The sequence below is a fragment of the Sorex fumeus genome, unplaced genomic scaffold (genome assembly GCF_029834395.1).
Source record: "Sorex fumeus unplaced genomic scaffold, SorFum_2.1 ptg000142l, whole genome shotgun sequence".
Classification (NCBI taxonomy): Eukaryota; Metazoa; Chordata; class Mammalia; order Eulipotyphla; family Soricidae; genus Sorex; species Sorex fumeus.
In genome coordinates, this window is record NW_026606199.1 from 2675521 (window position 1) to 2746799 (window position 71279).

The window sequence follows — 71279 nt, forward strand, 5'->3', positions numbered from 1 at the left end:
CACACACACGCATGCACACACACATGCACACACACTCACATGCACACACACATGCACACACACTCACATGCACACACATGCACACAGGCACATGCACACGCTTCTGAACACACGGGCCGTGAGAGGCCTGGACCCCGCCTGGACCTGGAGTCGCTCGGCTGGTGCTGGCTGCAGTTACGGGGGCCTCGGCCGGGCTCCTGGTCCTGTGGGGAACCGCCAGGCCCCAGAGAAGCAGCTCGGTCGTGCTCGGCCCCGCCCTGGCCCCCCGGCGCTCGCCGGCTCGGCGTCTGTCTCTCTCTGAGCGCGGAGACTGTCAAACCGGCCACCAGAGACGCGCAGCCCGCGCCGCCCGGCCGGCGCCCCTGTTCTTGGGGGAAGCGTCTCGGGAACCCCCAGCTGAGCGTTTTGATCTCGTCCTCGGCGAGGGGCTGGCTGAGAGGGCTCGCGAGTGGAGAGAACGCTTTCCTCGCATAATTTCATTTGTCAGGAGAATCTTGCGGCTGACATTGGAAGAGTGATTTAATTGATTTTAATCATACACCTGAGAGCGGGAAATTGAGCCCTCCGTCCTGAAAAATAATTCGTGGCTTCCTCTGGAATATCTAATTTGCAGCTAATAGTTTTTTTCTTGAAGTTTTGTTATGAAGTTTGCAAAACACAGCATCCTGCCCAGGCGGGCTGCGTGACGGCCGGGCGCTGGGCTCACGTGGGCAGCAGGGACTCTGCACTCACGGCCGTCCACGGCCCAGAGCTCCTGTGGGCCCAGAACCGGGAGCCCTGGCGCCCGTGGCCCAGTCTGGCCCTGACCCTCTTCCAGGCCACCAGCTGGGCTCCCGGCCTCAGGGCAGTCTGGCGCTGCCCCCCGGACTCGAATCGGCGGGATGCGTGTCGTGGGGGTTTCTGCAAGGAGGGGTTCATCGGTGAAGGGGGTGAGCGGTCCACATGTCTGGCGGCTTTCATGGTTTGGAGGTCAGCCTGCTCATGGGTGGTCAGCAGCGGGGGGGTCTCAGGGGGCCGGGCGAGGGCTGGAGCACTGAGTGGCAGTCACACGAACTGGGCCTGACTTCCCACGGCTGCTTCTCGGGACCTGCTGGCCTGTGGTTGGCTCATGTTCAGGGGGCCACGGGTAGGAGCGTGTGCATCCCTGCCTCTCACACACACTCACTTACACACACTCTCACACGCACACTCACACAGACACACACTCAGTCATACACACTCACACTCTCCAACTCACACGCACTCACACACACGGACACTCACATGCAGATACACACAGACTCACACTCTCACCCACACACTCTCATGACACTCACACGCGCTCACACGCACGCACTCACTCACACTCACACCCACTCACCCACTCTCACCCACTCACACACTCATACACACACTCACACACACTCACACACTCATACGCACGCATACCCACTCACACTCTCACACACTCACACATTCATACACACGCACACTCACACACTTTCACACACACTCTCACATACTCACACACATACATTTACACATACACTCTCACACACTCAAAATACATTCACACACATACATATACACACATGCTCTCTCTCTCTCTCTCGCTCTCTCTCTCACACACAGACACACACACACACACACACACACACACACACACACACCAGCAGGGCCCAACAGCCAGGCACGTGTATGAGGAGACGTCCCTTGTGTGAGCGGGAGGCGGGCAGCCCCTGGGGCCTCGTCAGAGCTCTGACGGTGGAGCCGCGGCTGGTCTGAGGCCCCAGGGCAGGGCACTGGTCAGAGTCTGTGTGGCAGCAACTGTCCCTCTGCCCTGTCCCCCAGCCTATGTCCGCCCGTGACAGGGATGTCAGTGCCGCCTGTCTGTGTCATTCATTGCTCCAGCAGCTGGCGGGTCAGTGGGACGAGAGACAGCGTGGGTCAGCGGAGTGCGGGGGGCAGGAGCCCGGCAGGCCCTGGCCGTCCACGCTCACTGTGACAGGGTCAGGTTTCGGCAGAGGCCCGCGGGAGCTGGGCAATGAGGGGCTGCACTTGGCGCGGCCTGCCCTGGGCTCTGGAGTCTCCCTGCCCTGCCCTGCCCTGTCAGCTCGGGCTGACAGAGGTGGCCAGTGTCCGCGCCTGACCGCAGTGTGCATTGGTGGGGATGGCCCAGGCTCTGGAACTTCTTCAGGGAGGAGCCCGGGGGCCACGGTGATGTGCTGGCGTCCCAGAGCCTGCTGCCCCCTGGGGGCCTGTGCCAAGCGGGAGAGGCTGAGGATTGTCCCCAAGGACTGGGCACTGGTGCAGGCATGCTGGAGGCCGTGTGCTGACCGGGACAGAGGAAGGCCTGGCCCTCTGATCCCCTCCCTCCGTCAACAGTGCAGAGCTGCCCGAGGGAGTCTGGCAGGACGGGCACGGCTGCCTGGTGGGCATTGCACTGACCGCAGAGCCCTCAGAGGTGCTCCGACACCAGCAGCCCCCGTCCAGGCCATGCTGAGCTCAGCGGGCCAGGCAGGTGTGGGCACTCGGGCCAGATTAGTCCATGTCCAGGCAGCCAGGCCCAAGCTCCCCGCTGGGACTGGGGCCACGAGAGGAGGAGGCAGACCGGATGGCTCCGGCAGGGACCAAGCTGCCCGTGGCAGAGCCCGGAGAGGAGCGGAACCTCCCGTCACCGTGAGGCCCCGGCCGGGATCAGCCTCGGCTGCCTTAAACGCTGCCCTTTGGCGTGCCCGGCTCTCTGAGAGCTTTAGGGCTGAAGCCCTCCCATCTGGGCAGACCTTTTAAAGTTTCCAAAGTCGTTCTCTAAACATCAGCCCGTGCGGCCTTCCCGGGATCCTCAAGCCCAATATTGAATATGCTAACGGGACCGAACGGGGCCCGTCTGGTCATTGAAATTCAGAGCAGAGCCGGATAAGACTGTGGGAAAAGTCGCTAATCTGCTTATGACCTACATGCGTTCTTCAAGATGTACCTTAGACCCATTTCTACCTTTTGGCCACCAGGACTCAGCCCCCCGGGCACGTCTACGTGTGTCTGGGCATGTGTACGCACACGTGCAAAACACACGCACACAAGGAACACGGCCTTTCCCCGCAGGGCCGCGATCTTGACACTCTGCTGCTGTCAATATTGTTTCCTCTTTTAAGGAATCAGAGACTCTCAAATCCATCTCAGCATCAGGAATCTCACAGGGCTGGAGCGATAGCACAGCGGTAGGGCGTTTGCCTTGCACGCGACCAGCCCGGCCGAGCCGGGTTCGATTCCTCCGCCCCTCTCGGAGAGCCCGGCAAGCTACTGAGAGTATCTCGCCCGCACAGCAAAGCCTGGCAAGCTGCCCGTGACGTATTCGATATGCCAGACACAGTAACAACAAAGTCTCCAATGGAGACGTTACTGGGCCCACTCGAGCAAATCGATGAACAACGGGAGGACAGTGAATGAGAGTGAGTGTGTGTGTGTGTGTGTGTGTGTGTGTGTGTGCGTGCGCGCGCGCACGCCATCATCCAATCCTGGGACCTGTCCTGTCTGTGGGTGAAACCGGCTGCTCCCGGCCCTGGGGTCCCTGTCCCTCGTCTCTGGCCCCAACGTCAGCCCCCGAAGGCTGCCCTGTCCATGGGGGCCGCACCCGCTCACTGTGGAGACCCCACACCAGCCCTTTCCTCTCCCGCTGCTGTGGGATGCAGGTCAGTTAGTCTGTGAGCCTCACCCGTCCCGGATGCCAACAGCCACGGGCCTGTGCCAAGGGCCTGGTGCGGGCAGCGGGGGGCCGAGGGTTGCTGCCAGGAAGCCGCCGCTCCATCTCGTACCCGGCAGCATTTCTGGATTTGGGTCCGAGTGGGCAGGAGGTCGGACGCAGGGCCTTTGCATTTCCCTAAGAGCTGATGGCGCTGATCATAAGCTGGTTCTTTCTCACGGCAGCAAATCATCGACCTTGTCGGACACTTAGATGCCCCAGGCTACCCCCCAGGTCCGCCCCACCCTTACCCTGTGTGTGCAGTTGGAGCGCAGGGGTGAAGGGAGAAGTTTCCCTGCGGGGGAGCCAGGCCCTTTCGAGCTCCTGGGAGCCAGCAGTGGCCACACAGAGCCTGGCCCTGTGGGTGGACAAGGGTCCCTGGAGGGCTGAGTGCCCACGCCGTGGTCCCAGTGCACACAGCCCCTGCATCTTGCCCCGCCCCCCTCACCCCTCCCTCTGTCTGGGATCGCCCTCCCCCTTCCTTCTGTTCTTGGCAAAGGGCAAACATTTGCAGCCGGAGTGCCACACGCCAGGGTAGAGCCTGTGTTTGCCGTTTGGATGGAACTGAACGGACAGGGACGCTGGGCCGGGGGGAAGGGTGCGGCCAAGTCTCTGGGCAAGGCTGATGCGGCCTGAGGCTTGTCCCTGCGGCTGGGGCCAGGGCCAGCACCGTGGCCCTGCAGTGGCCAAGTGGTGTGTCCAGACTCGGCTGCAGACCTGCTACCCCATGAGTGGGTCAGCCGCCTCGGAGGGACAGTCCGTCCCGGGGCTGGTTCTGAGGCTCTGGCCAGAGCTTCTCCTCAGGGGCCGTACTGTCTGGGAAACAGCTGCCAGGCGGCCCTGAGGCTGTGTCCAGGCCCCAGAGTGACCAGCACCCAGGACCCCACTCTCTGCCTCACTCCAGGGGGCTGCTGGGCCCTCACCAGCCACTCCCGTGGTTCTGTCTGAGCAGATCCACAGTGACTAGGGCGACAGATGATCTCTAGGGAGGTCAGCGGTCACTAACTCCCCAGGCAGGGATGGGGGCGCTCGGGAACAGCGGGGTCCCAGCAGTAGCCTGACCCGGGGGAGGGCATCCCAGCCAACCCACAGGAGCGGGAGCCGGACCCCTGCGAGGCACCCACTGGACTCGGTCAAGCTCCCTGGCCAGGAGGGCGGCAGGGCTGGGCGTGGGGAGGGCAGGAGCCTCCTCGGTCCCCCGCATGTCCCAGCCTGGAGGCGAGTGCGGCCACGTGGCTGTGCATGCCCGGCTATGTGTGCCCTTGGCCGAGCCGACCTCTTGTCCCAGCCCAGCCCGGCTGTGGCTCGCAGGCCGCCCTCTGCGGGACCTGCCCTTTCTGCAGCGGAACCCTGGCCGGTGCCCCCCTCGCGGTCCTGCTCCTTCCTCTCCTCTGCTCCCTCTCAGCTGTGCCGTGACCCAGCCGTCTCTTCTCTCCTCTGGAGTGAGCACTGCTAGGGGCATTTTGAGGGTAGAGATGCGTTCAGCAGAAAAAGAAAGGCCTAAGGAACCACGACAACTTTCTAAACACATATAAAAATTCACGTGCCGCAGGCGATGTGCCCAGTCCGGGAGCTGTGAGGGTCAGCGAGGGGCCAGGGGGAGACCCTAGGGTGGGGGGCACACAGCACTGAGTGAGGGGCTGTGGGGGAGACACGGGTTGGGGGGTTGCTGGTGCTGAACACTGAGCAGTCCCGGAGAGGGGCTAAGGGTCCCGGCCATAGTCGAGCGGCTGCTTCGGAGTGAGATCCGGACCCCTCCGGCCCCAGAGCGTCCTGGCAGGAGGAGGCCTCAGATCTGCCCACTGGCCCTCCACATCTCACAGACCTGCAGGCTTGGGTCTGAGGCACAGCTGTGCCCGCCCTGCTCGAGTCCCCACCTCGGGGTGGCTTCTCAAGGCTGCCTGCAGCCCGGCCTGGACAGACCTGCTCTGGGCAGCCCAGGCCTCTGGCCACGCTCACAGCCTCACTCTTGAGGCTACAGAGAGGCCAAGTCTGGGCAAAGGCACCGTGGGATTTTCTGCTTTAAAGTCTGGGTCCCCTTCGGCAATGAGGGATGCAGAGACGGGAGCTGTGGAGGGTCCCGTGCCAAGGACAGGGCACTGGGTGGGCCCAGGGTGGCACTCAGCAGCCAGGTGCCAGCAGTTGGCAGGAGGCCGTGAGGCTCTGTGGCCCAGTCCTGCCGGCCGCAGGAGGCCCGTCCCCCTCCCCTCCCAGGCCGGGGTGCCTGTGCCTTGTCTCAGGACGTCACTGGCCGGGCAGCCCTCGCCCAGACAGACTCTCCTTGTCGCTGGTTTGCAGCTTTAAGACACTGACGTGTCGCTGATCCCGACCGCACAGGCTGCCGCCGGTGATTCCATCATTGATGGATTGTTTGTGTCCGCTGATTGGTTGTTTTCCAATGTTGTGATGGTTTTTCCTTTAAAAATCAGGGCAGGTAAATATTTGGAAATGCAACCCCGAGGGCTGAGTGGAGGATGAAACGGAGCAGAGACGCGTGCACGCACGGGAGGTGATGGCCGAGTCCTGCGCCTGGCACTGACCAGGGAGGGCCCAGGGCTGACTTGGCCGCGGTGAACGCGTCCCTCACCCCTTCCCTCGAGCGCTCGGGCCCTTTCACCAACGGCAGAGGAACCGGCGCTCCGCAGGGCCGCGCGGCTCGGACTTGACTTGGCTTCTTATTCCGTTCCCGGCTGGGGAACCGCTCAGAGCTGTCCGTTCCGGAGCCAAAGGCCCTCTCCTCTTCAGCCGCAGCCCGCAAACGCGGAGATGTTTGGTCCAGGCTGGTCAGCGCGGCCAGCGCTGGGCTGTCACTCCTCCAGCTCCTCCGGCCACCGTCCTCTAGGCCGGGGCTCTTTTCTGGAAGCAGGGGGTGGGGGGGTTGTTCCCCGCAGAGGTTATGTCACTGACCCTTGGCCCGTGCTGGGCAGTCGCCACTGCTGGTCATTGTTAGTTTGGGGTTTTATGTTTTGGGGTCACACCCGGCTGCTCAGGGCCTGCTCCTGTTCTGTGCTCAGGGATCACTCCCAGAGGGTCTCGAGGAACCAGGTGGTGCGGGGGCCGGGAACCTGGGCCGGTTCCTCCAGCCTCTGTGCTCGCTCTCCAGCCCCTTGCTGTGACGTGTCGGGGGCGGGGGGAGGTCAGGGGGAAGAAGGTTGCCGGGAGGGCAGATGCTCATAGCCAGAAGTGACCAGCATGCGTCCTTGGCCTGGAGGATCCATCGGTGACCACCCCTCCCCCCAGAGCGATGCCCGAGAGACCCCGACCACAGCCCCAGGAAGCGCAGAAGGAGAGGGAAGCCCCGAAGCCCACCTGCCCTCACGCATCATGGACAGACCTGGGAGCCTGGTCCGAGTGCGAGGTCCACCCCGCCAGGCTGTGAGTGCCCCGGTGGGCACGGCAGCAGAGGGGCAGGGGCCGGCTGGCAGCCCTGAGCAGGGGGTGGCGGAGGGAGCTGCCAGGCGCTTTGCAATTCAGATGGCGATGTTCTCCTGGGCTTGTTGACCATCTGCTGGGCACACAGACAGCCTCTATTTGGCCATTAATTAATGTCCTAATGGCCGTGCCACGTCCACCGCACAGGCTGCTGGTGCCGCTGCCCTTGGGCCGAGCCCACGGCGGCTGCGTCCAGGTCTGGGCGGGGCGGCTGGACGGGTCCTTCCCCAGGGCCTCCTGTTTGCCCTCCTGGCTGGTTTTGTGTTGCAGACTCACCTGCTTTAAGGGCTCAAAGCTTAGTCAAACGAATAACACCGGGATTTTATTTTCCCAATGTTCCCCCCGAAATGTAACATGGAACTCACCAGGACAAAGCTCTCTGTGTTCCTTTAACATCCTGGAAACTGGAGCGTGGCTGGGGGCAAGAGAATCCTGTCCGCCTTTCTTCCCCCGTGGGACCCCGAGGCCTGGGGTGGTGCTCCCCCAGACGGGACTGATCGTGCTTTGAAGCTGGGGGTGAGTGTTATGTTCAAACAGGCCGTGTGATGGGGGCTGGAGCGATAGCACAGCTGGTGGGGCGTTTGCCTTGCATGCAGCCAACCTGGGTTCGATCCCCGGCATCCCATAGGGTCCCCAGAGCACCGCCAGGAGTAATTCCTGAGTGCAGAGCCAGGAGAAATCCCTGTGCATTGCTAGGTGTGACCCAAAAGGTAATATAAATAAATAAATTAAATAAAAATCGAACAAACAAATAGGCCACGTGACCCAGGGCGGGCCTCCAATGTTCCCCCAGAAACAGCTGGTGGCTATGAGCTCCCTGGTCTCCCCAGCTGGGGCCACCGTGTGAAATCTTAGCACAGATGTCCGCGTGGTCACCGGAACCCCAGGGGCCAGCTGTGGGTGAGACACTCGGTGTCTCCGGACTCATTTGCTGAAGCCGACGGCTCCCTGCGGCGTGGGGTTTGGGCGGCGAGGCTGGGGTTGGTCGGGGCTGGCTGGGATCTCATGGGCCTGGGGGAGCCTCCATGGAAGGTCAACCCCGACCCCCACCACCGGCTGTGTCAGGAGACCGCCCAAGTGGGAAGAGGGGCTCGCCCTGCCCAGTCCAGTCCCTGTGGCCACCCCGACTCTGACTTCCGGCGGCTGCAGCGTCCGTGGTGCTTAAGCCAAAGGGACTCTGCGGGCCCGGAATGAGACAGGTGGAGGGACACACGGGAGGTTTGCCCTGAGTCCTGTGGGGGGAGGCGGGTGGGGGTCTCGCCTGCCGACACTTGGCCCCCACTCCCCAGCACCCGTGGGAACGGCGCAGCCGGTCGAGAGCAGAACCAGAGAGGCCACGTGAAGCCCGACGCTTTGGGGTCACGGAAGTGATGGACGGGGCCGGCGATGGGATCACAGCGACACTCCTTGGTCTCTTTAGGGCCTTGGGGGCCGCAGGCCACGTGGTGATTAGGCTGTTTCCTGAGAGGAGATTCAGCACTTTCACGGTGGACCCGACGGGCCTGAGACCGTGGTGGTGAGCACTCAGGCAGAAAGGGTCGGGGGCTGGCAGAGGTGGCTCTGAAGGCCCAGAGCCCCGTGCCCAGAGTCCCGGCCCTGGCCATGGGGTCCGTGGTTCCTGCCCCTTGCAGAAGCACCCCTGGACGGCTGGGCCCCTCCTGGTGGAGGCGTCTCTACCGGGTGGAGGGACCCCGTCTCCAGACTCCTGAAGGTGGGCTGGGCCTGCTCGGGAGACTGGTCCTGGGACGCCACATGACTGAGCTGCCGCAGGAAGAGGGGGAGGCGGCCTGGCAGAGCCTGGCGGGACCCTCGTCTCTGCTTTCAGCCTCCCCATGCTGTGTCCCCCCTCTGCCCCCCTGCTCCTGGCCAGGGGTGCCCCGTCTCTGTGGAGTGGACCAGCTCAGAGTACCCACCCACGTGCACACCTGGGGCTTCTCCAGAGCCTTCTTCGATAGCTGCTGTCTGCGTTGCTGAGGCCAGGGGTCTCTCTGGAGCTCTGCACGGGGGGTCCTGCACCCTGAGGGAAGTCCTCCTGAGGCGGCACTCTGGGGGCTACACCCCCACCCACCCCTCTGAGCCGGCAGTGTGCGGAAACAGGCCCCTAGGTGGCCAGAACCCTGCTCATTGGCTCCCTGACGTGACGCACACATGGGAACAGCGGCCTGGACCCCCCACGCACAGCTGAGAGGCCTGTGGCCTCCGGGTGGGCAGGCGGGGCGGGAGCCCTGCTCCCATCAGCTGCCGCCTCTCCACACGCCCCCCCCCCCCCCCGCCAGGTTGATAAACACGCCAGGTGTATATTCTGATCGCTGCATGCAATTCTCTGTCACTGTTCATTTATGTGAAAGGCTTAACCGGGTCGGGGCTGACACCAGCAGCACCTTCTAATGAGAACCGTGGGAGGGAGACCTACCTCCCAATAGGGAAACGCACGGCACGGGCGCCCGGCGCAGAGAGACGGCCGCAGAACCTCCCCTGCCGGGAGCAGACGGACAGACGGACGGGCAGACGGACAGGCAGGCAGGCCTCAGATGAGCCTTGCAGTGCCGCAGCCTCCTTGCACCTGCGGAGGTGTGGACGTTCAGGCAGGCGAGGGCTGGCCTCCCCCCAGGCGGCCCCAGAGACAGGTATGACAGTGTCACAGCAGCCCGGGAGACACAATCCGTGCCCGCACCGGGAGCGGAGGACCGGAGACGCCGGGTCGGGCGCCCCGCGGGCGGGACACGGCCACGCAGGCCCTTCCGGGCACCCGGGCCCCGAGCCCTCCTACTCGGGCCCTCTCCGACAATATTGCGACATTCCCAAATGAACTTTGCACGGAGACATTTTCATTCACGGCCTCCCTCCTCATGCATATTAACCAATGGTGTGCGCGGCCTCATTTAATTCACTGATTTTACATTCGGATCACTTTCTCTTTTACAGCTATTTTTACCAGGCTTCATTAATCTTTGTTGAATACAATGGCATACATCTTTAATGCGGGCGCTGCCAACCCGTATTTCAGCAGGGGCTGCAGACTGAGTGACAGCAACCAATATTAATAAATTTAACATCGACGATATCAATTTTTAACAGAATGAATGTGCAGAGCTAAATGTATTATTTTTCGTTTAAATCATAGGGTTTATCACCGGTTAAGTAGCGGCGATTTCCGGGGGGGGGGCGGGGGGGGGGCGGCGGGCGGGCGGGTTGGAGACTTGTGAGGTGCCGTGCAAATAGATTTACATCTCATTAATAAGTAAATTAGGCAAATGCCTTTCAAGTTCAGACAAGTACATAAGTGTAATCTCCATATTAAAGGAGCAGGTCTTTGATGGAGCAGGGCCGCGCGGCTGAGCCGGCGCGGCTGGCGGCCGGTCCGGGCCCACCTTTAATTATAACGCTTCACGGCGAAGGAGCTGCGCCCCTCCAGTTAAGAGGCAGCAAATGAACAGCGTGCCGGGCCCCTCCCAAATCATTTTTGCAGGAACCGTGAAAAGGTGGCGACGATTAAGAAGGAAAACACGGGATTACCTTTGCTTTCCCGTTTCCCGCCCCGAAATAACATGCCAGTATCCGGATGGATTCACCCAGAATCTCGGAAAGACGTTGCCATCAGGGATGCAATGCGGTTTTAAGAAAAGAAAGGGGGCGGGAATCGAAGGAGGAGGGAAAAAAAAAAACAACCAACCTCTGACTCTTCTTTTTTTTTTAATTTCTCTTCATAAATCCCAACAGAGATAATTTGCTGTAAAATGTAAACCCAGCGAGAACTTGTCTGTCTGTTAAATAAAAAAAGTTACGGTTGGCGGCGGGCATGTTTCTGCAGTAGCTCCAGTGATTATAGGGAATTACATGCAAAGCCAGAGTTCTGATCCTAAGTTAATTTATAATTGGAAAAAACTTATTAATTAGCGATGTCGCTCTAATTAAGAATTAGAAGAGTGTGCATTCGAAGTCAGTGGCCAACTGACAGGCGTTTCTGGAAAAGCCCAGAAGGCGAAGATGCGTGGCCTGGCCTCGTCTTCACGCCTCCTCCGGAGCGAAGAGCTCACGCTTGCACACACAGGCGTGCTGGGTCTGGACACACGTGTCCCAGAAGCGTGCACACCAGTGTGAGCGCTCACCGGCACACGCCTGCAGGAATACGTGTGCCCTGGACACTGCACAGTCTCTCTCTCACACACAAACACACACACACACACACACACATGCAATGGCACACCTGGTCTGCGTGTCCCGGAAACGGCATACACGGATCCTGGCACTCCCATGAACATGCAGGCACACGCATGCACACAGGGGTTTGCACACGCACACCCCAGCTGAGTGCTCACACCCCAGAAACAGTGCATACGGCAAAACACTTGCCTGCTGGCTCTCACATCATGGACCCACAATCTCATGCCCAGCCTTTGTCTCTCTAGGGACACCGACAGGCCACACAGACTGTCCAGCCAGGGGATGGGTAGAACGTCTGTGGCCCGCGGGCAGGACACGTGGCCAGGAGGGGTGAGAGGGCCCGGCCCAGCCCCAAGCACTGCCCACAGCGGCCCAGAAACCCTGTGGGGGCAGCAGAGCCCAGGGCACCTCTCAGCCCCAGCCCGCCTGTTTCTGATGCTCTGCCAGGCACACACACACACTCACACACTCACACGCACATGGACTCACACAGACACACACAGACACACTCACATACACGTGTGCGTGCACACACATACACACACTCACATACTCACATGCACTCACACACAGACACACACAGACACACACACATGCACACACCTGTGCGCACACACACTCACACACAGACATACACAGACACACACTCACACACAGACACACACTCACACACACGCGCACACACATATGTACACACACTCACACACTCACACACAGACACACACTCAAACTCAAACACACTCACACGTACTCTCTCACACACAGATACACACACTCACACACATGCACGCTCTCCCACACGCAGTATCTCCATCTCTGACACATCCTAAAATCAGATTAGAAATCAAAGTATTTACAAAGGTCAAAAGCCTGACAAAATCACACATTTAATGAAAACTGAAATTTCGGCGTCTTGAGTCGCGGAGTCCCCTGCTGCCCCCCCGGAGCAGGTCCGTGTGTCCGCTGCTGACCGGGGGCTGGGGAGAGACTCCAGTCCCGGCTGTGTGTCAGGAGGGAGACGGGATGAAAGCCCAGCAGGGAGGGCGGCCGTGGGGCTCATTGTTACAGCCAAGCGCGGGAAGCGGAACTCGGGACCCCACGCCCAGACAGTGCCACTGGGGACACCAGACCAGACTGCCAGCCTGCCGGGCCCAGACCAGCCTCTCGTGTCCGTCAGGGCCGATCTCTCCTAGTTCTCTCTTACAGGCTTGCTTGACTGGGCTGGACACGGGCTCAGGGAGGCCTTGCCGCGTGGCCCTGTGTGAGCCCCGCCAGCGAGGCCCCCGTGAGTCCCTGCACCGCGTCCTCCTTTCTCTCCTGCCTGCTGCCAACGTGCGAGATCCCAGACCGGCCATCCAGGAGGCTCGTGGCCTCTGCTCTGCTCCAGCCTGTGAGTCATCGGGAGTCAGGGCCAAGTGTGTGCTTGAGGGAATTCAGACGGGAGCAGCCCTCTCCAACGGGAGGCGCTTGTGCCCATCAGGGTCCAGGACCCAGAGTGGGCAGCCCCCCGTCTGTCCATGGGCCGCCCCTCATGTGAGGCAGGGCCAGGGGCCAGGTGAGTGTCCTTCGCACTGGGCCTGAGGCCGCCAGCCTGCCGGGAGCCCAGCCCACGCAGGGGCAACTGTCCTTCCAAGAGGCACAGCCCAAGTTGAGAGTTTTCTGCAAAGATTCAGATGCCCGGAATCTCTGTCTTGTTCAGTGTGAAGGTGCTCAGAGGCTTCCTCCGCCGCGGGCACTGAAGCGCTCCACACCCCCTGGCAGGGCTTCTTGCTGACACCCCCCTTGGCCCCCACCCCAGACCAGGCCATTTCCCAGGCTGGCTGGGTCCCCTCGAGTTGGGTGCAGCCCACAGGCCCAGTGCCCCCCGCCCCGCCCTATGGGCCAGCTCTCAGCCTGCAAGGCCCGGATTGCAGAGAAGGAGGGGCAGGACACAGACAGGGCGTCCACTGTGCCAGGCTCTGTCAGCTCCCAACTCCCAGGTGGGTACTCCCCGCCCCTGCTGACCCCTGGGGAGGCTCTGTGTCTCTGGAGGGGACGGGGCTCCAAACCAGGGCCAACTCCTGACTGCTTCCTTCCACAGTAGCCCCTGGTAGGAGAAGCCTCTGGAAGCTCCGTCCGTGAAATCTCTGCCCCTGGGGGTCCCGAGCAGGCCCGCCTAAGGGCCAAGGGGTCCGGCGACAGGCCGGACCAGGGAGGGCCCTGCATCAGAACGGATCCATGCCAGAAACTGGTGTTTTCCCCGAGCAAAGCCCGGTGCTGTGTGCAGGGGACCGGGCTTCCATTACAGGCAAAATGGAGCCATGATTTTCTCGGGAATGGGAGCATCGGAAAGATTCATGATCAAGACCAGAAATGAGATTTCAGTGACGCGCAGAATTTAGGATAAATTAAAAAAAAGAATCAATAGTCTTATGTGAAAACGATAATATTTGTGCTAATAAAAAGGATATGAGATTCCGCCGATCAGCATAAAACCACCGTATGAACGACTCGGGAACAGTCATCGAGAAAAGCAGACAGAAGCGTCTGAGGAAAACTACAAAAAGCTAATTAGAGGCATCAACTAAGACTCGAATAAGTGGGGAGGCAGTTGCTGAAAACCTCAGCCTCGCTAGGATGCCGGGGCCCCGATTTCTCTCCTTGCCCAACGTCATCAAGGAATATTCCAGCGGGACTCGTTGGCCAGCAGGTTTGAGAAATGGACGAAAGTTCCGCGGAAAATGCATACCTGCAGGATTTCTGGGGGAAACCCAGCCTGAGTGAGGAAGAGCCCAGGTGAGCAGCCTCGGGACAAGTGCGAAGTGAGTATTGCACAGTTGTGGTGCAGACGCAGAGCGGGAGAGCAGGACAAGGGCCGGGGAGATGGCTGGAGGCACCCTGAGCACTGTGCTGGGAGTAGCTCCCACAAGCGGCAAAACCAGAGAGAACTTCCGGAGCCAGCGCAGCTGGGCCCGTCAGCGGCTGCCCGGGAACGAGCATTTGGCAGAAAGTTCCATTCCTGCGAGTGGCGGGCCCGGCAGGTGGGGATGGACACATTTCCACCTTTGTGGCACTATTTTGGCGAAACCGAGGGTGAGGGTGACTTTCACGCCTGAAAGGAGGAGAATGCTGATGGCGGGGGTTGGGGGGGGTCTTGCTGAACCCCAGCAGGGCTGGTCTGGCTGTGTACCCCAAGGCCGGATGTCCAGGCTGGCCCCACCGCGGGCCGTGTCTGCCCAGATTTGGGACGAGCAGGTCGGGGGACAGACCCACCTTCCGAGCCGCATGCAGGCAAGGGCCGGGTCTGCCCGTGATGGCCCGCCCGGGGCCTCTGCAAATAAATAAAACAGAACGAGAACTGAAAACAGCCGCAGCACGAGATACGTTCTCTCTGGGCTCGGGCCGAGAGTCAAGCGTCACACTCTCAGGTAGACCCACGGCCGCTTGTTTAATTCATCAAAATAATAATCCGGAGTTTCCAACTTACGCGATGAGGGTCTCTGCGGGTGGGGCATCAATATGTCACGACTAATAACCGTCTCCTCGTCCCTGGAAAAGAGTGTCGTCGATTTGGGGCGTTTCATTGTGCTGGCGACTTCTGCTGCTACCATAGATCCAGAGATTGACCTTCCTGCGTTCACACCGGCCGCCCGTGGGCCCCCGCAAGGCCAGGCCGGTCAGGCACGGGGCAGGCCCTGCTAGTTACGAGCCCCTCTGAGGTGGAGCCGGCGGTCAGGGACCTGACGGGGGTTGTGGGGGTCTGAGCTGAACCGGAGGGCGGCATCATTACAGGAAACGCGGACTTAGGCGGGGAGAAAACGCTTCCTCGTGAGCGAGCAGACAGGGACGCACACAGAGGCACAGAGGAGGGCCCGGAAGGTTCTGGAACTGTTAGAGGGAGACATTCAAGATTCACTCTGAAGGGCCCAAACAAGCTGCACTTGCCTATGAAAGTGGCCAAAGGTGCCGTAAGGAAGCAGAGGAGGAGCACTCGGGGTGGGCCGGGTTGCTGTCCTGGCCTGCTCTCCCCGATGCCCGTCTCACGCGCTTGAGGCCACGTCTCTTCTTCACTTGCTGTTTCCGCTCCAGAGAAGTCTGTCAAACGTCTCTGTCAAACGCCTGCTTCTCCCCACCACCCCTCACCTCTTGCTAAATAAGTTTCAAGAAAAACTCTCTTGGGGCTGGAGCGATTGCACAAGTGGGTAGGGTGTTTGCCTTGCACGCGGCCGACCCGGGTTCGATTCCCAGCATCCCATAGGGTCCCCCGAGCACCGCCAGGAGTGATTCCTGAGTGCAGAGCCAGGAGTAACCCCTGAGCATCGCAGGGTGTGACCCCGTCCCCCAAAAAAGAAAAACTCTCTTGCTTCTCACACACGCATATGTACACACGTGCGTGTATGTGTGTGTGCGTGCTCACACACACACACACACACACACACACACACAAAACTCCCCTCAAGCTCATTTGTGCTATTTCTGCTATGATGAAACAATGACCAGCAAGTCATCGGTGAGACCAGCACAGCACCCAGGAGGAGGAAGCGGACGGTCACAGCCCCCCAGGAGACTGGGTCCAACCCGTTACCTGGGCACGGCCCTGCCCCTTGGGCTGCTGCTGACCGGGACCCGAGGGGAGGCTGGTCCTGGCAGGCGTCTCTCTGGGCTGGTTGTGAGGTTGGAGACGTAAACAGCTGACACCGCACACAGCGGAGAACGGGGGTGCAGGATGAAACGGAAGAAACACTCCGTGGCCAGTAGCAGGGGTCAGCCGATAGTCACACACACCCAGGACCTGCGGTCTCCTCATAAGCATCGCCTCACAGGATGCAGTGACGCGGCCCAGCCTTCCGTAGGGTCAAAGGTCAAAGCTCCGCTGAGGGAGCCGCCGGGATCAGATCAAGGCCTCCTTCGCCCCGAGTACACGCTGACCGCGGTGCTGGGGGCGCCACCAGCGAGTGCGGGGGCATCTGGTACCCTCCTTCGAGGCAGGCTGGTGGGTGCTGGTCCAGTGGCCCCTGGCCAATGACAAAGGGTGGGTGACCAGGCTGAGCGTGACGAGGCCACGTGGAGGAGAGACCGAGGCAGGCCCAGCCCCTCAGGGTCGCCTTGAACCCGCTTCAGGTGCCGCACACACTTGGTGCCCGAGGGCCCGGCCCCGGTGCTGGCAAGCTGTGCCCGCCACCCGCTTCAGAGACACTGTGACTCTGTCTCCAATCTCTGCTCCCAGCTGTCCCCAACTACTGGGGACACGCGTGTGTCTGTGCCCATGTGTGCATGTGCCTGTGTGTATATGCCTGGGCCCTGGGCTCATGCACGGGTGTGCTTTGCGTGTCTGGGCCCATCCCCATGTCTGTGTGCTTAGTATATGTGCACATGTCTGTGCTATACATGTATGCACGTGTCTCTGCTGTGTGTGTGCACGTGTCTGAGCCTGTGTGTACATGTCTGTGCCTGTGTCTGTGTGTACGTGTCTGTGTGTACGTGTATGTGCCTGTGTATGTGTGTTGTGTGTGTGCATGTGTGTGTGTGTACACATTTCTGTCCTATCCCTGCATGTGTTTCACTTCTGTGTACTGTGCCTATGTGTGTCTGTGTGTGCATGTGTGTGCCTCTCCTCATGTGTGTTGTGCGTTTTGTATGTGCCTGTTTGTGTTCATGTGTGTGTGCCTGTGTGCATGTGTGTGTGCGCGTGCGTGCGCGTGTGTGTGTGTGCATGTGTGTCTGCCTCTGTGAGTGTGTGTGTGAGGTGGGAGCAGGACCCCAGGGCCAGGGCTTGACTTCTTGGGGCCCCTGAAAGGTCTCCGTTGCTGGCTCCCCCCAGCAGCTGTGTGGCCCTGACTCTGCCTCTCTCTGTCCGGCTGAGCTGTTGGGCTTCCCCCGCCCCTGGGGCTGAAGCCCTGGGTGTGCGCGGTGCTCGCGGCCTCTCCGACCCGAGCGGCCTCTGGGAGCCATCTCCAGGACTCTGGGCCGGGTGAGCGGACGTTTAAGCTTCGCCACGACGCACAGCGCTGGGTCTCTCCGCCTCCGGCCACTCGGCCTTGCGTCCCTCTCCTTCCCTCTTAAGCGAGAGCCGTTCGAGTGGACAGGCAGAAATTGGGTTTCTGTTTCCCGAATGATGGATGCTATTGATCCCTTTTCAGCTGCGCATCGGCCCCTCGTATGTTTTCAGAGAACTTTCTATGGAAATCGTTTGCATGTTTTAAAACTGGGTTATTTGCACTGGGTTGCTGAGTTGTGAAATTCTATATTCTGGCGACTGCAGCCTCCTTGTGACAATTCATCATGTTCTCCTCCCTCCTCGGGGCTGTTTGATACATGGAGGTTATTCACTTGGATGCAGTACACTTACGTGTTACTTCTTGGGTTACTTGTGCTTTAGATGAACGCCTGAGAAGCTATTAGGGGGCCGGAGGGGTCGCCCAGAGAGCCTCAGGTCTGTGAGGTAGCGCAGGCAGAGCAGGGCTGAGAGAGCTAGTGCCAGAGGGCGGCGGGGTGGGCGCTGGCCTTGGCCGTGGCCAATCCCGGTTTGATCCCAGGTACCACATGTGGCCTCTCAGCACCACCAGGCTTCATCCCTGAGCAGAGACAGAGCCCTGAGTACCACGAACCGACAAAACAAACAGACAAACAAACACTGTCCTCCCGTTGTTCATCAATTTGCTCGAGCGGGCCCAGTAACGTCTCCATCGTGAGACTTGTTGTTACTGTGTCTGGCAAATCGAAGACGTCACGGGGAGCTTGCCAGGCTCTGCCGTGTGGGCGAGATACTCTCGGTAGCTTGCCGGCCTCTCCGAGAGGGGCGGAGGAATCGAACCGGGCTCGGCCGGGCAGGCTGTGGGCAAGGCAAACGCCCTACCCTGTGCTATCGCTCCAGCCCATGGACCAAATCAACGTGAAAATGTCACAAATACAAGACCGTCCCTCTAGCGTCGCTTCTCCAGATACTCCTCAGAATTTGGGGGCTTGGGGTGCTGCATTTATGCCTTTGACTTATTAGAATCAATTTGTGTGTGTGTGATCAGAAGGTGGTGGGGGGAGTCAGACTCATTCTTCCTGTGTAGAAACGCATTTGGACTGTCATCTTCTCAAAACGCTATTTTTTTTCTTCCTCCGTTGGAAAACCTTGGCGTTCTTGTGAAAAAGCAATTGCCCCCAAGTGTGAGGGTTTATGTTCAGGGGAACAGCGGCCCTGTCCCACCCACCTCGCTGCCGGTGCTCGTGCCAGCAGCCCGGTGTCCTGATTGCCATGGTTATATATGGCTTGAAAAATCAAGAAGTGAGTCTTTCAATTTTGATCGCTTTTTCCCAAGGTTCTTTAGACTATTTTGAGTCTCTTGCATTTCCATATGAATTTAGAATCAGCTCGCCAATTTATGCAAAAATCCTGCTGGGACTTTGATAGGGATTGCATTGATTCTGAGAATCGACTTGGGGGATATTGTCTTCCATTTCTTTTGTTATGTTTATTCCGAAATACTCATTGTGGCTGGAATTATTTTCTTAATTTTGTTTTCACACTATTCATTGTTAGTTATGTCTCCAACTGATTTTTGTTTTTGTTTACGTTCATCTTGCAGCCTCCGACTTCGTTGAACTCATTCATTTTCCCTGACTCTTCGAGATTTCTGAATATTTTCTGGGTCCAAGAGCGTGCCATGTACTGAGATTTCCCCAACCTTCTGTCCTGATCCGGCCGTGGGGAGGGTCTCTCTGCCTTGTTCTCGACCGTCAGGGAAGCTTCTGGGCTTCCACGGGCACTGCTGTCAGTGCCGTGTCTCTGGAATGTTCTCCACCCCACTGGTAGGCAGCTATTTACTGCTCGTTGATGGATCTTTTTCTTTCTTTCTTTCTTTCTTTCTTTCTTTCTTTCTTTCTTCCTCTCCTTCTTTCTTTCTTTTTATTTGATAATTTTTTAAAAATTTTATTGAACCACTGTGAGATAGTTACAAGCTTTCATGTTTGGGTTACAATCACACAATGATCAACACCCACCCCTCCACCAGTGCACATTCCTCACCACCAATATCCTCAGTATATCCTCCTTTTCCCACCCTCCCCGTTGTCTTATTTATTTATTTTTAAAAAATTTTTATTAGGGAGACATCATGAGGTACAGTTGTAGACCTTCAATTTTTTGTGCTTGGGTTTCAGTTATACAGTGACAGAGTACCCATCCCTCCACCAGTGCCCATTTCCCACCACCACGGATCCCAGTATCCCTCCCACCCCCCATCCCTCCCATCCCACCCTGCCTCTGTGGCAGGGCATTCCCCTCGGTTCTCTCTCTCCTTTTGGGTGCTGTGGTTTGCAAAAGAGGCATTGAGTGGCAATCATGTTCGGTCTATAGTCTACTTTCAGCATGCTTCTCCCATCCTGGGAGGATGATGGATCTTTTTCTTGATTAAAACATTCTATGTAGATTTTTGAAAAATGCTTATTGGCGGACATTTCTAAGTCAGGTGGCTGAATCTAAAACAACCTAAAGCATATGACCTAAAGTATACGATATCTCAAACACTTCTTTACATACATGATGGACGGGTGGACTTACAACCCGGTGCCTGGAGAAACAAACACACGGGCAGAAACGAGGAACTGATTCGTGCCCCTCTGGGGCTGCTGCTATTCGAGGCGTGGTCTCCTCTGACGACCGCCTTGCTTTCCCGTTTGTGAATATATTCCTTTCTTCTCAGGCACAAGGAGTCTGGAAGTGTCTGAACTCCCAGGCGGGGGCCCAGAGGGGCAGGGCTGTGCCCAGTGGTGGCTTCGCGGGCGCCGGCTGGTCTCTGGGCCCCGGGGCGAGATCAGCTACAGCAGGGCCAGCAGGGCCTGGCGATGGCTCAATGGCATGGGAGCAAGGGCCCAGGGGGCAGCCAACTCGGGCCCAGCGTCCAGCCCCAGACTGGCGTGCGGCTGTGCAAGGCACAGGATGCAACCTTTCCCCTGACAGCAGGCTTAGTGACCCTCGGTTGCTCAGGGCATTGCTGGAAGTGGAGCCAGGGTAGTCCAGCGTTCATGGCCCGAGGCGGTGTTAGAGCCCACCCTCCCTGGACCTGGGCAGTGTGGGCTGGCAACAGGCAGGGAAGGAGCCTGGAGAGGAGAGCCGGGGCAGAGTGTCAAGTGTCTCTCCAGCTCACGTCCCCCAACACTCGAGCTCTGAGTTGGTGCAGACTTGCTCTCACGGGACCTGACCCTGGGCTCTGCCCCGATCCCATCCCGGGGGTGTCTGGGACCCCCACTCAGAGGCCTGAGGCTGGGGCTGGCGGAGGAGGGACATGCAGGCCGGCAGGGGAGGGCTCGGCACCAGCTCCATCCTCCCCCCACACCGGAGACGGTGCCCCCTCCCAGGGGTACAGCCGGGGCAGAGCGAGTGATTTTTGAAGCATTGATGAGGGGCAATCTCTTCCCCAAATATGGGCTCATCGGAGAGGCACGGAGAGAAAACCTGCCCCCACCTCTCGGCGAGAGTCCAGCTGCTCTGCAGAGACCCCCTGAGCTCGGGTGCGGGGACCCGGACGCCTAGTGCACGGGAAACGTGCCAGGTCCCGCCCGCGCCTGTGTCCACTGCCCAGTGCAGGCCGAGGCCAAGATGTAGGAGCAGTGCAAGCCCGTTCCTGCCTTCAGCACAGGACAGTGGCTTCCCTTGGGAGGGGCCCAGAGCCGAGCCTGCGGGTGCTGGTGGTCGCCCAATCCTGGCCGGAGATGCCCGGTGCAGTGACTGCCTGGGCACCCCTCCCGCACGCCCGCAGCACACAGTTCAGTGGCTGTGGGATAATCGTATTTGTGGAGGCCGAGATCTGAATTCCCTGTGATTTGCAAATGTCACAGGAGCTTCTGCTGCGACTTGTGCTCTGGGTTTGAAACCCATTAAAAAATGTCAAACTCATTCTCGGCTCCCGGACGGTCTGGGAGGGAGCGGGCGCCAGGTCCGGCCCAGGGGGAGCAGGCTGCCAACCCCTGCAGGTGACGGGGTGAGCCCGGAGCCCACAGCCCACGATCGGGCCACGGCCCTGGCCCGCGCTCGCCCGGAGACGTGCCTCCTCCTGCCCTCGGCTCCTGGTTCGCCCCGCACCCGGCACCACTCGTGTCTCTGCCACCCGAGGCGGGCACCCGGCGTGCCCCTCTGGCAGAGTTCTGCCTCTAGGACTCCCGGAAGCCGCCCCCCCCCCCCCCCGCCCTGCGGAGGCCCCTCGGCCGGGGTCCCGGGCAGGCAGCAAACTTTGTCTCTGCAGCTTTTTAAAATGCAACCGGTAAAGGTCACAGAGGAGGAGATGGAACTCGGAGTTGTAATAAGGAAGGAGAAATAAAAAATAATGACAGAAATAAATTGTCATAAGAGGGGATACAGTTATGATTTATTGTGATATTCTACAAATTTGGAGGTGATTAAAAGCCACCTAAAATCCACATTAACAAGTCACATAAAAATGGAATTAAACTAGTGGGCATAATGTGTCAGGGTATAAAGAAAAATCATGACAGAAATAAATTGACAGAAGAATGATACTATTCAAGCCCCACTCTCGCCGGGGCCTGATGGGAGCCCCCCCGTCTTAATCTCACAGTTGCGGTTGAGTTTTTGGAGTTCATTAAAGGCCCACATTAAGAATCTCATAAAAGTGGGCAGAAATTAGTGACCATAATGTGGCAGAGGAAATAAAGAAACAATAATGACAGAAATAAATTGACAGACGAATGATACACTTAATGCCCCACTCTGACACCCTTATTAATAGGCGGCTGCAAGCGGGACCAAGTGTCATTCATATTTTAGCCAAAGCGTCCCGCTAATTAGAGCTCGCTGCACCGGAATTAGATTCGAGATCCCTCACCTTTAGAGTGGAATCATTTGAATTCGAAAGAAAAGAGCCGGTGACAGGGAAAAAAACACTTTCTACGCGGCTGTCCTAATGAGATAAAATTCCCCCTTCTCCCCATTCCGGAGCTATAATTGCTGATTATGTTGTTACATCGCCAGGCTCTCGGCCCTCTCCTCCCATCATTATGATCTACTCTGGCAGATCAGGAAGCTTCAAACGCGGGCGGCGGTGGTTGGAGTCTAATTTAGCCCTCATTTAGGCCGCAGGTACCACACGAGGTAAACACTGTATTGTTATAATTAATTACCCCTTAGGCCTCGCCAGGCCATCTCTGTTTCAGCTGACCCCTATAATAATAAGGCTTCCGGGCATATTGTATTTCTTTTGACAGATTAATTAGAAATGCAGCCGTGGAGGTACAAAGCAACGCGGTCATGAATATTTAAATGGCCTGACACAAGAAATCATGAAAGGCCCGCTGAACTACATGACGGACAGGGGATATTAGGCGGGCGACTCTAATCAATAATCTCTTGATCTCTTACATATTAATACACTGCCTGCTGTTATTAAGCTCCGTAATAAGGACGGGATAGCGAAAGTTAGAGTAGCGCTGCTGTAGGCCCGCCGCGGCCCCCGGCGAGCGTGCTAACGGGCTGCGCGGAGGCGTGCGGGGCCGGCCTCAGACTCTTCAATCTAATCCAATCTTAAGGAATGGCAGCTCTGAGCAGCACCGGCTGGATAATTATTGGCGCTGACAAGGTGAGGGCGTCTGCAGGCAAATGAGCCGGGAAGCGGCGAACTCCCCAGACCACCCAGCGCCCGGCCCGCCCGACACCAGCCCGCGCCTGTTCGGCCTTGTCGGGGCTTCCGCGGGCCCCCCCGGGGACACGGGGGGCTGCCTGGCGGGGCCCTGGGCACTCGCAGCAGCCCCGGGGCCGCGGGGGCGGTGGCAGGGGGTGGGCAGCCCGGCTGGCTGGCTGGCTGGCTGGCTGGCTGGCTGGCGGGGCCGCTCCCCGTGGACTCCGGGGCCTCCTGGTGAACTCAGTGGGGTGGCACCCAGGTCTCATCGGGGCCCCCGCGGAGCCTGCCCGGGCCTGACGCTGTCTGTCGCCTGCCCAGGTTGGCTGCCGGGGACGCCGGCTGGCCCCCTCGGCCCCCCGCAGGCCTGAGAGAGGAAGGAGGACACAGCAGGGTGGGAGACAGCGAGACCGGGCGTGGGGTCGCCCCCGTGGGTGCCGCCTTCCCCTGGGGCAGACGCCACCAGCCCCCCGCTGCCCCGCAAGGGTGCTCACCTCGGTGGGGCCCGGGGCGGGAAGGACGGCACGGCGTGAGGTCAGGGCTCCCTGCACAGAGCTGGCAGCTGACCTGGAGGCCTGGCACCAGAGGGGCACCCCGGGCCGGTCTGTGGGCCCCAGGGGAGGCACTGCAGAACAGCAGGAGTGTCACCCTCGTCTGTGGGAGAGCCCCCGGCATTCCCATCCCTAGGTGGGTGTGGAGACCCATCCAACCCCTTCGCTCCCGTCCCAAGGGCTGCCCAGGCACACAGATGCCTCTCAAGTTTGCCGCGGCCCAGCACAGAGCCTGGGCCCCCTGCAGAGGGACCAGAGGCCGCCGGGTCTCAGGAGCTCCCCGGCGGCTTCCATAGGGCCCCCTCAGGTCTGAGCTGATACTGAGATGAGGTCCCGGGGGCCCGAGATTGTCCCGGGGTGCTGCCTGCTCCCCCGCCTGGCTCTGCCCGCCCCATCCCAGTGTCCTGCAGAGGCCTTGCTTGTCCAGGTTGGACTCGAGACTTACAGCTGGCTGGGTGTGCCCGGCTGCAACAGGTCAGCGCTGTCTGCAGGTGTCTGTCTGCCTGCCTGAAGGTGTCATCTGTCTGCCTGTCTGGGTGGAGTCGACATGGGGTTGGGTGCCAGGCCCCTCTGCTGGGAGAGCCCTGCTGGCCCCGGGGACAGGCCAGAGGGGGGAGAGAGGCCCAGGGGAAGGTCCCGGGCATGCCACCGAGCCCGGTCCTATTCCCAGCGCCCCCCAGGACCCCCGAGCACCGCCAGGAGAGTCCCGAGCACAGTCGGGTTTGACCCAAACAGAACACCGAACCCCAAACCCCCGTCCCAGGACGACCGTCACCTTGAGCACTCTGGTAGACACGTGGACTGTCCTCTCCGAGGACGCCAGCCCTGAGGCTCTGGCCGCACCCCAGGTGCCGCCACGGGAGAGCCCTTGGCACCCCCCCTCCCCTCTTGCCGAATCAGAGCGGGGTCCGAGCCAAGAAGCCAAATTGCTGCAAATTGTATCAAAGATTTGGGGCCACGATGAAGCTGTTACAAACCACATCTGTAAAAATGGTGTAATTATTATGGGTGGGTAAAAAATCTGGCAAGAATTATTTTCTTAAATAAGGCATAAAGGAGAACAGATGTGCTCCAGCTAGCTGACACCTTCCTCTCCTAGTTTTTGTTTTCAGTTTCACGATTTCTGTGAAAAGGAAAGAATGATTCCGATTCTTGGGGTTTATCCTGTTTGCCACCCGGGGGGCAGGGTCAGGGGGCTTCCTTGTGGCCCCGTTCCCTGCACTGGAAAAGAGGGGCTGCCCCAGGACGCTACTCTTGGCCAAGAAGGTTCTGCCCGAGCGGGGCAGGGGCGCAGGGAGGAGGGCCCGCCTGGGCTGGAAGGACGCCAGGTGACGCCTCGGTGGCCGGCCAGCGACAGTGGGTGGGAGCCGGCGGGGCCAGGGGTCAGGGCGTCTCGGGGTCCCGTGGGCCGGGCCGCCAAGCACAAGCAGTTGGGATCTGGAACGAATCAGGTGCCGAGAAGACCCGGGATTCCTGATTTCCCCGGTCAGTGTCTGCGCGGGGGAGGTATTCGGGCTGGGCTGACTTGGGGGAACTTAGCAAGATAAATTTGTTGTCACTGCGCTATTAAATGCAGCGGACACGTGTTGGAAGGGGGGTGGGAGGCATGGAACGGATTAGCGCCAGCCTATCGCGGCGGCGGCCGCGGCCCCGACATCCCATGACGACACTCAATTGTCAAATCCGGCTGCAGCGTCCAGGAGGCTACGAAAATTAAGCCAGGAATTCCGAGATTTATTCCAGTTTTTTTTTCCCTTCTGCGAGGAACAGGAAATGCCGCTGAACTGTGAGAATTCGAGCAAGAAATCGGAGCCGGGGAGGAGGACGGGCTGGCGCTTTATGAGGAGTCCTGCCACTAAATCCATAACGAATGTCGCTCGCCCATCCTCGAGGAGGAGGCACTGTGGGATTTTAATTGGACTTTGGGCTTTTCTTCATTTGATTTAAACCCAGGTAGAATTTCAAACAATAACAGTGGAGCACCTGGTTAACACATTAGGCGATTCCTGCAGTTGTAAATTGTGCTTTTAATAGTGGCTCACCGGGGGATTTATGAGGGTCTCATTGTTCTGTTTGGCAGATATTAAAAAAAAAACACCCGACTACTGGGGTTTGAAAGCCTCACGTGTGATGGCAACGAATCCACAGGAGAAACCCGAACCCCCGGACCCCCGGGCGCGGCTGTCTGTCCAGGTTTCACCCCTACCCCGGGCCCTCGCCGCCATAGACCACCCGACGGGCTTTCCGCAGGGTGCCCCGTGCGCCGTCCAGTTGAACGTCGGAGGACGTGGCGAGTTCTGCATTGTGAAGCGGAAGCAAGACCTTGAGGTGCGACTCCCGTGAGGTGCAGTTTCCGGGTGAGTGCGGGCAGAGGTTCATGCTGCCTCTTTTTCCAGAACAAGCGGAATTCTCACCCGGACTCCTCGTGGACCCGTGCTCCTGTGCTGCGCACAGCCCAGCTCCCCCTCAGCCGTGGACGCTGCCACCCCTGGCGCCTGGCGTTGTATTTTCTAGTGACGGAGGCTGCCATGAAGGCCGAGTTCACCCGGGGGTGCCCTGAACGGCTGCCAACTTGCTCCGGCCTCAGCAGACATGGCCAGACCCTGACGCCCTGATGACAACCTCGTGGCCAGTGCCCCTCGCCCAGACACCCCAGGGACCCTGCCCATCCCAGCAGCACCATCCACCTCACCATCAAGAACTGCGACAGTTCACTGAGGACGGTTCTGGGCTGGACACTCAAGGCTGGAATGACAGGAGGAGGAAGAAGGACTTGGGAGCAGCAGAGCCGGGAAGGTCGCGGCCTCTGTCCTAAATCCTGATGCTCCCCACGCAAGAGACTGGAGGCCCAGGAAGGGGCCGGGGGTCCTCACTCCGGCCTCATGGAGCACGGACAGGCCGCACCCCGCCGGCCACAGTCAGGCCCAGAGACACTTGACCGGTTCTGGACTGCCAGGAGTTTCTTCTGGAAGCTTCTCTGGGCTCTCTGGTGTCCTCAAGACGCAGGTGACGTTGGTGCCGGGGTGATAGCACAGCGGGCGGGGCACTTGCTTTGCGGGAAGCTGACCTGGACCCCACAGGGACCCTGCGTGCCACCACGAGTGATGCCTGGGCGCAGAGTGGGCAAGCCGTGCATGTCCCTGCTTGGGCCAGAGTTGAAACCAAACCAGAAGGAAACGGGAAGTGAGCTCAAGGCTGCTCTGAGCCTGCAGACGCTGACCCAGGGACTGAGAACTGGCCAGGCACCACCGCTGGCCGTCGGGCAGGGCCCTGCCTGGCCCAGGGTCCCCACACAGGGGTCTCTCCCCACACAGAGAGTCTCTCCTCACACAAGGTCTCTCCTCCCAGAGGGGCCTCTCCTCACACAAAGAGTCTCTCCTCACTCAGGGTCTCTCCTCACACAAGGTCTCTCCTTACACAAAGAGTCTCTCCCCACACAGAGAGTCTCTCCTCACACAAGGTCTCTCCTCACAGAGGGGTCTCTCCTCACACAAAGAGTTTCTCCTCACTCAGGGGTCTCTCCTCACACAGGGTCTCTCCCCACACAGAGAGTCTCTCCTCACACACTGTCTCTCCTCACACAGAGAGTCTCTCCTCACACAAGGTCTCTCCTCCCAGAGGGGCCTCTCCTCACACAGAGTCTCTCCTCACTCAGGGGTCTCTCCTCACACAAAGAGTCTCTCCCCACACAGAGAGTCTCTCCTCACAGAGGGGTCTCTCCTCACACAAAGAGTCTCTCCTCACTCAGGGGTCTCTCCTCACACACTGTTTCTCCCCATACAGAGAGTCTCCCCTCACACACTGTCTTTCCTCACACAGAGGGTCTCTCCCCACACAGGGTCTCTCCTCACAGGGGGTCTCTCCTCATACAGAGAGTCTTTCTTCACACAGGGTCTCTCCTCACACAGGCTTTTCTCCTCACACCGGGTTCTCTCCTCACCCTGGTTCTCTAGTTCTCTCCTCTGTGGGTGACTCTTTCTCACAAGTGCGTTTCCTGCTTCTCTGCCAGCTGTTCTTCATGGGCAACACGCCCCGTCATGCGGCATCACCCTGAGCCCTCCACCCACTCTGGTCTGAGTCTGTGTCCGTGACGCCTTCTCCTTCACGCGAGAGCACGGCTGGGGCATGTTTGGGGCAGGGGCCTCGCCACCACCTGCTGAGATGAGGCGGCTGACCAGTGGTTGAGGGCAGCCGGTGTGGGGCGAGTCTGTGGTGAGGCCTGCCTGTCCCGACGGGGGTGTGTCCCTGCAGGGGACCCTGTGCGGGCGTGGGCAGCTCCTCCCGCCAGGCCATGTCTCTGCTGCAAGTCCTGCCAGTCCTGAGGCGTGAACGTTTCTGCTCCACTCTGCAGTTCTGAGGAGAAACTCTGCTTCCCCACGAGTCAGGTGGCCTGAGACCTCACTCCTCAAGTCCACCAAGGCCCAAGAACAGGCCCTGCCATGCCGGTGCGAGTGCCCTGCTCCTTCGGACCCTCGTCTGCAAACGCCCGAGTGGTCGGAAGCCGGAGGACCTGCTCCCTCCTGCCCTCTGCGGGGCCAAGGGGGCCCCTGCTGAGTCCCTCTAACAGGGGCGGGTTTCTGGGCCCTTCAGAACACGACTGCACCTGCTCGGGCAAGGGGGCTGGTGGTGGGAGGGACCTTGGTCCCGTCTTGGTGCTCCTGAGTGTCCAAGAGGCGGGAGGGGGTCACGGTGGCCCGAAGCCTGTTGTGGGGCCAGGGATGATGGGGGGGGACACAGGCCCAGTGGCTGGTCTTGCGACCCCAGCTCAGAGCAGCGTCTGCCCCCACACCCGTGTGGTGGAGCCAGGCCAGGGAGGGGCAGGGGGCGTGCAGGGAGCATGGCCTGGCGGGGTGGGAGGGAGGCACACGCAGCCCTGCTGGCTTGCAGGTGTTGGTGAAGGTGAGCGCGGTGCTCCCAGGAGGACGGACTCGGCCCGTGCTCCGAGGTGGCGTGGGTGGCCGGGACACTGAGGGTCAGCACCGGGCTCCTGGGTCCCGACCGTCCAAATGTCCCCCAGCAAAGCGGCCACCAGTGCCCAGGTCTCGTGTCTGGAGGCCAGCAGGCAAGGGGCAGGTGGGAGCTTCTCGGCAACACAGTGGCAGCCCCGGCTCAGCGAGGGACAGACAGGCAGAACAGAGGACTTGGGGGTCAGTGCTCAGGGCGCTGCATGAGTGGGCTGTCCGGGAACAGGAGGTGTCCCCTCGCTCTGGGAGTGGACACGGCCGCCGACTGCACGGACCAGCAGGATGGCACCCCCCCCCCCCCGAGCAGGACTCTGGCTGCCCCCACCCCGGCACTCGCTGGCACGGCCGCCCCTGCCTCACGGAGCCCCTGCAGCCCCCGAAGCATGTCCCCAGGGAGGGGATCTGAGCACATCCTCACCTCGATGTGTCGGCTTGAAGCACGTTTTTGCCCTTCGCTGGTCAGGGTTGCTCTCCGCAGTGCCTGGGTGGCCGAGGTGATCCTGTCCACTCCGCCTCGTGGTCCTCCTCCCCGTCACCTCCTGAGTTCCTGGGAACGGGGCTGCTTCCCACCTGGCATGGAGAACTGGCAAGGTTTAGGCTGCCCCTCAGCCCTCGCCCTGTGACCCTGGGGCGGGGAAGGCGGAGACCCGGTGTGTCCCCCCACCCCCCCACCCTCCACCCCCGCAGTCCTGGCTGGCCGTGTCCCCCACCGCCCGTGGACACGCTGCCAAGGACAAGAAGCAGCCGAATGACTGTACAGTCCAGGGGAATTTAATTAAGAATATACACACTCGGATTTCTCTGGGATTGCCTGTGTGATGTGGCTTTATGAGGCCTCTCTCCAGCCCTCTGTTATGGATATCAGTCGCTGTACAGTTAATCTGTTCTCCGCGAGGGAGCCGACGCCAGCACCTGAGGGGGACGGGAAGCGTCAGCGGGGCGCACCCCCGGCCGACACGGGGGGCTGCTGTGAGCGACCAGCCCTCGCCACAGGCCTCCTCATTAGGCCTGACCTCCGTAGGCCGGGACCTCACGGGGGCCTTTGTAACGGGTCTGTGTTCGGCAAAACACCGCACCTGATGGGGCCGAGTCTTTGTGGCCCGAGCCAAGGGGCGCGTGCCCGGCGACAGAGGCACGGTCGCCACAGCCGGCTGGCAGGCGGCTCGGGGTAGCCCCTGCCGGGCCAGGCACGCCCCGGCCAAGTCTGCCGGAGATGGACATGCAGCCACGGCTCTGAGCTCTGCCCCACGGTCACGGCTGTCTCTGATGGACCCACGGACGGCCCATCGCCCCCCACACGCACAGCTGCCCGGGGCCCGGGGCGGCCGCCCGCCCAGGCCAGCGGAGCCCAGAGACCCCGAGGCCTTGCAGAGGGGCCGGCGCTGCACAGCGTCGCGGGTTCCTTTCTCTCCTTCCCATTTGTGTTTGTAATAAACTCACTCTCATACAATTAGCCTCAATTGTTTTTATATCTTCAGAGGCAATAATGCAGGCAGCCTGGGGAATGCGGTCGTCATCCGCGTACCTGTGTTCATTTACCCAAATCACTATGGTTACAGGCAGGGCAAACTGTTTACCGGGAGAACCCGGCGCCTCTTCCCCGCTACTAATGACCTTTCTGTTCCTGCGCGAGCATCAACAAACCGGCCGCCCGGGCCCGCGCGCCGCCCGCCTCCCACGGCACGGGGGGACCGGCCGCGCCTCCTCATTTATTTTCTCTCATCTGATGGAACTCACATGCCACTTCCTTGTCTTTAAAGAAGGGGGAAAACTGTGGATTATTGATTTGCTTCTGAACAGAAGACCAGCCAAAAAGCCCCGATGAATTGTCACTCATTATTGAAATTACTGAACACTAATTAAACTGGCAGCTCTGGTCCCAGCGGGCCACACTCATCTGAAGTGAAATTCAGACGCGCGGGCAGTGCAAGTGTGTGTGAGCCACGCCAGGATTGCACCGAGCTCTGCATTAATTTTTGCCTCTTAAAGGCGCACAGACCTGCTCGGAGCGGCCCGGGCGGCGGTGGGGGTGGCGGGGGGCAGCGGGGGGCGGCTGAGCCCTCCTGTCCCTTTGACTGTGCAGGGGCCCTTGAGCCAGGCCTGCGGCTCCTGCCGGCTCAGGACCCCCGAACCGCCCTGAAGCAGGGCGAGGTGCCTGAGGGAAGGCAGGCTGCCGCCCCGGGGGCTCTGGGGGAAACTGAGTCAGCGGCAGCGGGCAGCAGTGGCAGCGCGAGTGATGATGGGCAGTCTGCAGGGAAAGGGGTCCGTCAGGCCCACCGAGCTCAGGGACGCGGCCGTGGACAGCCAGCAGGCACGAGGGCTCCCTCGCCCAGGGGCCGCTTCTTCCTGGGGCCACGGCCCGAGCTGGAGTCCAGGCATCAGCAGGATCTGCCTGGCCAGGGTGGGGCAGTGGGCAGTGCTGGGCCAGGCCAGAGGCCTCTACCTTCCTAAGTGGGCTTCTCAGAGGGCAGCCGGGACTGGGGGCAGCCGCTCACTGACCATGCAGGGGCCCTGCCCTGCCCATGTGGGCCCTCCCACCTGCCTGCCCTCAGGTGTGGGGTCACAGGGGTGACCCCTGAGTGGGGATGGTGCCCAGCGGAGCAGGGGAGAGTGTCTGAGCCACGGGTAGCAACGAGGCTGCTGGGCACTGAGTGCCCCCTCGCCCGAGTCCCCCGGCCGGACTACTCAACCCAGCAGACGGACGTCCCCTGTCCCCTGGTCCCTCCCACCCGTGTCCCCCCGCCCAGCAGACGGCCGCCCTCGCAGGTCAGCATGAGGAGGGGGCGAGGCCGGGCAGGAAGGTGCTGGCGCAGGGCTGGCACGGTGGGGGGCACGGCGGGGGGCACAGTGGGGGGCTGCCGGTCCAGGGGGCCCTTGAGGGGTGGGGGAGGCCCCCGCCCACAGTCCCAGCTCCCAGCCCCCTTCGGCACAGAATTTGGGGAAGGTCCAGTGCCTCAGCCCTGCTGCCCACTCGGGTCCCGGGGCCACAACCTACGTCCCTCCCCCCACCCCCACGGCCTTCCCAAGTGCTGGTGACTGACCCGTCTAAGGGCTCCTGTGAAAGAGCTCCAGGCCCCAGGCCTCAGCATTCCAGAACGTTCTTATTCAGTGCTCTTAGCAAACACCATCATTAGATTCGATCCCAGGCTGTTGTTTCAGGCGTTTTCAAAATCCTGTCTCTGAGGCGGTGAGGAGGGAACAGTTCTCTGAGCTCATGGTACCTCCGTGTCCTTCAACACGGCTCCTCTCCCTCCCTCCCTCCCTCCCTCCCTTCCTCCCTCCCTCCCTCCCTCTATTCCTCTTTCTCTCTCTCTCTCTGACACACACACACACACATTCACGCAATCCCGTCTCCTGACACGTGGATGTTGCCAGTGGCCGTGACCTTGCTTACACGGGCCCGGGGAAGTTACCTATCTACACGACAAGTCTGGCCGGGGGAACAAGATGAATCAAGATAATGACAAAATGGCATTAATGTCAAAGCGAGAATTAGTTAATTCATGTCAAACGGCATTAATGTCAAAGGGAAAATCCTTCGAAAGCCAAGAGAAAGAACCGCGAGCTGGTCAGCGGGTGAGGCCTGAGCGCCGAGCCAGCGGGAAGCCCCGGGCCCCTCCAGGTAGGCGTAAGAATTTCAGGAAAATGAAAAGCAAAAAAAAAAAATGTATGTGAGTGGGGGTGCAGAAGCCACAGCCTGTCCCTGTCCTGGGCCCCCCAAGGAAAGGCTCTTCCGAAGCCCAAACCCCAGGGAGGGTGTGGCAAGCTTCACACCCACCCCAAGATCGGAGGAGAGTGGGGGTCCTCCCCGTCCCGAGATCGTAGGCGAGTGAGGGTCCTCCCTGCCCTGATCCCCAGACTATCCCCACCCCCGCAGGGCAGGCTGGGCCCAAGAACCTCAGAGTCTTGGAGGGAGGCTGATACCTGCTGCCCTGCCTCGCACTTACCCTTCTTTTTATTTATTTATTTTCCAGCGAAAAATGTCTTTTTGGGTGGGGGAGGGAATGGGGTGGCGGGTGGGGGTGGTAGGAGGGATGCTGGGACTTTGGTGGCGGAGAATGGGCACTGGCGGAGGGATGGGTGCTCGATCACTGTATGACTGAAACGGAAGCACCAAAGTTTGTAAGTCGGCAACTGTACCTCAGGGTGGTTCATTGAAAAAACCACTGTCACTGTCCTCCTTGTTCATCAATTTGCTCGAGCGGGCCCAGTAACATGGTGAGACTTGTTACTGTGTCTGGCATATCGAATACGTCATGGGGAGCTTGCCAGGCTTTGCCGTGCGGGCGAGATACTCTCGGTAGCTTGCCGGGCTCTCCGAGAGGGGCGGAGGAATCGAACTCGGGTTGGCCATGTCAGCCGCGTGCAAGGCAAACGCCCTACCTGCTTTGCTATCACTCCAGCCCATTAAAAATTAAAAAATGAGTTTCCACCTTTTTTCCCTCTGGAAAGAAAGATGGCAGCCGCTTCGGAGCTTTGTGGAAAGCCAGGTATGAGCCGGTTGTGATGGGGCGACTGAAACCTCATGGGAAGGGGGATGTTCTCGGCTCATCCTTCACGCCCTACTGAGGTCACGAGTTTCCCCCCATGAGCGGCTCTTCAGCACGGCCATGGCTCCAGAGCACAGAAACCAATCTCATAATTATCTGACTCTCAGCAGAAATACTTCCAGGCTTAGTAAGTAAAATACCAGAAATCCAAAATCACGCGGCCGCAATAGCGACATCATTTGATTCTTGTGACCAGCTGTAGAAAACAAATTATTTCACGGTGCCTTTTCAGCAGGTCTGATTTGGGGGTGTAAACTCTAAAGAATAAGGGTGCATCTTTTGTCGAAACAATGGATCTAATCAAAGCAGATAGAGTGTCAACTAGAATTCAACTGCCTCACAGGCATTGGGAGGGTTGGGGGGTGTGGATTTATTGGGGTTCTTCGTGGTGAAGAATGGGTATTGGTAAAGGAAAGTGTGTTTGATATTTGCATGACTGAGACTTAAACCTGAAAGCTTTGTAACTTTTCCCACAGTGATTCCATAAATAAATAAATAAATAAATAAAATGAAAAAATGAAAGAAAATCTCCCCCCCCCCATTTTCTTTCTATCTTATTTTTAAAATTGTATCACCACGAGTTACACAGTCACAAAGTTGTTGGTGATGAGGATTTGGCCACACAGCGTCCCCAACCCTTCCCTCCACCAAATGTCATTGCCCACCCCCCGCCCGTCTGGGGGCCGGGGTCAGTTCGAGGGCACTGGCCTTTCACGTAGCTTGACCCTGCTCCCATTACCCCCCTGGACATCTCCGGCAGTGCTCCCTGAGCACAGGGCCAGGAGCAAGCCTGAGCACTCTAGTGAGCTCGGAACCTGAGAACCCCGACCCTGCAGAGCCCGGCTGGCCCCGAGAGGGGAGCTCCTCTTCCTGCGAGCTAACACGGCCACGGCGGGCCTGGGTGATCTCCCAGAAAACACCTCCAACGCCTCTAGCCCGCGCCCGGCCTCCCGGGGTTGGACCCTCTTCTCTCTGGGAGGGCGAAGCCGTTTCCTTCCTGGGTCGTGAGGGCAAAGCTCCAGCCACCACATTCCAGCCGCGACCCCACCCTGCGGCCCTGAGGCGCCCGTGTCCACTCGCTCTGGGCCCTCGAAGCTCATGCCAGACCCCTCATGAGGGACTCCCTCACTCGAGACCACAGGCGCATCTCCCCGGGCCCTGGGGGACCTTGGACCTCTCTCCCCGAGCCTAAGCCCCTCTTCCGCTCCGTGCGGTGCAAGGGCCCTGTGGCCAGGGGACAGAGACTTCATTAGCGCCAAGCTAAGCGAGCACCCGTCCAGGGCCGCACTGCGTCTCTGCAAGGACTGTCCAGCCTGAGAGACCCGGATGGGGGGCCCAGCATTCCCCCCGCGGTGCCTACAGCACCTCCCGCCATACAGGACACAAGCGGGGGCTGGGGGGGATGCATCCAGCGTCCACTCGGCTGCCCACCCTAGGGGTCAGCGCCCAGAGGGTTGTTTCGTCAGCGTTCTTCTCTCTTACGCCCCGTGAGAGTCTTACAGACGTGCTGGGTGGGGTCACTTGCTCCTACTTTCCTGCCCGCCAGGGTTCTGGTTGGCCTTGACGCTGGTTTTCCTGGGACAACGTGCAGCTGGGCCCTGGGGTCTGCCACAAGCCCCCGTCACCCGTCAGCACACTCTGGACTGTTTCTTGGTTCTGACCCGCCGCCATCTGGAGACTGGTCAGACGCAAGTCCAGGCTCTGTCCAGGGGCGGCCCGCACTCGTCCCTAGCCTTGGGTTCCCTGTGATCACCTTATTCGTCTCACGGGCGGCCACTGCAGCCTCCCTTATACCGGGCCTGGGCCCTGGAAGGTTCTATCGCGGGTCAGACGTGGCCTCGGCTTCTCTGCCGTGTTTTCCCTCTTGAACATTCCAGCGAAGGAGACGAGTCGGAGTCCCTCCCTGGGTTCTGCTGTCGGGCGTCCCTGGCCTCCTGGGGGAGGGAGGTGGCGCGCTCTGGGCTGGGGGCTAAGAGGACCCACCGCAGAGGGCCCAGGGCCCGGCTCAGCGTTTCTGGGACATTCCCCCAGCCCTGACCCACGGCCCGTCGCAGGCTGTGCCCTCACTAACAGACTCAGCTTCTGGCCCAGGTGGGTGCCTGCCCACCACCTTGCACAGGGCCAAGTACCGGGGGGTCTATTTCACAAAGACAGACACATATGCATGCGCACACACGATCATGTACACACATATACACACATGCACACACATGTACACACACATGTACACACACACACACACACAGCACGTTCCCCGGGTATGCACGGCCAGAATGGGGCTGACCGTGTGAGCCACTCTCTGAGACATGTGCATGTCTGGGGAGGTCCTTCAGGCCTGTGAATTGGGTGTCGTTCCCGTGTGGTTCTGGATTTCACTCACTGACCCCTGAAAGTCTGGGTGCTGCGTCCCCGAAAAGTCCTCCGGGCAGCCTGCGGGACACCTTGGCCTGTGAGAACTTCCTTCCTTCCTTCCTTCCTTCCTTCCTTCCTTCCTTCCTTCCTTCCTTCCTTCCTTCCTCGAGTGGTGTGTCTGGGGTGGGAGGGGGAGGGGAGTGAGGGGCTTGGTGGTGCCTGCGAGGTCCGTACCTGCTCTTGGCAAGTTCCGGAAACCAGTTAGCATGAGACGGGGGTCCTTTCTCCCACAAGTGGTGGCTGTCATCCTCCAGCCTCAGGGTAAGGGTGGCACCCCTGAGCCTGGGGCAGTGCCCAATGCCGGGGAGGGAGCCCGGGGGGGCCGTACCCAGGGGCGGTGAGCGGGGCTATGCCACAGCCAGCCTGGCCATCCCGAGATGGGGAGGCTTGGGTGGTCCCCCAGCCCCCAGCTGCTCACCCCAGAAGGAGCACAACAGACCAGAGCCTTGGAGGAAAGGGGGAGCCAGGCAGGGGTCTCTGGGGACCCCTGGAGAGGTGGGCGGGGCGGGTTCCCGCCTGTCCAAAGTGACATTCGCACCCGGGACACACAATTCAGCTACAAAAGCACAGAAGGCGTGAGGGGAAGTGCAACGGGGAGAGACGGTGGATTTGGAGAAGGCTGCGGGTGGGTTCGAGTGAGTGGCGCCCACCCACCTGCCATCCGCCCCGCTGCCCGCATTCCAGCCCCTCTCGCCGGGTGCAGGAGCCAGCAGGCACCACCTCGCCCCTCCGGGGCACCGGTGTGGTGACATGTGGGTTTTCGTAACGGGCGTGAGTCGGGCCTCCAGAAAGAGTCTTTCTGCGAGCTTTCATGTTAAACTCGACAAAACGCCCGTGTCCTCCGTCCCCGAATCAGGCGCCGGGCCGCGGGGAGCGCGGCCGCGCGCCGTGTCAAAGACGCCCCTTCAAGGCGTTTCTCGCCACCGCACGGAAGCACCAAAGCCCCGCCCGGCCACTGCAGGCGCGTCCCCCCGGCCCGCGCTGGCACAAGTCCACTTTTATCGCCGCTGCTGACTTTCAGGCTTTGCTGTGTTCTGAAAATCAACAAACACACTCCAGGAAGCTGGAGCCTCATTTTATCAAATGGTGCCCGGCCTGGTAATGGCCTCCCCAGGTAATTCCAGCTGATCTGTGGTGATGACCAGGGGGACGGCGATGATTGTCATGTTAGTAAAAAAAATCAAAACAATCATGTTACGTCAGTTCTCCCATTAAAAGACTTGCTTCTCTGCAAATTTTTGCGCTCAGTAATTAATACTCTGGGGCCTGTGGTTTCCCAGCCGGTTCTCCAGGCAGAGAAATGCCACTCACCTGATAATTATTTCAGGAAACCATGCAGGAATGAATGTGATTGACAAATGCAGTATTGCTGTAATTGCCTCAAGCAGAGTCGAGGAGAAAAGGAGAGAGAGAGAGAGAGTTAAGCTGTCCTGCTCAGCCGCCCCTGCGCCCGGACGGAGGCTGGAAAGCCTGGCCCGGCCACACACACCTGCCGGCCATCGTCCAGAGGCAAGTTGGACGGTGTCAGGCTCTGGGCGAGACCTGGCTGGTGCCGAGCGGGCGTCCCAGCCTCAGCCGGCCAGCCTGCCCCTGCAGGAGCCCGGCCGGAGACTGCCCATCTCAGCCACCCGGTGCCCTGCCCCACGCGGGGTCTCTGGGCCTGGCACCCACCCGGCCGGCCCCTGGGCTGGAGGCCTACGAGGGGTGCGTGAGAGCTCGCTGGCCCTGGGTTGTGGCCTGTCCCTGTCCCTGGCTCCTGGTGGTGCTGTCCTGGGGACTGAGTCCCAAGTCTGTGGCGGCCTTGGGCTTGCACCACAGACAGCCCGGCTCTGGCCACACAGGCCGCTGCCTCAGGTGCTGTCCACTCCCCTGCCTCACACACGCTCCACCCTGCCTGCTGGGAGCCCGGGGCCAGCACCCAGAGGCCTTCGGGGAAAGCGCTGGTGACCAGAACCTGGGTGTGGCTCTGGCAACCGGGGGCACGTGGGAGGCAGAGACGCGCGATGGGCTTGGAGCACAGCCCTGCTTCAGAGCTCATTATTTCTTGATCTTATTTCTCTGCTCTTGGGTCTCGCTGGGCGGTGCTCGGGGGCTGCTCTTGGCTCTGTGCGCAGGGAAGGAAGCGGGTCTGGTTGCATGAATGAACCCTCTGCTCCCTCGCTGAGCCAAGGAGCCGGTCTCGCGGGTGGACCAGCCTGCACTCAGCGCGCCTGTGTGGCGTGTGACGAGGGGGTGACTCTGCCCGTCGCCGGCCCCTCTGCCCACAGCGTCTCTGCAGGGTGCTTGAGAGCGGCCACCTGGGCTTAGCGCCAAATTACTCTCCCCTCGCCTCTGCGGTGCGTGACACAGAGGGAAGGTGGACGCGGCCCCTTCCACGCCCTGGACACGGCGGTGGCCCTGCCAGGCTGCTTCCTCCCTGCCACCAGTGTGCTGAGCCGGTGGTGCTGCAGCCTTGGGGACACCCACCTCCCCGCTGACAGCAGCATCAGGGGTGGCCCTGGGCTGCGGCCGCTGCCGTGTTCTCCTTCCACCCTGAGTCCACAGGAGCAGCGCCCACAGGCTCCTGGGGGTTCTGGAAGGGTGGTGCTTTGAGGGGTGGGCTTGTTCCTGACCTTTGCAGTACCCGTGAATGACGGGTATTACCCCATTGTTCCCACACCAATCGTGATTGGTGCTTTGAGTACTGGATACTGATGCAATCAGTACTCTGAATTACTGGATTCTGGGTGCTACTGGTACTTTGAGTATTAGATACTGGATGTTATTGGTTCTTTGAGTACTGGATACTGGATGTTATTGGTTCTTTGAGTACTGGATACTAGATGCTATCATTACTTTGAGTACTGGATACTTGATGCTATCAGTACTTTGAGTTACTGGATTCTGGATGATATTGGTACTTTGAGTATTAGGTTACTCAAACTGGATGTTATTGGTTCTTCGAGTACTGGATTCTGGATGCTATTGGTACTTAGAGTACTGGATACCTGATTCTGGATGCAATTGATACTTTGAGTACTGGATACTAGACGCTGATGCTATCAGGACTTTGAGTTACTAGATTCTGGATGCTATTAGTACTTTGAGCACTGGATACTGGATGTTATTGGTTCTTTGAGTACTGGATACTAGATGCTATCATTACTTGGAGTACTGGATACTGGATGCTATCAGAACTCTGAGTTACTAGATTCTGGATGCTACTGGTATTCTGAGTATTAGATACTGGATGTTATTGGTTCTTTGAGTACCAGATTCTGGATGCTATTGGTACTTTGAGTACTGGATACTGGATTCTGGATGCTATCATGACTTTGAGTTACTGGATTCTGGATGCTATTAGTACTTTGAGTACTGGATACTGGGTGCTAGCAGTACTTTGAGTACTGGATTCTGGATGCTATCAGTGCTTTGAGTATTAGATAGTGGATGTTATTGGTTCTTTGAGTACCGGATTCTGGATGCTATTGGTACTTTGAGTACTGGATACTAGATGCTGATGCTATCAGGACTTTGAGTTACTGGATTCTGGATGCTATCAGTGCTTTGAGGACTGGATTCTGGATGCTATCAGTGCTTTGAATACTGGGCACTGGATGCTCTCAGTACTTTGTTCAAGTGGAGAACTGTATCTTAAAGTTTGTTTACATTTGCATTTTTGATATCTGTTTGAGGTTCAGCGCCTTTTTACTGCCGCTGATTAGTTATCTGTGTTTGCTCTTTAGTGAATTATTCATGCCTTTGCCCACTTATCTGGTGGAATATTCAGGTTTTCTTGCTGATTTGTAAGAGCCTTTTGCATATTAAGGTTAACCCTTGGTCGTATTTACTGCAATTATGTTCATCCAACTTCATGTTGTTTGACTTTTAATTAAAGATAATTTTATGTATTTATTTTTCCAACTAGCCCAGGGTATGAGACATCTCCACGAGCGGCTCCGGAGCTTTTCAGAGGACAGTTCGACGTGCAGTGGGGACAGTCGGTCGGGGCTGGCGGCTGCGTGTGGGAGCCAGGGTCTCTGGGTAATTCCATCGGTCCCCAACTGCCTTTGGCCTCTGCGTAGACAAACACGGTGAGTGTTTTTTCTTCCTTCCTCCACTTGGAACTTGCAGGGGGTTGCCAAGTTACTGCTTTGTTTATTTTTCCCTCTGAACATAAATAATTTGGCGTGGTTTCCATACAAACATTCATCATCGCTTTCAAGTTATTAGCACACAAACTCAGGGGCATTGCCGTGTCTGGCGTGGGGAAAGGAACCCAGCGCAAAATAATTGAAAACGCCTCACACCCTGCCCTGGCCACTGAGTCCTCCCGAAAGCTGGTTCCACCCTGGCCGTCCTGGGTGGCCGGTGGCCGTGGCCATCTTGAAGGATGACTCCTGTGTCTTATCCATTGCTTTGGCGACTCACTCGTTCACCCCCTCCCCCCCCCGCAACTCTCCGGTGGGCACCATCTGGCCGCAGTCATTTATTACAACGTAATTTCTCAATTTGTTCCATCGCTTCTTTCTTGATATTTCTATCAGAAAAGAAGGAGGGAGGGGAGAGGAAGTCCAGCAGCCTGGCCCCTGGCCCGCCCAGGACAGACGCTGGGCAGAGAGAGGAGAGGAGAGCGAGTGGCCGTCAGCAGGGCCGCCCGCAGACCAGCTCACCTCCCGGGCCGCAAGCACGTCTGTGCAGTCCGCAGGGAGTCCAGGCTTTCTGGGTTGGGGCCACAAAGTAGGTCTTTTCCACAGAGCCAAGTTCCTGTCGCTTTCCAAACGTGCCCTCTCTGCTTGTGGCATGGCCGTGAACGGAGACCTTGAGTGTGGGCGGGCACACGCCCGGGGCTCACTCCTTCCCGCCAGGGAGCTTTCCGCCCGAGCGTCTCGAAGCCGGGACCCTGCTGGCCCATCGTGGCACTAGGAGCCCTTTGGGAGGAGGTGCCACGGGGGCGGGTGGGGGCAGACGTCTCAGCAGAGCCCGCCTGAGGGAGCAGAGGCCACACGCTGGCTCAGGGGCTGGCGGGTGTCCCTGACCACTCCAGTTCCCTGGGCAGGCTGGACGCTGCAGGGCTGGGCCTGCCGTGCTCTGCTCGGCCGGGGCTTCCTCAGCGGGCCGGCTGGTTCTGGATGTGCCAACACCGTTTTGATTCTCTTGATGCTGCTGACCCCGTCCACTCGTGTCCTCTGACCCTGTGGCTGCCCGGGAGCGAGACCTCGCCTTGGCCTCCGGGACGACAGGAAGTGCCCAGGCAGGGGACAGTAGCCAGGGTAGGTTGGCTCCCAGGGGTGCCGTGAGAAAGGGTGTTGGTGGACACATGGAGGAGGGGCAGGAGGAGGTGGCTCAGACTCCAGGGGGCTGGGGCAGGAGCTCACCTGTGCAGGGGGGTGGGGGTGGGGCTGGGACGGAGCCCCCCTTTCTCCCTGCCCACAGCCCGCCTGAGCCCGGCTGCCCCGGCTGCTTCCGGATCCCAGGGGAATCGCACAGGCCTCAGAGGTGGCTCCTCCCTTCTCCAGGGGACAGAGTGTGTCCGGGACAGACTGACGGGGGCCTGGTCTCCTGCCTCCATGAGTCAGGAGGGTGGGAGCAGGCACGCGGCTGGGCACGTATCAAGCATGTGCATGCATGCGGACACGTGTACCCATGCAGGACAGCCTATGTGCGTGGCTATGAGCACACGTGTATATGTGAGTTCATGTGTGTGCACATGAGTATACATCATGGACGTGTGCATTGTAAGCGTTTGTGCATTTGGGCACGTTTAAGGGTGAAACTTGCATATAGATATGTGTGCGAATACCTAGATGTGTGTGTGTGCAAGCATGTGGGTGTGTGTGCGGAGGTGTGTACCTGTGTGTGCTTTGATGGGGATGAGCCTGCATGCACATTGGTACGTTTTCACACGTGAGTCTGGCTGGGAAAATGTGTGCATGTGTGTTCATGCCTGCATGTATGTGCACGTTTTGTGCATGAGTGTGTGTGTGAATGTGGTCCTGTGCTATGTGCGTGTATGTGGCCATGCGTGTGTGTGTGTGTGTGTGTGTGTGCGTGCATATGGCCGTGTGTGTCCTTGTCTTGGACGGAGAGGGAAATCTAGATGGTTTGTAGCTTCCTTCTTTCTTTGTCTCTGCCCTCCCCTGGAGAGGGGGGCCCTGCAGCGGAGGGTGGGCTACAGCGAGAGGGGTCTGGAGGGGCCCAGAATCCCCCATCCCCCCGCCCGAGCCTCACCCCCGGGAAGCCTCACCAGCCCGTCATGAGGAAGCACCCGCAGGGGTCTCTCCTTTTTGCCTGAACCCAGGTGCCCGGCCACGGGCCTTCCCGACCTTCCTGGGCATGGTCAGTGCTCAGAGGAAGGAGGATGGAGGCCGTGGGCAGTGGGTATCGGCCTGCGGGTGCCCGTGCTGGCCACCTGCAAGGCCTGGGAGCTGCCGGGGCCACTCGCTCCCCTGGCCCGGCTTGGTCTGCCCTGGTGACACACCCGCTCCTGCTTTCTGTAACCAGTCCCAACCCCAAGCCCCTTCGCTGGGAGTGAGGGGCCCTGAGCAGCCTGGAGAGCTACTCCGAGGGGTCCCAGAGCCCAGGTGGCAGGGGGGGTGCGACTCCTGGTTCCCAACGGTCAGGGCAAGACAGGAAGGGGGGCTGCTGGGAACTGCTGCAGAGCTGAGGCCGAACCCAACTTCTCTGCCTCTCTGCTATCTCTGCCTCTCTGCTCGTCTCTGCTCCTCTCTGATCCTCTCGGCCTCTCTGCATGTCTCCGCTGTGCCGAGAGGCCTTTGTCCTGCCCTGCTCTCTGTCCCCAGGTGGTCACCGTGCCACTCTGGGACCCCGTGGCCGCAGGAACAGGACTCTGACTTTCTGCCAGGAACCTGCCCCCTGCTCTGCTCCCAGGGCAGCTGTGCTTGGGCTGCGGTGACCAAGACTCAGCTTGACAAGCAAGTGTCTATGCTTTGGGGGTCTCGGCAGAGCCTTCGCCAAAGAGGTGGGGGGGTCTCCACTTTCTCCCGAAAGGCGCCCCTCCTACCAAGAAAGCATGAGCTAATCCGAGAATCTAAGCTTGACTGGTATAATCCAGCGGTTAAAAGAGGGAGGAAAGCGACGGTTTCGTCTTTCCAGATACTCCAGGCTTTGCCGCAGTTCAAATGAATTTGAGAATTTTGCTACAACCCTCATGCAGGCTTTGCAGGAGGGGGCCCAGATGCGCCCTGACGTCTCACCCCAGGCCCGGTGGAACAGCACTGAGTCTACCCTGAAGGACTGTAGGAGTGGCTCTGGCTGAGGGCCCTGGCTGCAGGATCCTGTGTTCCCTTCGGAATCCACCCAGGAACCCTTCCTCGGGAATCCACACCCGGAAAAACAGCACCCACCTGATGTGGTTAGCCAGACTTTCCTGAGCCCTGCAGAAGGCAGCAGGCTTAAGTCTAAGCGGGCCAGGGCACAGTTCCCTAACAGACGCTTCACTCCACACACAGATTCTGATACACTGCACCTGTGTGCAGATGTATGATACAGGCCCCACCCCCATTGAAATATATAATACAGGCCCCGCCCCCACAGGTAAAGGTAAAGGTAAAGGCCCTCCCGTTGTTCGTCGATTTGCTCGAGCCGGCCCAGAAACGTCTCCATTGGAGACTCTGTTGTTACTGTGTCTGGCGTATCGAATACGTCACGGGGAGCTTGCCAGGCTCTGCCGTGCGGTCGAGACCCTCTCGGTAGCTTGCTGGGCTCTCTGAGAGGGGCGGAGGAATCGAACTCGGGTCGGCCACGTTGGCCGGTGCAAGGCAAACGCCCTACCGCTGTGCTATCGCTCCAGCCGCCCGCCCCCATATGAGATATATAATATGGGCTCCGCCCCCAAATAGGATATTGGTATAATCTGGCAATTAAAAGAGAGAGGAAAGCGATTGCTTCAATTTTCCAGAGCCGGGTTCGATTCCTCCGCCCCTCTCAGAGAGCCCGGCCAGCTACCAAGAGTATCTTGCCTGCACGGCAAAGTCTGGCAAGCTCCCCGTGATATATGCGATATGCCAAACACAGTAACAAGTCTCAAAATGGAGACGTTACTGGGCCCGCTCGAGCAAATCGATGAACAACGGGAGGACAGTGTTTGTTTGTTTGTTATCATATAAGATATATGATATGGGACCTGCCCCATATGAGATGTGTAATATAGGCCCCCTCCCCCATATGATATAAAGTATGAGTGGGTCCCGCCCCCCCAAATGAGATATAGACTATGGCCCTGCCCTATATGAGATATTTAATATGGGCTTCGCCCCATATGAGATATTCATTTCATTCATTTCATCATCCTGTTATTCGTCGATTGCCTCGAGCAGGCCCCAGTAACGTCTCCTTCATCCTAGCCCTGAGATTATATTCAAGGCTCTTTAGGAGAATGAGACCCATCATTGTTACTGGTATTTGGCATATTGGGTACGCCACCGGGAGGTTGCCAGACTCTGCCGTGTGGGCAGGTTACATTCAGTAGCCTGCCAGTTTGTCCAAAGTAGGAATGAGATAATAAGATGTCATAAAAAAAGTTCTGTTAAGATGTCGCGCGGCCGCGAATGCGGCTGCGCGGTTCCGGGATCTGGTTTTTATAGTCTCAGAGTCTTGGCCGCTGATGGGATTACACGGCGCCAGGGGGCCAGGTGGTGGGTGTGACCCCCGCCTACTGGAATTTGGAGGATCTGGGTGGAAGATGCTCGACTCCAATTCGAGTAGGCTTGGAGGTCTCGGCCCCGGAACCCGCGTGGCTTTGTCCCTCTGCCAGTACCTTCATGTGTGCGGAGAGTGGTCTCAGCATGGTGGTGGCTGGTCCTGGAGGTCTCCGGCCGCCGGGGCCCTGGTTGGGGCGGGGAGGAAAGCTCAACCCGCTCCCCTCCAAGGGACTCCGGGAAGGAACACCCAGGCGCGGGGGCAGAGACTGCCATATGAGATATAATAAAAAAAAAAAAACACCGTCCTCCCGTTGTTCATCGATTTGCTCGAGCGGGCCCAGTAACATCTCCATCGTGAGACTTGTTGTTACTGTGTTCGGCATACCGAATACGTCACGGGGAGCTTGCCAGGCTCTGCCGTGCGGGCGGGATAATCTCGGTAGCTCGCCGGGCTCTCCAAGGGGGGCGGAGGAATCAAACCCTGCTCGGCCGGGTAGGTTGAGAGCAAGGCAAACGCCCTACCGCTATGCTATCGCTCCAGCCCCGTTCCATATGAGACATATAATACGGCCCCGCCCCGTGTGAGATGCATGATACGGCCCCCGGCCAGACGCACACCCTACCACGGCCCGACCTGGTCAACTCCAGCTTCCTCTGGGATTGCAGAGCCGGACGCCCTCAGGGTGGACAGAGGAGCGACAGGGACGTCTCTGCTTCTCCTCACCGTCTCTCTCCTTTCCCTGCGCATCAAGCACACAACAGCACAGGAGTGCCAGTGTCCTACATACATGCACACTCACACACACACACACACACACACACACACACACACACCCCACATGTGAGTGCAGGAACATGGGATCAGATGGGCCCAAAATCAAACCCGCAGCCCTAATCACCCTCGTTTAGCAAATGACAGCTTTACTGTTCCATAAAACAAATTAATTGATTCGACTCTTCACTCGCGGTTAGGAGGTTTTTATCTGTTTCTCCGGGAGCAGGAGTGAGGCTGCGACATGACGGCAGGTCGGGGCCTCCCCGCCAGGAGACGGGCGTCTCGACCCGGCGGCGGCCTCGTGCCAGAGCCGGGGGCTGGCGACAAAGGGGCAACGAGACATTTACAAGAGCCCCCTCGGCAGGCCCTCCAGGAGCACAGGGCGCTCCTCTTGAACCCGCCACCCGCTCCTCCACGATTTACCCTTTGCAAACAGCCTCTGGGGCGGGCGCGGGAGCCCGGAGCATGGCAATGAGGCAGAGGGAGGAGTAATTTAATTGTCTGGTTCCTTCTGTGCTGGAGAATATCAAACAGATGAGGAGGATAAAGCAGGGAGCGCAATAATTAATTTTCATGTTCCTCGCGCGCGAGCTTCTGGGGGCCTGCACCGTGATTACAGGGAGGTCGGAGGCTGAAGTCTCACTCATTAGTTCCGTGCGGCACGAAAATACCTGTTTTCAAAAGGCCGAGTGACAAGAATGAAAAATCTCGGCTATTAAAAATATCCTGGTGTCAGGCACTTTTTTTTTGAAAGAACAAAAACTCTCTGAGTCCTTCAGATAAATAATGAAACGGAGGGTTGTTGAAAGGTTAGAGGTCAACACTTCCCCGTTGACGGAAACCCAAGGTTGACTTGAAAGATTCTCCGAGTCGTTCCCGGAGCTGGGGGTGCTTCTGGCTCCTAACGAAACCGAGGGCCCCCGGACGGCAGCCCTGGCACCGGGCCGCAAAGACCACGTCCTGTCCAGGCGGCTGGTGAATAATTAACTGCGGCCGGCCCCGGCTCCGAGTTTATCCGAGGGTGAGTATCAAGCCGCAATTAATTCCAAGCCGGCTCTTGCGCCCTCGGTCCAAGGGAGGAGACGGCGGGACCCACAGCCCGGCTGCCTCCGGAAAGGAGGGGGGCGGGGAGGGCGGGCCGGGAGGATTTTCTTCCTGGAATACTGATGAGCCCGGCATGCATTTCTTCCCAGGCTCAGGGATCCAACCTGGGTAGCATAATTTTTAGCACAAATTGTTCAATCATTCAAACACACAAACATTTCAAGGTAATTTCTGCAAATCCCCATTGTGATCTAATTTCTTATTAAGCAGAATAAAGCTGTTTGGCATTGCAATTAATCAGTTTGGGGCTCCACGGAGCCCTTGAAGCACGCTGCTGCCTGTTTTTTTTGTTATTATTTTTAAAGGGATCTGAAAAGGGTGCACTGGGCCTACTCCCTGGGTGCCTGGGACACAAGCACGCGTGTGCAGGCACGCACACACACACACGCACTACCCCCACAAACACATACACGCATAGACACGCACACACACAAACACACACAGATGCACTCCCCCCACACTGACAAAACACGCATAGACATACACACATAAGCACACCCCACACACAACCACATACACACACATGCACACACAAACACACATGCGCACACATACACAAACACACACATTCATGCTCATGCAAGCATACACACAAACCCACACACAGACACACACATGCATACATATGCAAGCACACAAGCACACACAAACACACACATGCACTCCCTCCACAAACACATACATGCATAGACACGCATACACACAAACACACACATGCTCACACACAAACACACACAGATGCACTCCCCCACACTAACAATACACGCATAGACACACAACACAAGTACATGCACACACAACCACATACACACATACACACATGCACACACAAACCCACATAAACACACACATGCACACACATACACAAACACACATTTATGCACATGCAAGCATACACACAAACCCACACACAGACACACACGTGCATACCTATGCAAGCACACATGCACACACACAAACACACACAGATGCACTCCCCCCACACTAACAATACATGCATAGACACGCACACACAAGCACACGCCCCACACAACCACATACACACATACACATACACACACAAACACACATATGCACATACGCACACACATACACAAACACACATTCACGCACATGCAAGCATACACACAAACCCACACACAGACACACACGCATACATATGCAAGCACACACGCACATGCACAAACACACATGCAGAAGCACACACACAAACACGCAAACACACACCCAGTGCTCACAACCAGCCACACTCTGGTGACAACATTGGTGACAACCCTTGGCCAAGCCCGGCTGCCAGACGCAACAAAGAGCCTCGTTGTCACGTCATTCTTGCGTCTTTTAATGTGGACCTAACCCGCGGCCAAGAAAATTGAGCTTTAGTTTTAGAAGCACAAGGGCCAGATCACTAGCGCAGTGACCAAATCGCCCAGAAGTGCCTGAACCCTGGGCAGGTGATAAACCGTGCTGGGCTGAGTGTGCGTGTGTGTGTGTGTGTGTGTGTGTGTGTGTGTGTGTGTGTGTGCCGCTCTGGCCTCCAGAAAGCGCCCTAACGCAGCAGGAGGGACGGAGGAGCAAGAGCCGTCCGTGGTCTGGGGCCGGGCAGGCGTCCAGCGGCCGGCGGCCCCGCTCCAAGCGCCCGCGAGAGCCGCGGTCATTAATCAGCTGTCTCACCGCGGGGACCAGCCAACACAGCGGCCTCTGGATGTTCCGGGGCAAATGTGACTCCGAGTCTAATCATTCCTTCCAAGGGTTTGGATCTAATTTCTAGCTGCAACTGATCAATAGGCAATTTATGAATGACCAGGACGGCTCCCAGGGGCCCGGGAGACGGCGCTGGGTACATACTGCCTCGCCAGTAATCACAGTTGCAGAGCGAGGGCCGCCCCCAGTTCTCGGGGAAGAGGCGAGGGAAAGCACGTGTTTTTATTTAACAAGAAGGATCTCGGGGCAGATGGGGTTATTATTTTAGAGGCAGGAAGGATGGTCTTTGGAGTGGAATAAATGGGGTCGTAATTCTCTAATCTGACCTGCCCAACTTTAACAATGGAAAGTGATCTGTTAAAATGTCCCAGAAATAGCACAAATTAGCTGGGGTCAATAGTGGGTCGCCGAGGCTGAGTGGAACCAACCGTGTTCACCCCTCTGGAGCATCCCTTGCTAAAACGGCGTCTGCTCTGCGGGAAGCCTCCGTCCAGAGCTACACTTTCACACCCCCGCGGGCTCTCCGACCTCCACCCACCCGACACAGCTCAGGGAGGACCCTCAGAGCTGCTGGACCTGGGAGACCTTCACGGCACCGAGACCCAGGTGGTCTCAGTGGCGGAGACGTAGGCGCGATCGTGGCCACGTGGGAAACGGTCCCTTTGCCGGTGTTTGAAAAAACGTCTAGCCTTGGAAGGGACCGGAGGGACCCGGAACCCAGGTAGTAAACTTCTGAGCTTCAGGGTCAAATCACTAGAGCAGTGACCAGATTACCCAGAAGTGCCGAAACCCTGGGACATGGAGGGACATGGAGGGACATGGAGGGACGTCCTGGGACACGGAGGCCACTGCCCGGGCCACAGTCACACCTGCAGAGCACCTGTCTTTTCTCCTGGACTGGTGTTGTGTGTGTGTGTGTGTGTGTGTGTGTGTGTATGGGGGGGGGGGGTGAGCGAGCGCCCGCCTCCCCCTGACTCAAGGTGAGCCCCGTTAAACACTCAGAACTCTCCAGAACTCGCGCTCTCGCACGCCCCATCAAGCCATTAGGAGAATTTCCTCTGCTCTGCGTGCAGAACGGAGCCCCTCGCCCTGCAGAAGTCGAATTACCCATGTAGATGATCACCCCTCCGCGGAGAGGGTTTTGTTCTCTGTCATTCATTACTGGGTCAGGCTGAAGGATTAGACGCTCAGCGGCGTGAATTAACTAAGCCTGTAAGAGCACAGGCCCCTCGGCTCTGGAGGATTAATCCACTTCTCTCTGCACCCAGTCGACAGTGCGGGGGTGATTGCGGCCCTGGGGAGAGAGCCAAATCCTCCGGGCATGCGACCTCTGCCTGCCTTCTGGCAACGAGACCTGACTCCTCAGATAAGAAGAAAAGGAAGGGAAGAAACTGGCTCAAACCGGCAGATTGGAATAAAAAAAAAGAAAAGAAAAGAAAAGAAAAAGAAAGTGTGGAAGCCTTGAATAGGCAGCCAAGATCGAATTGGGGGTGGTTTGAATCCCTGAAGGGGTGACATTTGGATTTGATTAAATTCACCATCAGAAACTGTATCTACATGTACGACCGCTTCTTCAATTTTGACGAAATTGACTCAATTCCGTCCAAAGAGATCGGCCGATTCAAAGGCCGGACGGAAGCTCGGGCCAGTTCGCCCAGGCCCCGGGGAGCGCCAGGTCGTCCTCTGCAGACGAAGCGCTCGGCATCCGGAGTTCCGCGCCTCCGGCCCAAGCACTGACGAGTTTTGCAGGCTGTACCAGCCGCGCCCCTCCAGGCCCGGCCCCGGGTCCCAGCTGCCTCGTAGGAGTTCGCGGGACGGGCGGGGCCGTGCTCGTCCACCCTCTGTGCTCCGCAGACCCGCAGAGAGCTCACGGCTCGCCAAGGGCAAGAGGCACTGGGCGTAGGGGTGCGGGCGACGCTCGGGGGAGGGGTTCTGGTCCAGCCGGGCAAAGTGGAGAGCGGCACCCACAACCCCCCTGCCACGTCCGGCCCTGGGTGCCCGGGGCAGAGCAGGGGCCCTGGGGTGTGGCGGCGAGGGGGCCACACTGGGGCACTTGCATCCGTGCTTCCTCCATGCGGGATCTGAGTGAACACGAACTCCACGTTCACCCCAGCTGCCGGGGGAGAAACGGGGAAACTGAGGCACAGCGCTGGTTACCGTTGTCCTCCTGCTTGCTGTGGTGGTCTGGGTGTGTGTGGGAGACCAGGCTTGGGCAGGAAGCCCTTGTCCTGCCCCTCTGCCCTGGTGGGGGCGGCAGAGGAGGTGCAGAAGGGAGAGACTGTCCCCAGGGGCAGGACCAGGCGCCTCTGACAGGGAGGAGGCCAGGGAGCGGCCTGACTGACTGACCGTGCAGGGCGGGGCGTGGAGGGGCTGGCGGGAAGCTCGGCCTGGCAGGGGCAGAAGGGGACGGGGCAGCTCAGAGATGGCACCAGGCTGGGAGCCAGGACGCCGCAGGAGGAGCGAGTCCCCGGGGCAGGAGGACCCTGGGCCAGGCAGGGGCCGGGCGGGCAGGACCACCCTGCAGGGCAGCGCAGGGAGGGGCAGAGGGCCGGTGCTCGTGCCTACCAGCCCTGCCCGGTGCCCGTGCCTGGTCCCCTCAGCCCCCAGAGCTGGGGAGGGGGGCAGGAGCAACCCCACGGCTGTCTGCACACAAGTGCCGTTGGCTCGGCCCCTTCTGGGGCTGGTGGCCAGTGACACCCAGCCCAGTGCAGGCGCTGCCAGGCCCCTGTGGGATGGGCACAGCCACCCCAGCTGGGGCTCGATACCCACCCGGTACTGTCCCCCTGCCCGAGCACTGTCCCCCTCCCCCGAGTACCATCTCTGCCTCTCCCCCCATGTGCCGTCCCCTCACCAACTACCCTTGCCCCAACCCGCCTGGGCGCTGTCCCTCCACCCCCCAGCCCTGCACCATCCTCCCACCCGGGTGCTGTCCCCGCTCCCCCAGGGACAGCAGGGCCTTAGCCCCCTGCAGGTCCGTAGACTTGGGCCCCACAGGCAGGGAAACCGCCCCCAGCTCTCTCGGTCCCTGACATCCCCCCCAACCTTCCCTCCGGGATCACGGGGTCACAGACGACAGCCACGACCTTGAGCTCCCGTAGCCTCCCGTGTCCCTCCTCCACGCCCAGCCGCACGCCTCGGTCTGGGGGACGTGGCTGTTGGCCTCCGGGGACTCACCCGATGACAAGCCGCAGGGGAGTCGGGGCCAGCCCGGGGCGCCGCCAGCTCTGCACGGTCACCAGGGCCGCCCCATGGCATGCGTTACATGTGGAGCTGTCGTGTTTGTTTGCTGTGTTTTGTTTTGAGGGGTTACTCCTGGCTCTGTGCTCGGGGTTGACTCCTGGCTCTGTGCTCAGGGCTCACTCCAGGCTTTGTGCTTGGGGCTGACTCCTGGCTCTGTGCTCGGGGCTGACTCCTGGCTCTGTGCTTAGGGCTCACTCCTGGCTCTGTGCTCGGGGCTCATTCTTGGCTCTGTGCTCGGGGCTGACTCCTGGCTCTGTGCTCAGGGCTCACTCCAGGCTTTGTGCTTGGGGCTGACTTCTGGCTCTGTGCTTGGGGCTGACACCTGGCTCTGTGCTCGGGGCCGACTCCCGGCTCTGTGCTCGGGGCTGACTCCCGGCTCTGTGCTCGGGGCTCACTCCTGGCTCTGTGCTCAGGGCAAACTCCTGGCTCTGTGCTCAGGGCTGACTCCTGGCTCTGTGCTTGGGGCTGACTCCTGGCTCTGTGCTCGGGGCTCATTCTTGGCTCTGTGCTCGGGGCTCACTCCTGGCTCTGTGCTCAGGGCAAACTCCTGGTTCTGTGCTTGGGGCTGACTCCTGGCTCTGTGCTCGGGGCTCATTCTTGGCTCTGTGCTCGGGGCTCACTCCTGGCTCTGTGCTCAGGGCAAACTCCTGGCTCTGTGCTCAGGGCAAACTCCTGGCTCTGTGCTCAGGGCTGACTCCTGGCTCTGTGCTTGGGGCTGACTCCTGGCTCTGTGCTCGGGGCTGACTCCCGGCTCTGTGCTCAGGGCTCACTCCAGGCTCTGTGCTTGGGGCTGACTCCTGGCTCTGTGCTCGGGGCTCACTCCAGGCTCTGTGCTTGGGGCTCATTCTTGGTTCTGTGCTCGGGGCTTACTCCTGGCTCTGTGCTCAGGGCTCACTCCAGGCTCTGTGCTCGGGGCTGACTCCTGGCTCTGTGCTCAGGGCAAACTCCTGGTTCTGTGCTTGGGGCTGACTCCTGGCTCTGTGCTCGGGGCAAACTCCTGGCTCTGTGCTCGGGGCTCATTCTTGGCTCTGTGCTCGGGGCTCACTCCAGGCTCTGTGCTCGGGGCTCACTCCTGGCTCTGTGCTCAGGGCAAACTCCTGGCTCTGTGCTCGGGGCTGACTTCTGGCTCTGTGCTCGGGGCCCATTCTTGGTTCTGTGCTTGGGGCTTACTCCTGGCCCTGTGCTTGGGGCAAACTCCTGGCTCTGTGCTCGGGGCAAACTCCTGGCTCTGTGCTCAGGGCTCACTCCTGGCAAGCTCAGGGGATCACACGCCGTGCTGTGGCTGGGCCCAGGCAGGCTGTGTGAAGACGAGTGTCCTAAGCCCTCAGCTCCTCCTTTATTTTAAGCTGTTCAGAAGCCTCACGTTCGGTGCTCCGACCCTACCTGCGGTTTTGGTCCTAGTGCAAGAAGCCTTGGGATGGAGCCACAGCCCAGCAGGCCGGGCGCTTGCATTGCGGGTGGCAGACAGCCCCCTAGGGCCCTTGAGCCTGCCAGGGGCGACCCCTGAGTACGGAGCCAGGAGAAGTCCTAGGCACCGCCAGGCGTGGCCCAGTGCTGCCCCTGCACTCCTCCCGCTCCCCCACCCCCAACAGGGCCTGAGCCCTCTGCCCGCCAGGGGGCCGCAGGGCCGGGAAGGAGCTGCTCAGAGCAGACAGGCAGGCAGCGTGGACAGAGGGGCGGGTGGACACCCTGAGGTCTCTGCGTGTCCCACTGGGTCCCCACGCCTCTGCCGGGCCTCTTGGGAGGGACCCCCTGGGAAGGGTCTGCAGGGCAGGAGGCTTCCACCTGTCTCATACATCACCTGGGCTGAGACTCCGGGGACGGAGCGGCCCTCGGTCACCTGTGGGGACGTGCTGGTCGCGTGTCAAAGCCGATCAATAGCATCACGCCAGTGATGCATGGAAGTGACCGGGCCTTGCGCCGGAAAACCCGTTTGACAGCTAGGCCAGCCTGGTGCTGCCCGTGACATGGAGCTGATGGCCGATGCTGGCCGAGGCGCTGGCCCACTGCCTTCCTACGTGGACACACCTCAGGCCTGTACATTGGCCCACGGCAGAGGGTGGGTGGGCAGCGTCTGCCTGGGCCTGGCTGCAGGCTCACGCTGGACACTCGTTCCTGCCTGTGGCCTGCACACGCGCTTCCTCCAGCTTTGCGCGGGGTGGACACTGGCGCTGTGGGCTGGAGGGGCTCCAGTCGCACAGGAGTGCGGGTCACCAGCCCGAGCCCCAGCCCTGGCAAACGAAGCAAGCGCCCGGGCGCTTATTAACACGTGTCTCTGGCTGGGGCTGGAGCGATAGCACAGCGGGGAGGGCGTTTGCCTTGCACGTGGTCGAACCCGGGTTTGATCCCCGGCATCCCATAGGGTCCCCCAGCACTGCCAGGAGTGATTCCTGAGTGCAGAGTCAGGAGCAACCCCCGAGCATCGCTGGATGTGACTCCCCCCCGCCAGAAAAAAAAGTGTCTCTGGCTGAAGCTGGACTTCCTGGGGCTCGGCAGAGCAGCGCTGGGAGGTGACATCAGCGCACAGGGATTCCTCAGCTGCTGCGACTCACCTGGCCACCTGCCACAGGGGCCCCAAGAGTGGTCAGCAGGAGGCCAGGCCCCAGCAGGGATGCAGTTAGTGCCACAAATACAGCACCGCTGCCTCAGTCTCGGTGCAAATGACTCAGGACCCAGGACCCCAGCCTCCTCTCAGGTCCTGCAGACGTCCTCCTGTCCCTCAGTGTCCCTGTGTGGGATCACGGCCGTGTCCCTCAGTGTCCCTGTGTAGGGACGTAGGGACAGCTCTGTCCTTGACCGAGAGGCCAAGTCGGAGCTGAGAAATCCCAAGGGGCTGCTTGTCCCGTGCCCAGCCCACCCTCATTTCTCTGGCCCCAAGAACATGGGATCAGATGCTTCGGACGTGGGTACAGAGAGTCGAGTGATGGTCAGCCTGGCCAGCTGAGGGGTGACACAGGGACCCGGTGACTCTTGGCTGTCCCGTCCTCAGGCTTCTGTTACTCACCCCAGGCTACTCCGAGTTACTCGGTTCCTCCGAGCCATCAACTCGCCATGAAGTGCCGAGCCCAGTGTCCGTGGGCTGGGCTGAGGAGCCGTGACTGGTGGTGGCCTCTCGCCCTCCCCGGCTGCCTCCTGGCGGTGGTCAGCTGCTGCACTCCTGGGATGACCTCTGTGCCTAGCAATTTCGCATTGGTCACGTTGGTACGCGACTCCACCGAGGCCCCCGGCTTCTGTGTCATGAGGCTGCCCGCTGGCCACAGCCCAGAGGCGTCTCCTCACATGGGCCTAGAGGCTCTGCCACTTGTCCCCTCGTGGCCCCAGGCCCCCTGTCACTGCCAGCTCTGGGGTCCGGACCCTGGTGTCCTGCCACCAACACCCCCTCCTGCAAGGGACAAGAGGGACGGGCCCGCGAACCCCCAACCAGGGTCTCTGCTGGCCCACACGTGCCCGTGGGGTGGCTGGTCGCTCTGACCTCTCCAGGCATCCCCCGTGCAGTGCTCGGGGAGGCCGGGCTGGGAGCGGCGAGGTCAGAGAAGGGCTGTGCTCCTCCTTTGGGTCTCCGAGGGCCGTGCTCCTCCGCGGTCGCCCCTCTCTGCCAGGGGTCTGGCTCTCAGGCCTCCAGCCACGCTCCCTCCCGTCCCTCCGGGGACCCGAGAGAGGCTGCACTTGCTGCCACCCCGCTAAAAGCCGCAGCGGCGGCAGCTGAGCGGTGGCGAGCCCGCGTGCTAATGGCCTGCACTCCCAGCCCTGCTCGCGAGCGCGGGCCGCATTCGCTCATTAACAGGTTCCCGAAGGTTCCGCGTCGACATCTCCACGGGACTCCCGGCAGACGCAGCGGCCCGGGCAGCGGAGGGCCTGGCGCCATCCCGGGTCAGCTGCTGCACTTGCTTCCGGGCATTTGGTCCTGCAAAGCCCAGGGGATGAGCAGCCTGCACGCGCCCTCCGCTTCTGCCCGTGACCCCGGGCGCGCGCGGGAGAGAGGCACTGGGTGGTGCGGGTGCGGCCGTGGGGCCCAGCATCCCTGGGATGAGCGAGTCTGAGCCGGGCTCACAGCCGCAGGACCAGTGGGACCGAGGGGCCCACAGCGTCCACTGCACGCGGAGCTCGAGCCCTGACCCGTCCAGCACTGGCAGGCGCGTCCGCGGAGTCGGACATCTGGTGCGCGAGAGAGGACAGGTGAGGACGTTTACGAGGCCTCGGTGGCTGCGTTTCCTGCCCGCAAGCCGGATATCCTCCGTGGGAGGGAGATTTGGCAGAGGAGAGCTTCTTCTTATCTACTGAATCTGAAGGGGTCGAAACAAAAGTCGAGTGTTCTGGCTTCGTCCTGTCTGGGTAAAGTGGGTTCCACACCGTTGCACCAGCAACGGGACCGGGGCAGCGGCCGGCCCGGCTCATGCCTGGGTGCAACATGGCCAGGACTCCTGGCACCAGCACCGTGCCCAGCTGGGCCCAATCACTCACCCAGCAGAACCTCCTCGATGTCACACACGAACAGACGTGCCCAGAGACACGCACCCACAGATATGCACAGACAGAGCCCCACACAGAGACATACATCTCCACAGACACAGGTACAGACAGACACACGAATCCACACACGCACAGACCACACACACACATGCACGCACACTCATGCACACACTCACACATGCACACACTCACATGCACACACATGCACATGTACACACTCGCACACACATGCACACACGCACATGCACACACATGTACACACATGCACACACATGCACATGAACCCACACACATGCACACACTCACACCCATGCACACACATGCATGTACACACTCACATGTACACACATGCACATGTACATACTCGCATGCACATGCACACACATGTACACACGTGCACACACATGTGCACACACATGTGCACCCACGCACATGTACACACTCACATGCACAAGCACATACATGCACATGCACGCATTCACACACACACATGCATACACGCACACGCATGTGCGTGATCCACCATGAGAGGGTGAGTGGAACTGCAGCAGACATGTGCCATGAGCTCGCCCTTGCGGTTCCCTGGGGAGGGAGGGCGCGGCGTGCTAATGGAGCCTGGCAGAGGTCAACGTGGTGTGGCCCTTGCCGCTGCGTTCCTCACGTCCCCTCTCACGCCCTCAGAGCGGCCGGCAACCCTGGGGGCAGACGTGAGTGCAAAGCGTTCACGGCCCAGGGCTGCTCCTCTTCCCTCGGGGATGCAAAGCCCTGCGTCCGTACAGTTCCATGAAACATCTTCCTGGAGTTATGACGGAGAGGCCGTCCTGGGTCTGGATGCCGGCCTGGCCCTCGGGAAAGCGCAGGAGACAGGCTGCGGGGAAGCTGAATGGGTCCCTGCTCCTCACGGCACACACGGGTCTGGGTCTTGGGGAAGTGGCTACACAATTCTAAACACAACGGCTGCCTTGATTAAACGATGGAAAACACGATTAAAGGAAAAATACAGCCCAGCTGGAGCGGTAGAGCAAGAGAAAGAAGAGAAGGAAGGAAATCCAACTGTCCTTATTCACAACGAACAAAACTGTCTATGGGGAGAATTTTGTGAAATCTGGAGGTAAGATGTTTCTAGAACTAAGTTCAGTTTGACAAATCAGAGGATCCAACAGCAACACACACAGAGACACACAGACAAATATCGATCCTGCAAGAAATAGCAACCCGACATCTGGAAAGAAAACTAAAGTCTAAGTGAAAAGATGTACCTTGTTTCTGAGTGAAAGACCCATATAAGCTTCCTTCAACTCACCTAACACCTTCCTAATAAAACCCAGTACTGGGTTTTGAGGGCAGATATTAAAGTTTTGCGTGATTTGTGGATTGCTGGCATTGTAAACTGCATACAGGAAGGGAAAAAAAGAACAAGAATAATAAAATCAATTTTGAAAATAATAAAATAAAATTTGAGGAGGATTGTGGGGCCACACTCCGCAGTGCTCAGGGCACCCCCAGCCAGTGCCAGGATTGACGCCACTGACCAGTGCAGGCAAGTGCCCCATGCATTGTACTATCTCGCTGGCCTTGGAAATGGACGAAGTGAATGGACGCTGAGATTGTTAGATTGAGCTTAGAGCGACAATAATCAAAACAGTAATGCTGTTGAAATGATAGATCAGTAGGATGGATAGAGAACCCAAAATAAGACATGATCGCTCCATTCGCCTACTGGAGACCTTTGCTGTTTGCAAGTTTTACAGTGAAGCTCAATAAACATCTTCGTAAAGGATTTTTGGTGGACGGAAGTCTTGGATTCCTTTGTGTAAATTCCAAGGAGTGTGGTCGCAGGATCGTATGATAATGTGTGTTTGCTTTTGTAAGAAGCCAACAAGTTGCCTCCAGGGTGTCTTTTTCATTCCACACTTCCACCAACAATGGCTTCACCATCCACACTGCCACCAAGGGTGGCTTCACCATTTCCCACTGCCCCCCGTAGAGAACAGGAGTTCCTTATGTTCTTGCAGCATGGGGGCACGTCAGTGTTTCTGCAATGGGACCAGTCCAAGTGTGTAGTGATGTCCAACAGTCTCAGTCAGCCTGCCCCGATGGCATTTGGTGTGAAATCTTCCATGCATGTTTTCCTGGTTTAGGTATCTGTTAAAGACTTTGGCTCATTTTTTAAATTGCGTTTTTAGATTATTATAGTCTCATGTTGAGCCGTAAGAGTGTATAGATTTCAGATAAGAGCCTCTATCAAGTATCTTTGGAAAAAATTCAACTTCAGACTTATAGTTATTATTTGGGATTTTGGTCACAACCGGCCAAGTTCAAGGCTTACTCCTGGCTCTGTGCTCAGGGATCACTCCTGGCAGTGCTTGGGGAAGCCTGTAAGCAGGTCAGCAAGGGAAGCCCTTTAGCCTCTGAACTATCTCTCCAGCCTCGGAGCTTGCCCCATCTTCTCTTGAAGATATCATTCACGCTGAGCAAAATTGAGTATTAATGAAATCTGGCCTATCAGATATTTCTTTTGCAGATGATGTCTTTGGCATTGTATGGAGAAAGACATTGATCTAATGTCCTGTTTCGTTTTGTCATTTTGATTTGTCATTTTGAATTTTACCTATTTCGAGGTAATTTTTGAAATGTGGCAAGTCTGACTCCATATTCATTTTTTAAAGTGGAGGCCCTTGGTGAAGGCACTATGATTTCTCCTTTGCTCCTGCATCAAAGATTGGTCGACTGTTTTGTGTGGGGGCCTATTTCTGGTCCTATTTTCCGTTAATGCATTTTTATGCTTTCTCAAATACCACAACTGTGTTAATTCCTGCATTCCAACTAACTCTAAAATCAGATATTGTCAGTCCTGCAACTTTGTCCCTCAACTTGAAATTGGCTAATCCTGATTTTTTTGCCCCTATACATGTGGAATGGTAGCCTCAGAATAACTTGCTGTGTTTTCATGAGGCTTTTGTGTAATCGATTAAGTTATTAAGCACTGCAATCTTGACCGCAGAGAGTCTTCCTGATCTATGTAATTCTAGTGCACTTCATTGTTTATCAAATTAGTTCTTGTTTTTGGAGCTTCATGTGTATTGTCTTACACATGTTTTATTTCTAAGTATTTCAGCTTCAAAAGTGCTAATACAAATGCCACTGTGTTTTTATTTTTATTTTTTTGAATTTATCACAGAGGTAGGGCGTTCGCCTTACAAGCAGCCAACATGGCCGACCCGAGTTCGATTCCTCCGCCCCTCTCAGAGAGCCCGGCAAGCTACCGAGAGTATCTTGCCCGCACGACAGAGCCTGGCAAGCTCCCCATGTCATATTCGATATGCCAGACACAGTAACAACAAAATCTCCAATGGAGATGTTACTGGGCCCGCTCGAGCCTTTTATTAAAATTTCAAATTTTACTTATTATTTGACAGTAGAAAAGGAATTGAATTTTCTACTTTAACTTAGCACTGTATCACTGTAGCACTGTCATCCTGTTGTTCATCAATTTGCTTGAGTGGGCACCAGTAACGTCTCCATGGTGAGACTTGTTGTTACTGTTTTTGACATATGAAATACACCACGGGTAGCTTGCTAGGCTCTGCCATGTGGGCAGGACACTCTCAGTAGCTTAGCCAGGCTCTCCAAGAGTGACGAAGGAATCAAACCCGGGTCAGCCGCATGCAAGGCAAACGTCCTACCTGCTGTGCTATCACTCCACCCCTCCTTTAAATTACATCCCACAATTGCTGCAATTAATATAAGGTCCATAAATGTGTTCTGTGTTCATTCTTTAATATTTTCTGCATGGAGAATAATGAGATTTATAAACAGACCTTTTCCTATCCCAGTCGGCATACCTTTAATTTCTTTTCTTGCCTTATTGCAATAGCGAGGACCTCCAGTTGGTGTGGAAATGCCAAGATGAGAGGGAATATCCTTGCACTGATTCTGGTATTAGCAGGGAAGCTCTGTGCATCTCTGTGCTGAGTGTTTTGATATTGGTAGGCTTTTGGTTGTCAGCTTTTAGCAATGAAGGGAAGCTTCCTTCTACTTCAGCTTTTTTTTAAAGAATTTTTATCACAGATATTAGGTTTTCATGTGTTGCTATAACCATAGGATTTTTATTTCTCGGCTTGCTGGGGTGTTGGCTTATCAAGTGATTTTGAATTTTTAACCAGACCTGCACACCTGGAACTAGTCCAGTTTGGTTGGGGGTATTAAATTGCTTTAAATGCTCTGGAACAAATTTCATCCTATTGAAGAGCTTGGCATCTCCACTCGTAAGAGTTACTAGTATATAGATTTCTGTAGTGTCTTTGTATTGTTTGAGCATGAAGGTGATGCCAATCTCACGGAGTCCATTAAGAAGGAGCTCTGCTCTCATTCTCTGTGAAACGCTGAAGGATTCGTATCATTTCTTCCTTCAGACTTTTGAAGAATTTGCCTATGATTTCATCTAAAAAAAATCAAAGTTTGTTTGTTAGTTTGTTTTGGAGTCACAACTGGTTGAGCTCAGGACTTCTGGTGCTGCACTCAGGGATCACTCGTGGCTGCTTGAGGGACCATGTGGGGGGGCGGGGATCGAACCTGGCTTGGCCGATCCAAGGCAAACCCCCTGCCTGCTGTACTATCTATCTCTTGACCCCAAATTCAACCGATTTTCAATCAAGACACAAAAGCAATTTAATGAAGAAAGCGTGGTCTATTTCAGCAATGCACATTTAGATGCATAATACTAATTCCAATGCAAATCATTATGTACTAACTCATAGCAGACGACACATTTAAATATCAAACATAAAATTAGAAGACTTTTGGAAGAAACCACAGGAACTGGCCGGCAAGATGGTACAATAGGTACTGTGCTTGTCTTGTACATGTGGCTGGCCAGGGTTCGATCCCCAGCACCCCGTTATGGTCCCTTGAGCACTACCAGGGGTAACTCCTGAGGGCAGAGCCAGGAGTAAGTCCTGAGCATTAACCTGATGTGACATTAAAACAAAAGCACAAACAAACCAAAAGCCAAACCCACTCGAACTATTTTGACTTTAGGATAGGCTGGAGCGATAGCACAGCGGTAGGGCGTTTGCCTTGCACGCAGCCAACATGGCCGACCCGAGTTCGATTCCTCCGCCCCTCTCGGAGAGCCCGGCAAGCTACCGAGAGTATTCGATATGCCAGACACAGTAACAACAAAGTCTCCAATGGAGACGTTACTGGGCCCACTCGAGCAAATCGATGATCAATGGGAGGGCCTTTACCTTTACCTTTAGGATAGGCAAAGGGTCATTCTATTTGACCCCAACGTAGAGGAAAGAAAAATGAGCTACAGACTGGGATAAAACCTTTGTAAACCTCATTTCCGAAGAAGAAATCGTGTGGAGAATAAGGACTCCGCAACACTCAAGTTCGGCAACCAAGTCATTCCATTTTAAAATGTCTTGAAAACACACTTGACCAAAAAACATAACAAACAGCCAATAACCCAGTGAAAACTGCTAAACATCAGTCGGCATTCGAGGCATGAAAATAAAACCCACAATCCGTGTAACTGCTAGAAAGGCAAAAATATTAAAAATAAAACCTGCGACTAAGCCAAATGGGGCAGAGCCGTGTGTCTTTCTTCCTGGCAGAAGGGCATAAAAGACAACTGTCATCGAGTCCGACAGTTCCACATGTGCTGACCACAGGGTCAGCTGTCCCCAATCTGTACATGCTCGCCCAGGGACCAAACTAAAATCCACGGAGAACCACGCGCTGGTTCTCAGGGGCCTTTTATTCCTGACCACCCACTGCTGGAAGCAACACAGACACCTTCAGTGGTTGGTGGATGAGCTGATGGGGTGGGGGGCAGACCCACAACTGAGTCTCAGTGAGACCCCATGGAGACAGGCCCATGGCCACACTGGCAGGAGATGTCTATAGATAAACTATCAAACAGGGGAGCTCGCCAGAGGCTACCAATGGGGCGGTGCCAGCCACGTGGCCCTGTCACCCCAACTAACTTGGGGGGGTCCTCAAGTTAGCCACAGTGGGGCAGCCAGGAGGAACCCGACTGACGGGCCAGCCACGTGTTCTGCTGCCAGTGGGCTGATCATGGGCCTTCCTTTCTTACACAACCGAGCTCCAAGAACCTCTCAGAGTTAACTCGGCTGTTAGTTTAAGTCTTTATTTAAGTTCATTTAAAGATTTTGAGTGAGGCCCAGAGAGCTATGGCAGAGCTGGCTCGGGGTTTGCTGGGCACGCAGCTGACCTGGGTTTGATTCCTGGCACCCCCTAGAGTCCCCCAGGCATCCAGGAGTGAACTCTAAGCACAGGATCAGGGACCGGCCCCGAGTGTGGTCTCCAATTTTATAGGTCTTCACATAGTATCTATACTCTAGGGGAGTGATGGTGACCCCATGGCCGGCCTGTCCTACCATGCAGGGCGCAGGGTGCCTTACTGCCTACACAGAACGTTGTAAGGAAGTTCATTTGTTTTTAATCTCACACTGGCTCTACTTGATCACGTGCCATCCTTTTATTCATCAATTTGCTCGAGCAGGCTCCAGTAACGTCTCCATTCTTCCCTGTCACGTGCTAGTGTAGCCCAATGGCGTTTGCTCGCTCCAGGAACACAAAACGCCTCAAACCGGCTGTTCAGGGTCTTGATCGAGAAGTCTGACCATCTTGTAGGTGGCTGGCCAAGTGATCTTTTGACGTCTCGTGGAATCCAGCTGGTAACGGCTCTAGTCCAGCGGTCGTCTCCAAATCATGTCCAGCCCATCTGATTTTCGATGTCTTGGCAAACGAGACAGTGTCCCTGATTCTCGATCGTCGATGGAGGTCGGAACTCCAGATTCCTTCTCTCACTTGAGTGAAGCGTGATACTCCAAGCATAGCTGTTTCGATTCCTCTTTGGGAGACCCGAATAGCGTTCTCATCCTATTTTCGTAGGGCCCAGGTCTCTGAGGCGTATGTTAATGCAGGAAGAACAGTGGAATTGAAGAGGTGTGCCCGGAGCTGGAGGTTGTTCGTTCTCTTAGCTATTTCTTCTGGCTCTACAATTTCCGTGATTTTCAGGGTCCCACGAATGCCCAGGATCTCTGCCCCCTTCGTCCAGGTCTTGGGAACATGGTATCTCCCATCTTGAATCTAAGATTCTCCCGAGCAGTCGGTCAGTCAGAAACACCCCCAGGAGATGGGACCCTTTTCCCTGGGGCATTTCCTGGCCTTGCTTTGGGTGCGTGCCCTCCACCCCGACACACAGCCAGTCCGTCAGAGTCCAGCTGTTGGCACTGTGGGCTGTGGAGCGGTCAGAGTAGTGAGAAGACTGTCCCTCTCAAGAGACAAGGCCCCGTGAGGCTCCAAGATGGGCGTCCAAGATGAAGACCCCCACAGAGGGACAGCCACAGAGCCTCGTGGAACACCTGCACCGAGAGGAAATTCGCAGGCTAGTGGACCTCACAACTGCTGGACCGGACCACACATGTGGAGCAAATTCATCCAGATCTGGGCGTGGGGGGCGTGGAGACCCCAAACCCCGCCATTCCCAGCCACCGAGGACTCTGAAGCCAAGCAGGCCTCCCTGCGGGGTTGTCTCCGGTTGTGCGTGAGTGTCTGACTCGAGCTGACACTGGGGAGAGTGACGGGGCTGCAGGTCGTCCCTGTCAAGGTAGCAACAAACGGTCAAACTCGGCGTCCGAGGCCGGGGCTGCCGGGGCCTCTGAGCTCAGTGCCTCACAGTTCCGAGGGCCCTGCCGGGGGGCACAGGTGCTATTTGGGCGCAGAGAGAAGCGGCGCTGGGTGTCGACGCTGACTTTGCCGAGACCAACAGAAGACAGGAAAGGGCCCTGAGGAGCACAGAGGCTGAGGCCTTCTGCTCCGGGTAGGAGCGCTCGTGAGGGTCGTGGTCGGGTTGGAGCACTTGAGAGGGAGGCAGTCGGGTTGTAGCACTCGTGAGGGTTGCGGTCGGCCCTCCTGGGCTTCCGTCATGGTCTCTCGAGACTCTGATGGACCCGGCTTGGGGCAGCCAGCCCCTCCCTCCACGAGAGGGTCACTGGAGGGGTCCTGGCCTGTGGCTCTCCCTGTGCCCACTTCAGCCTGCTGCAGCCAGGAGGCCGGGACCCTCCTCCCTGGGGGACACGCAGCCTTCCTGGCCATGGGCACAGTCTCTGTAGAGATGGTCCCAGCTTCCCTCACCTCCCCGAGACTCTTACTCACATTCCGTTAGGTCCATGTACACATTATCCCAAGGAACATTTTGTATTTCTCCAATTAAAACTCCCTGCCCAAATATAGGCTTTAATCGTGGGGAGGATTGGCATTCCGCCAACCCTACTCCCAGCCTGGGGTTCAGACTGGCACCCGCTGGGAAAACCTCACCCGACTCACATGCTCCAGAGTGGGGCTGGGGGCGGCACAGACAGAGGAACTGGGACCCCAGGGGCAGGCCTGGGGGGTGGGGAGGGGGCCTTGGCCTTCAGACTGGATGAGGGGATGCGGCAGGCCCTGAGCGAGAGCCGCTTTGCGAGACAGACGCCCTTGTCTCCCCATACCCCGAGCCCCCCGCATACAGGACCCGCTGCGTGGTCACCTGCTGTGGACAGGTCAGCCCGGAACTTTCCAAATCAGCGGTTCCGTGTTCTCAGGGAAGAAACCAACAAGTGACTTTTTGGTTTGTTTGTTTGTTTTTCTTTTTGGGTCACATCTGGTGATGCTCAGGGGTTACTCCTGGCTCGCGCACTCAGGAATCACTCCTGGCGGTGCTCTGGGGACCATATGGGGTGCTGGGAATCGAACCTGTGTTGGCCATGTTGGCTGCGTGCAAGGCAAATGCCCTACCCGCTGTGCTATCGCTCCAGCCCCAACAAGTGACTTTTTGGGTGGTGTGGGGTCCCCACGAGTGGCTGGAGATTCCCGAGATTCTGGCCCCCCAGAGGGGAAGGACAAAGCCGCCCCCATGGATGCACAGCCAGGAGGAGGCGGCTTCCTCTCCACGGCCCTGAGAAGGCGCCTGCCGTCACTCCAGTGTGAATGACACGCGGGGAGCAGTGTGCGCGGAGCGGAGGGGCCCCCCAGAGCCAAGTGTGGGCCCGCGTGACGCTCAGGGCCAAAACCCACTCTTCGGTGTGGAAGCGGCCATGGGCGGCACCCATGGGCACAGAGACCCTTCAGGGAGCCCCCAAAACCGGCCCGGCCGCCCTCACCGAGCCTGAGATTACTCGTGGTTCCTGTAACTGTGCCGGAGATCACGCATGACTCATGTAACCCCAGCAGACACGCCACCGCCACGCTCTGCACCCACCTTCCCGCCGTCCCACCGCAGGTCCAGTCTGGAGCCCTTGTGGCTTCTGCCTTCTCGAGGGTCCCTCTGGTTGCCGATTTCCATCCAGAAGCCCCCCACCCCCACACCCACCCCCGGGAAACGGCGCTGTCTCGGCCGATCAAGAACGGTTAACAGCCCTCCCCGGCCGGCCGTGGCTGACAGGCAGGCCAGTCAAACGGCTCGGGAATCTCTCCGGTGATGCCGCGTCGGGCGTCAGTCAGATCTCCGCGTGTCTCCACGCCGGCCTGCAGGAGCGCCTTTCATTTTTGACAACATGCAAAATAAAACAGGACAATTTTCCAGATCTATGATGCCATAACAACGGTCCCGCGGTCTGACGTCTGTGCCTGGGTTCCAATCACGCCGCCGAGAGGGATTAGAAATGACACCACTAATCGCTCCTGGGTTTCCATTTGTTCTAGAGGCAGACACTAATTGTTTGTGTCAGTTTACCTTGCTGTCCAGGCTCCGTGCTTCCCCGCTGTCAGGCGAGGCAGCTTCTGGGGATGGCGGCGGTCCCGGGCGCAGCAGGCGGGGTGGACAGAGCCCACGGAGCAGCGCGGGGCCAGTCGTGTGAGGGGTGGGGCCACATTGCCTTTGATTGACTGACAGACCCTTCAACCGGCAACTGACTCTCCCCTGTCCCGGCCCCGTGGGCACTTGTCCTTGTCACCGAGAGGGGCAGTGGTACCCTGGCCACCAACTGCTGCCAGGACCTGCTGGCCAGAGTCACTTAAAATCGATGAACTGAATCCACAGCCAGAGACGGACGTCACCGCCCAAGGTCCCAGGGGAAGGTCCCCTCTGCAGGTGTCAGCCAGAAGCAGACACGCTTGGCCTTTTCACAGCTTTGAATCCGGCTGCCCGTCCCTGGGTCCCGGGGACACCGCCCAGATTCCCATGACCCCCGGCACCCCTGCCCACGTCGCCTGTGAGACTCGGACACTCAGGGTGGCATTGGGTGACAGTGAAACGCCTCAATGGGTGCAGAGCTGAAGAACGTGAAGGCGACTCGGACACCCAGAGAGCCTCGCACAGGGCACGCGGTTGGGGGAGCCCTTCAGACGGGGTGCCGGCGGGGACGGGCTGAGCACTCGGAATCGGGCTTGAGAAACTCCCGCCCTGCTCCGTTGGGGCTCCTGCCAGCTGGTCTCGACTGTGTGTCCCAAAGGGCAGTGGCCCTGGACCAGGACCCCGCGGGGTGTACACGCCTGCCGTGTGGTTGGATGAGCTAAACTGGCGAGTGACCACTGCCTACCTACATGGCACCAGCTGTGGGCTGGGGCCCTGTCCAGCCCGTCCATGCAGCAGATACACCTGGCCGAGAGCTGGCCGCTGGCCGAGTCTGGGGGCTCCGGCTCTTCTCGCCCAGAGCACAGAGAGGAAGGGGTCTGAGACCAGCCCCCAACGCACCCTGACCCGCTTCAGAAACACTCACGGGGGAGGAGAGGATTCTCAGGGGCCTCGTCGGGGCCCTGGGTGCTGACAGCAGGCCCACACGTGCAGTGGGACTGTCCACACCAGAGGCCAGTGGAGCCCAGGCCAGGCACCAGAGTCCCCAGATCAGCGGGCACCAGTGTGCCCAGGCACCAGAGTCACCGGACTTTCCTCAAACACATGTGTGCATGCAATCTCACTGCACACTTGTGTGTACATGGCCACACAACTGCGCACGGGCATGCAGTGCACACATTCACACAGCACATGTGAACATAGACCCACATGTACATGGTAAAAATGCACACTCGGGTGCACACATGTACTCACATGTACACAACACAGCTGTGCATATGTCTACACAACTACACACTGCACAAATGCACAATGTGTAGACTCTCCCGGGTATACATACGCACACGTACACAGCATAGACGTGCCATGTCCACACAGCTACACACGAACACCACACAAATACACAAATACCCTCACAGGTACATTACACATGTACATAGGACATGTACACATGTACATAGGGATACCTATGTCCACACAACTGCACTTGGCACAGATGCACACACGTGTACGTACACTCACAGGTGCGCACACACACACACACAGCACACAGATGCATGTGTCCGCCCAGCTAGACATAGGCACACACGTGTTCACGCAGAGGTGAACACACACCTGAACACAGCACATAGAAGCACACGCTCACACGACACACAACACAAACAGCGTCTGGGGCCCTGGCTTGTCCTTCCCTCTGACGATGCCTCGGAGGCCCGCTTGGTCCAGGGGCCTCTGGTGGCCACTGGCGGGCGACCGGAGGGCCCCACCCTGACCGCCGCCTGCCCTGCGGCCCTGGTGGGCCCAGACGTGAGCTCAGCCCCCGGCCTGCTCTGGGCTCTGTGTCGTGGAGCCCTGAGCCCAGGGTTCAGACTCGCTTCCAAGGTGCTCTTTCACCTTTCCCGAGGGTCTGATCGGCTGGTTTCTTGCTCAGAGTTTCAGGCGAGGCCAGAGGGACTCTGGGCTCCGATTCCGTCCCCGGGGGCCAGTGCAGGCCTGTTTGTGCTTTCCTGGAAGCCGATCCGGTCTCTGCCGTGCTGATGCTCTGCTCGTCCCTGGGGGCTGAGGGGTCAGACAGGGTCCTCTGACTCGCCCGGACCCAGGACAGGCCACTCTGACCCTGGGCAGATGGCGCAGCTGGGCACAGCCGACGCCAGGGCTCTCTGAGCGTCTCACCCGCGTCGGCCCCAGCCCACCCACGAGCTCTGTCGTGTCTGAAAGTGAGTCTCACAGCCACGGCTGTGGGGTCCCTCAGTCACCGGGCCCGGGTCCTCTCTGCGGCCACTGCTCTGGCCGGCCCCTTCTCCTGGCATGCAGAGGCCCGAGTGGCCTAAACTCCAGCCATGCTCTCTCCCCTGGGCCGCCCACCAGGCGTTCCTGATTTCTTTACTTGACCCCGGATTGTCTCCCTTACCGCAATGTGTCGTGACTTCCACTCGGGACAGTCTGAGCGGACCCTGTCGAGTCCCAGACGCGTCCCCTGACATCCCCCTGAAGCCCATGTGTCGCCGGGAGAATATCCCCTGAAAACGCCTTTGTGCGTGTTGTGTGAATTCTCATGGGGATGTTCCCTGCACGTAGCTTGTTTTCCCCTCATGCCTGCAACAGGCTTCTTCCCCGCTTGTCCATGCACCTGACCCCCGAATGTTAAGGGACCTTCCCGGAGGCCTGGGGCTTCCAGAACTGATGGAGCATCAACCGGATAACCTCAAACTGGGCCTGCTCCAGGCTTGGGTTCTGCGAGACGGTGCTCGGGCGAGAGAGGGGTCCCAGCTCTCCCAGGGGGTGCCAGGTCTCTACAGAGCCAGGGTTCGCCCAGCCCAGCTGGACCCTCACTGTGGGCCTGCTCTGGCAAGTGGACAGTGAGCACGGCTCACGCACACTCCCACGGCCCCTTGTCTCATTCTCTCCGCCCAGCGTCTCCCCTTCACAACCGGCAATCTCCTCCCCACTATCCCGCAAACTGCACAGATTTGAAAGGCAAGAAATGTGATTATGGGGCTGGAACGACAGCACAGCGGGTAGGGAGTTTGCCTTGCACGTGACCCACCCGGGTCAATTCCCAGCCTCCCATAGGGTCCCCTGAGCATCACCAGGATTAATTCCTGAGTGCAGAGCCAGGAGTAACTCCCGAGCATCGCCAGATGTGACCCAAGAAGCAAATAAAAGAAAAAAAGAAAGAAACATGATTATGACGCATCTAAGTTGTGAGACCACGTCCACAGCCAGTAATGAGAGTGGCCGTCTAACTCTGGCCTTGTGGGGGGCGGTTCGAGTCTGGGGCCCCAGCACGCTGCTGGTCTGCAGGGCAGGGGGTGGTCGCCTGCCCCACGCCACTCACTGGCTAGAAGCCGTCCTCTCAGCCGAGTGCCGCCTCTTCCCTCTGCCTGACTCGCTGCCCCCCACAGTGCCGTGTTTGGGGCCGATGACGTACAGGTGTTCACCAACACGTCCTTCCCCTGGGAGATGCTCACGCGTCAACTCTTCCTCATTCCCGTTGCACCGCGGTTTGTGTGGGGACCCGTCCCTGGGGGGTGCTCAGGGAGGGCCTCCTTCTGCCCCTGCTCCTGGGAGCACTTGGGCAGCCGGCCCCGGAGCCCGGGACTGGACCACGGTCAACTGCATGCGAGGTCAGCGTCTGCCTACTGGGCTGTCTGTGCGCTCCTTTTGATCCTTTCATTTCAGGACCTTCTGCCAAATTTATAATATTCTAGTCCTTCCTGTTCAACATTTAAAAAATATTCTTTTATTGAATAGACACAAAGGGATATACACAGACTTGCTCACGACTGGGGGTCAGTCATCCGTTGCTCCAGCCCCGGGTCCCTCCCCACTTCCCACCTCCCACCACCAGTGTCCCCAGTCACCCTCCCACCGCACCCCTGCCTGCCTCTAGGGCAGACACTTTTCTCCCTCTCTCTCCCTCTCTCTGTCTCCTCTCTCCTTCTCTCTCCCTTTCCCTCTCTCTCCTTCTCTCTTTCTCTCTCACTCTCTCTCCCTCTCTCCTACTTTCTCTCTCCCTCTCTCCTCTCCCTCTCTCTCCCTCTTTCTTCCTCTCTCTATCTTTCTGCCTCTCTCTGTCTCCTCTCTCCCTCTCTCTCCCTTTCTCTCTCCCTCTCTCCCTCTATCTCCCTCTCTCCCTCTCTCTCCCTCTTTCTCCCCCTCTCTCCCTATCTCTCTCTTCCTCTCTCTGTCTCCTCTCTCCCTCTCTCTCCCTCTCTCTTACTTTCTCTCTCCCCCTCTCTCTCTCCGTCTCCCTCTCTCTCCCTCCCTCTCTCTCTCTCAATTTCTCTCTCTCCCTCTCTCTCTCCCTCTCTTCCTCTCACCCTCTCCCTCCCTCCCTCCCTCCCTCTCACTCTCTCTCCCTCTCTTCCTCTCTCCCTCTCTTCCTCTCTCTCTCTCTCACTTTTCAACATTTTAATCTTCTGATTTTTCGATGCCTTATTATTTTTGTGTCTCCTTCTTGGCCTCTGGTTTTTATGACAGTCTTATTTTGTCTTTAATGTACGAATTAATGCGTGAGCATGGATTGCGTTAATTGATATGTTTGATTTCCTTACCGTTTCTTGTCCTGAATGCTTTAACTTGATTAAATTTTCTTTTCTTCTATTTATTGTTGCTAATGATTTGCAGCTTGTTTGGACTGTTTCTCTTCTTGTGATGTCATCGTCCAGGGTGCCTGGATGCCAACGCGGAGGATTCTTTGCTGTGAATTTCCCCTTCCCACAAGTAAGGTAAAGATCTGGTATGTCTTGCCCTATATCAAGTTTAAATAAAAGTGCCGATATATTTTTCAAAATTAACATGATTCCACTGTCTTAGGATCACTCCTTATTAATATTGTATCCAAATGTCCAGTCCCATTCCGGGCAACGCTCTGAGATGGGCCCTAAAATGCTTTCAAGCACTTTGTCCTGTTTCCTTTATCCTCAGCATTCATTTTTAAAAATCATTTCCAGGCTTTTATTCTGCTGGGGCCCATCCTCAAGAATCCTTTAAGGAAGAACTATTGGCATTCCGAATGCTGGTGAGTGGAGGCGCATTTATTCTTTTCTTTGGGTTTGAATAGTAATTTGAAGATGCAGAAGGTTCTTGGTTCAAAACCATTTTTCTCCTTGAAGACACTTTGCCAGTGATCCGGGGACCCGGTGCTGCCCGCTGGAATTCTAATCGCAGGCTGGTCTCGTTCCTGGTGGTGACACGCGTGTCTGCCTCCCCTGTTACTTGGTCATATTCTTTCTCTGAGTATGTTAGCCAGCATTCAGAAAACCAGATTGTTTTATTTATTTATCTGTTTATTTTAGGCTGGAGCGATTGCACGGCGGTAGGGCGTTTGCCTTGCACGCGGCCAACCCGACCAACCCGGGTTCGATTCCTCCACCCCTCTCGGAGAGCCCGGCAAGCTACCGAGAGTATCTCGCCCGCATGGCAAAGCCTGGCAAGCTCCCCGTGGTGTATTCGATATGCCAAACACAGTAACAGCAAGTCTCACAATTGAGACGTTACTGGGCCCGCTGGAGTAAATCGATAAACAATGGGAGGACAGTGGACAGTGGATTTATTTTGGTACTTTTGGTGCTCAGGGCTGACTCCTGGCTCTGTGCTCAGGGATCACTCCTGGCAGGCTCAAGGGCCATACAGTGTGCCAGGGATTGAGCTGTGTCGGCTGCATTCAAGGCCAGCACCCCCCCCCACCACCACCACTGTCCCCTCACTCGGCCCCATTCCTGGTTCAGCCTCGCTGAGTTGGGGTGTCTGACGGCCTTTCAGCAAACCAGGGGTTCTCTGCGAGCTTGTCTTACCAACACCATCCTCAGGGCTTTCCCTGAAAATGGACCTGGATTCTCTAGGGCTATAGAACATCCCGGAAGGATGTGGGATTGGGGGTGTGACTGTCACGGCGTGTCCTGTGCTCTCAGAGATCCCCGATGGCAACAGCAACACTCACCCCCAGCTCCGGGGTCCCTGTCCGGCTGGGGGCGGGGTCTTGCCTTGACTCTCACCCCAAGGCTGCCGAGTGGTGCCCAGCCCAGCCCAGCCCCCGGGAAGACACTCTGAGGCACAGCGTGAAGGTGGTAGACCCAGCAGTGACCGACGGGAAGGGAAGACAACCAGAGACAGAGCCACAGCATTAGTGGCGGGAGCAGGAGCA